This window comes from Gallinula chloropus, assembly GCF_964237585.1.
Source record: "Gallinula chloropus genome assembly, chromosome: 7".
In the NCBI taxonomy this organism is placed as follows: domain Eukaryota; kingdom Metazoa; phylum Chordata; class Aves; order Gruiformes; family Rallidae; genus Gallinula; species Gallinula chloropus.
The window spans coordinates 25,528,766-25,600,854 of record NC_140092.1 but is presented as its reverse complement, the minus strand read 5'-3'; the positions used below and the strand labels follow the sequence as shown (position 1 = coordinate 25,600,854).

The 72,089-nt window shown below is 45.9% G+C and overlaps 1 protein-coding gene across 1 annotated transcript; it reads right to left on the bottom strand.

Moving 5' to 3' along the window:
- Positions 1-33,336: 33,336 nt before the first annotated feature.
- ARHGAP24 (Rho GTPase activating protein 24) lies at positions 33,337-66,048 on the bottom strand. The gene is made up of 7 exons (XM_084266970.1): positions 65,931-66,048; positions 52,730-52,937; positions 40,563-40,695; positions 38,720-38,793; positions 37,253-37,374; positions 35,160-36,231; positions 33,337-34,035 (listed from the first exon to the last, which is right to left on the bottom strand). The coding sequence occupies exons 1-7, from the start codon at positions 66,034-66,036 to the stop codon at positions 33,792-33,794; spliced, it is 1,959 nt and encodes a 652-aa protein (XP_084123096.1). The 5' UTR covers positions 66,037-66,048; the 3' UTR covers positions 33,337-33,791.
- Positions 66,049-72,089: the final 6,041 nt, after the last annotated feature.

Below are 72,089 nucleotides of genomic sequence, written 5' to 3'. Positions count from 1 at the left end.
GTCACCTAAAGCAGCCAAACAGAAGCCAATACACACCCGAACACAGGGAAATGATGGTTCTCCGGCCACAAAGCGTACAGCTGCAGCCCTCTTGCTTTGGTTAGCAGTTTACTTCATTAAATCTGCCTCTCCCCCCCTCTCCCCAATTGTTTTTTGTTTAAACAGCAACCAATATTCATCACCCCACCCTGTGAAAGCAGTTAGGCATAGAATATTAGCATCAACCACCTACCATTCCGTGCTTGCGAGCTATTCTCCTCGTCCAGAAACCTTTCCCCCAAACTGCGACTTTAGGTGGTATTTTTAAAATCACATCCCAAACAGTGCCGAGGAAAAGATGGTCTATTTATAATAAAAATAATAATAATTTAAAAAAATAAAAAAGCAGGATGATGAATCACTGTTTTCCTTTAAGAAACTAAATAAAAGCCTGGGGGAGAGGGCAGAGCAGAATAGAAAAAGAGGAGGCAAAATGTCTGATAATAATGAAATAAAAGGGGGGGGGGAAGAGTGGCTTGCTGAATCACGCTCTTTCACTGCCTGGAAACCATTGTGCAGCGTGATGCTGGCTGTACCATTGTGGAACCTACCAGAGGAGACAGGCAGAGAGCTTGGGGAATGGGGCTGCTATGGCAACTGAAAGGAGCACACATGACGTCAAAGCACACAGAGGTCTCGCAGGGGGAGGGAGAGAAAAGTCTAATCTGCAGCCACAGCTACGGTATCTCCTCGTGAATCAGGGAATAGAGCAGACTGCAAAGGAAAGCTGAATAGTCTTCTGTGGCACATACCAGCAGCAGCAGCTCAGGCATCTGCAGCATCGGGGAATTAGTACAGAGAGGAGGTAGGAACAGCAGTGGTGATCTACTCTTTTGTTTGCATTAGCTGCAATACAGAGGCATAAATGCCCATCACCCTAAAAATAATCAAATATTCTAAATTCATTTCATTTTCATGCTGGGGGAGGGGACAAAATAAAATATTTTTTGAGAAAAAAAAAGAAATCACATCCTTCATAGCTATTGAACACAGCTATTCATGCAGCTATTGCTTGCCTGAACAAGCAGTGCAGCTCTGAGAACAGAGTCCCTTGGAAGCTCAAGAAACCACTAGAGATCTTCCCATATGCCCACCACTAGAATGCCCCAAGCTCCCAGAATAAAAACTTGCCTCTTCTAAAAGGTCTTACTGCACAGAGGTACTATTGCATTTTGAGCTCGCAGAACCACCAGAGCTGGCAATGACTTCTGATGTCAAGTTGAGAAGTTATGCAGATGACAATTATGCATACACCAAGCTATAGATGTCTCATCTCTTCTGACATTAAACAGCAAAAGCAGTACACTGGTAAGACCATTACTCTGAACTGAACTTCTATGAAGTCTAGGCTGGGATAAGAGCTAGCCAGAAATACAGTGAAGTTCAGTCTTGCTGGAATACCTACCACCTCTGAAAAAGATGCCATTTTATTCAGTGTATCAATTCCATTGGTCAAGAGCAGCCGGAAGGAACTCATTGCAGCTGTCCTGCCAACTGTCTGAATATACCACAGCCAGAGTCAAACAGTCCTGCAAGACCTGGAACTCCACCACAGGCATTGGCTAACTCAGGTTGGATAACAGGGTCATCCAAGTGCCTTTAGCAGGCCATACACTGACACATGACATGATCCATCAACACTTAAAATGTTCAATGTAACTATGGATGAAATGCAGTCATTGGCTGTGCCTGGACCCTGAGATATAGGTCACCCATTCTTGTCTTAACAATACCATGCTCTTTCACCCTCCGTTCTTCATTAGCCTGTTTTCCCTGCATGTTCTGCTACGGTCACTTATTTTTTAAAAATGAAGGTTTTTATCTTGACCAATGTAAGACTCCTACACATTTATTTCCAGTGAGAAAAAAACCTCTGTGGTTCCAACTTTCCCACACTACTGTTTGCTTTAAACTTACTCAATAGCTCTATCACCAGCTAGCAGAAAGTTCTCTCCATGCTCTACCTTATACAAGAGAAGATGAGGCATAGTGAAGAAGCATACACAGGTACATTATGTGTCCAGAGAATGTCCTGCCAGTGTCACCAATGTTCTGAGGAGGCAGGAAGCTCAGCAGGGCACAACCTCCACCACAGGTTGCAAACACCTGCATGGTAGACATAAGCAATAAGCTAGTTTAAATATGTCATGTAATTGCTCTCAGTACCCACAGCATATTTGCCTGGATGAGTTTCTGAAATCTACAGTTTACTGCACTTTTTGCTTATTTTTTCAGTGATGAGGGACGAAGGGACACGTAAAAGATCTGCAGGATGAATAGCAGAAGCTATAATTAAAAGTAACTACAAGATATTGAAACAAAAAAGCCCAACCCAAACTCTCAACACAAGATTGGCCAAGTAAAACAAAAATAAACAGGTTTTCATATCATGATTAAAAAACACCAAGGCCCTCATTCTCTTTGTCTCTAATCATATTCTTTCTCCCATACCTTATCATATCTACTCTTAGGGCATCTAAGACATCATTTGCTGCTACCATCTAAGTGTCATGTTTGCACAAGTACTACTTCTGCTTCCAGCAGAGAGAGATGATAAAACACTCAAGTGAAAGGTTTTCTTTCTTCCAGATTCTACAGAATACCAAAAGAGAACACTTTGAAAAAATATTTTTTATGCTTACAGTCCTCTTCAATAAGATTCTAGAAATACATTACCATTAGGCAAAATACCAGAAAATGAGCTCTCCAAATAAAGTCTCTATATTAGCCTTTTTTGGGGTACCTGTTTATAGAAAAAAACTACTACAGACTTTTTCATTTGGCAAACGACTCCACCAGAGCAACCATATACAAATATATATAACAGATATCTAAGTTTATTACATACTTTACCCTTATTACCTAAAACATTCAGGATACATTCAAAAATAGGTTTCCTGGAGAAAAAAAAAAACTATGGTGTGAATAGAATGGAGAACACCTTTGCAAACAGCATTAACTGACCATTTATTGGTACAGAAGGGGTAGGGAGTGGTTAGCTTTGACACAATTAAGTGTTTAAAGTTGGGGGAAGGGAGAAGCAGCAAAAGAACCTAAGCTCTTGCAGAGGTGACAGAGGCTTTGGAGTGTAACTAGGGTATTTGTCCTTGTAACAACAGATCTAATGGAAAATAGCACCTTTGCAGATGCTGCTTTTTCTGCTGGAGGGATGCTGCTTCCTTGAACTCAACAGCTAAACCAGCTTTTCACTCCACACTTATCTTGAGTGATTACAGCTTGCTCTTTAGGTGTTCTGCTGAGATAGCTTACTGGCTGGGCCAAGATATAGCCAGATGCCAAAAAATGCATTCCAGCCTGAATTCAGGCCTCAGAAACACTGTAATGGCCTGACACAGTGCAGAAAATTTGAGTCAAACCAAATAGTTCCAGGCACCTGTTTACCAGAATAGCTACCCCAATCTTAACAGGCAGACATACCCTCCATGATAGGCAAGACTAGAAGTGGGTATGGTCTAAATTTTAGATCAGCTGGACTGAAGCAGATGTTTACAACGAAGACAGCTACAAAGGTCACCATGACCCAATTAAATTAATTTCAACTAAGGTCTTGTACTCCCCCTTTGACCTTCTAAAGCACTCAGTGTATAGTTTTTCAGTACAAAACCTCAATTCCAAAAGAATACAACACAAATTGTAACCCAGGAGATAAAAACTAGACTGTACCTCTGTCATCCATTTTCAAGAGGTTGACTGGGAGTCCTGAGGTTCAGAGAACAATTATGTCTGAAGCTGCTCACATTCAGTCCTGTACTTATAGAAAGAAAAAGAGATCATTCATAACAAAAAAAAAAAAAAAAAAAAAGCTACGTCAAATGTTCTGGTCCATCTGCATTTCCAATTCCTTGTTTGCTGATGCTGTTTAGTTAAAGAGAAAAAAAGGATGGAAAATAGATGTAGGTAAATGAGGCAATACTTCTTTACAATAATGAAGCACTGCTTTTAACAGATGGAGGAAAGCAGCTATGACTGTGCTCACCATTAACGGTTTTTATATGAGTTTTCTGAAATGGTCCTACCAGGGACCAGTAACAACAGAAGTACTAGCTCTGCCTGCTGTGGAAGCACTCAGTGAGTTATTGTTAATCCATGTGAGGTCCAGGACTAAACTGGAATTGCTCAACCAGTTTATGCCATTCCTCCCAGACCCTGCTGCATGGATGGCTGGATGCAGCAACCCCTTATGCTGCATTGTGAACTATGGCATTTATTAACGTAATCAGGAATTGGCAATGGCTTAGTGCACTGAGTTGACAACTATGACACGTGTAAGGAGCTGCTACACACCCTATCCAGCTCTCATCTGTCTTACAGGGGTTATATTCTTCTCAGTGGCTAAATGGATAACAGGTAAGTAGGGCCACTAAAATAAAATCCTAGTGAACAAGCATCATCACTTTGATGATGCAAGTGAGCAAGTTTTAAGCAATACCTCTGACCAAATTCTTCCACCCAACTTAGTGCTAAAGCTAGAACAGAGTGATTTCTCAAAATCACTTTGAAACATCATTTTCTGATGTCACATTGTTACGCTGTCATGTGGACTAGCGAAGAGATGTGATGAACTATCTACAGATGCTGGAACCCAGACTCACTACACCACTGCATTTTACCCAGGTATATGTCCACTGTACATCAAATCCAAGAGTTGCTTTGTTCCGAAGGTTTTTTTGAGCTTGATCCTCTATATACAAACCTCCTTTTCAGCTCTCATTTGTCTGTAGTGCAACCTTCTGTTGTACTGAACTTCTCAGCTATTGTTAATAAAATCCAAAAATTTACAATGCATTCATTGATTTTATTCAAGCATAATTACTGATGAGCATTGACCTGGACATTATCTCAGGCAAAAGAAAGAATAATCTTGGATTTTGTGCTAGTCTCCATCAAAAGGCCTTTAAAGCTATTACATTTTCCACAATTACAATGCAAATGGATGAGAGAGGTTCTTGAAATGTTAAGGAAGCTGCACATACTCCTATGACCCTTCTTTCACACCCCTTCTTTCTACCACCTTTTCACTGTTATACCACCAAGAAGGGTACACTTCAATCTCAAGCTTTCTTTACCTTTGTTAGATGAACAGATGTAAGAACTGAGGTGGAGAAGTAACAGACTGACATCGTGTCTACTTTCTAGTTAATTCTTTCTAGTCCACTTTCTAGTTAATTCTGCCTTTGAAAAGCACAATCGAAGCAGTAACTTCATGCAGCCTGACCAATACAGAGCTGCTGCAATTATAAAGTGCAACTGGAGACAAAGTTTGGTAACTGAGGGCAGGCAGAGTATCATCACAGGGCAGGGCTGTTGGACAAGCTCACTTGATGCATTTTTTCACAGGAAGGTTTTAAGTGAAAGAGACAGTGAATCAGCATAATAGATGCATCAGAAGAATTCATAAAAGATAAGAGATTGAACAGTAATGGACCTAAGGAGCTACACTGATCACGTGCTTGTGCATCATACAAACAACTGCAAAATCAGGCAACTGCTCTGGTATTCTACAGAAACGGGTTGTTTTAGAAATTGAAAGCCTGGTTTATATTCCTCTACCTCCTGGTAAAGGAAAGGAGTGGTTTCTGAAAAAAAGAAGTTCTTCAAGTCAAGAGTGCTAAGAGGGCCATTCATTACCCATACATTTCTAAATCAAGATCTTATATAGGATAAACGAAATCTAAGCAGATTGACATTAAGCAGCAGTAAGGCAGTCACTAGCAAAGGAGAAACGTGCACACGCGCGCATACTAATACGCAGATTAGAAGGGTTCAAGTCTTTACACTCATAATCAGAAGAAGGAAGTCCTGATCCAAAGGCCATGAGTATCAGAGGGATGCACATACACCTCACTAGGCAGTGAATTAGATGTAAAAAAATGGACTGCTAAGTACTTAGCACTTACAACAAAAGGAATGAACTTGATGAATAACATAAAGCATACAAGTGTTGGAGAAACACCACCTTCTTACTGTGCATGAAACTATTTCATCTTTCGTTTCAATTACTGCATCTTCAGTGAAAAATATAATAGTGCTTATTCAGCAACTCACATATCAAGAAAACAAATTTCAGCACACAATACTACTGCCACTTTTTGAAACATCACCCTCACTGGTCTGTCTACGGTCAAGGGCTCTATGTCCTGTAAAACTCTAGCAAATGAAGATACCCTAAAATTCACTAATACAATTTTTAATAAATTTATCAGGGATGTTTTATTATCCAAATGACATAAAGCATTACATAAAATGCTAAAGGTGCCATAAACCAAATGTTTACTGCAGAAAATAAAACAATCATAATTTTAAATTGCAATCTGAAGGTAAAAATAAAAACTACTCAAGTCTTATTTAATTTCAAAAATTGCCATTTCCTGTATTCAATAATTCTTCCAGAGAGAATGATTTCATGCTCAATTTTCCCTGCAGAGATACATAAGGCATGTATCAAGGATTCAATTATGAATTATTCCAGTACAATAAAGCACTACACAGAATTTAAACTTGTTTTAGGAAGCAGAAAACCAGCAGTCAACCCCTTCCCCAAACAAGCTCCTTCTCTATTTACATAACATGAACACACAGCTACCATTTGCACCTCCCAGGTTTACCTGGAAACCATGACATGCTTCCAGCTGACTTCCATGGAAATTTCTACATTGTCAGTTCACTTGACTACAATGATAAAATTAAATCAGACTGTGACAGATGGTGTCCAGCCTGTCTGAAGATATTATCTGCTCTATAAATATTGATTATTTTATTAAATTGTGCTCCAAGTATACATTTTGAAAGAATAGAGCTTCCTATCTTGAGCTTAACTAGCAGTAAAAGCTTTGACCATGTTACCATGGCAATAATACATTCCCTAAGGTACAATTTAGAAGAGTTGGGCCAAATAATTGGCAGAATGGACACAACAGTAATGTCACATGTAAATAAATGCTTTAAAGACAAGCAGCAGATATTGTCTAAGATAAACAGTAACACCCTTGGAGCTGTTACTTCCATGATGGACACAGCTGCATCTATCATACAGCATTATGCACATCTGGAAGAGCCACATTTTTAAGCACATATTTTAATATTGATTCTGGAATGAAACAGCAGCGACGTGAGGATGATGCACATGCTAGTCAAGATTGACAGGTCCATAAATCTCCCGAAGATGCAGAACAGTGATTTGGAAGAGTATAATTCCAAGCCAACAATTTAATTTCAGAATTGGAGTAATAGCTGAGATACAGAGATCGTGTTCTCCAGGCATTCTCATTCCACTAATTTAGACACTTTGTTCTTCTAGCTCTTCACACTCTCCACTGCCTCAGCATACTTTTTTCATTTCACCCTAACATATTGCAAGGAAAAAACCCAACAACAAACCAAGACGCTCATGAAAACCCAGCCTAAGCTAGAGAAACACAGGGATCCCAAACTGTTTACTTCACTGAAAGGATAAATTGAGAGGTGGTATGATCAATGTCTGCAAGTACCTACACTGGAAAAAAGTATCTAGACTCTCATGTGATCTAGCAAATCTGCAGCCAGCAACTGGAATATGAATCTAGGCAGAGCCAGAAAATTCAAGAAAAGCAAGTTCTGCAAGTTATGTCAAGAGCACGGGGCACATATCAATTAAATTAATTAATTCTGCTGACAAGAAAGTCAAGACCATAGACTGCCTGAATAGAAACAAAGGCTTAGAGAACCTCTTCTCTTGACTGAGAATTCTTTGTAGAGGCCAATTTCAAGGAGTATTCTTCACCTTTTTCTTCAAATTGGAAGGTTTGCAGGAAAGGAACGTTATTAAAAAATTTCTTCTTGCAATCAAAAAAATCCTATAAAACAATAAAATTTCTAACAAAGTAGTAAAAAGCCTCTTGAAGGAAACAAAAGCATAGGCAACAGCAGCAAAGCCCTCTAACCCAGACCTCAGCAATCACTGCATAAATTCAATAAGTCATTTAGAGAGAGCTTATAGAGTATTTGCATATCTTCTTTTAAAATACAAAATTAATTTTCAGAATTTCAAACTGCAAGCATATCTATTAACTGGACCACAGAAGAAAGCTGTGCAGCAGTAGACAATGTAAGAGCTACAAATGTCTATCTGCATTGCTGCAAGGACTTTGACACAGTCATAGAATGGTCTGGGTTGGAAGGTTCCCCAAGGAGCACAGAGCTCCAACCCCACTGCCACAGGCAGGGACACCAACCTCCAGGCCTGGAGCTACACAAGGTTGCCCAGGGCCCCATCCAACCTGGCCTTGAACACCTCCAGGGATGGGGCATCCACTACCTCTGTGGGCAGCCCCTTCCAGCACCTCACCACTCTCTCTGCAAAGATCTTCCCCCTAAGATCTCATCTAACCCTTCCCTCCTTCAGCTTCTCTCCATCCCTCTTGTCCTGCCAGTCTCTGCCCTTGAACAAGTTGATTCCCCTCATGTTTCTCTGCTCCCTTCAGGAACGGGAAGGCTGCAGTGAGGTCCCCCCACAGCCTTCTCTTCTCCAGGCTGGACCAGCCCAGCTCCCTCAGCCTCTCTCCATAGGGGAGCTGCTCCAGCCCTCTGAGCATCTCTGTGGCTCCTCTGACCCCTCTCCAACAGTCCTACATCTTTCTTGCACTGGGGACTCCAGTTCTGGACACAGGACTCCAGCTGCGACCTCACAAGGGCAGAGCAGAGAGGGACAATTCCCTCCCTGTCCCTGCTGCCACCCCTCTGCTGATGGAGCCCAGGATCCCACCGTCCTTGCGAGCTGCAAGAGCCACTGCTGGCTCATGTTATATTTCTCATCAACCAGAACGCCCAGGTCCTTCTCAGCAGGGCTGCTCCCCAGGAGCTCTTCTCCCAGTCTGTATCTGTGTCTGGGATTCTTCCAGCCCAAGTGCAACACCTGACACTTGGCAGTGTTGAACCTCATTCGGTTCACCGGGGCCCACCTTTCCAGCTTGTCAAGATCCCTCTGGATGGCTCCTTTCCTTCTGTTGTGTCAACCACACCACTCAGCCCGGTGTCATCCGCAAACTTGCTGAGGGTGCACTCAATTCCATCACTGATGTCATTGATAAAGATGTTAAAGAGCACCGGTCCCAAGACAGACCCCTGGGGGACCCCGCTTGTCACCGGCCTTCACCTGGACATAGACCCACTGACTACCACCCTTTGGCTACGGTCTGTTAACCAGTTTCTTATCCACTGGATGTTCCACCTGTCAAATCCACATCTCTCCAATTTAGAGATAAGGATGTGGTGGGGGACTGTGTCAAAGCCTTGCACAAGTCCAGGTAGTCCCCCATGATACCTTTCTCTAAGTTGGAGAGATATGGATTTGCTGGGTGGACTGTTCAGTGGATAAGGAATTGGCTAGATGGTCACAGCCAGAGGGTGGTGGTCAATGGTTTCATGTCCAGATGGAAGTGATGTTCCTCAAGGGTCTCTACTGGGACTAGTGCTCTTTATTACCTTTATTAATGATACTGACAGTGAACCCTCAGCAAATTTGCTGATGACACTGGATGGTGTCACATTAAGCTCACCACCCAACTTGGGTGGTGAGGTTAACACACCAGTGTAAAAGGATGCCATCCAGAGGGACTTGGACAGGCTGGAGAAGAGGGCCCAGGGGAACCTCATGAGGTTCAATGAAGCCAAGCACAGGGTCCTGCACCTGGGTCAGGACAACCCCCATTATCCATACAGGTCAGGAGATGATGTGCTGGAAAGCAGCCCTGAAGAAGAGGACTGGGAGGGACTTGTGGATAAGAAGATAGAAATAACCCACCAATGTGCATCTGCAGCTGAGAAGGCCCATCCCATCCTGGGATGCATCCCCAGGAGTGTGGCCAGCAGGTCAAGAGAGGGGATTCTGCCCCTCTGCTCTGCTCTGCTCTGGGGAGACCTCACCTGCAGTGCTGGGTCCAGCTCTGGAGCCCTCAGCAGAAGGACATGGACCTCTTGGAGCGGGGCCAGAGGCGGCCACAAAAATGATTCAAGGGCTGGAGCAGCTCTGCTGTGAAGCCAGGCTGGGAGAGTTAGGCTGGTTCAGCCTGGAGAAGAGAAAGCTCTCGAGGGGAACTTTATAGCCCCTTCTAGTCCCTGAAAGGTGCCTGTAGGAAAGCTGGGGAAGAACTGTTCCCAAGGGCATGGAGCGATAGGATGAGGGGTGATGGGTTTAAACTAGAAAAGGGGAGATTCAGGTTGCATATTAAGAAAAAGTTCTTACAGGGGGCAATGGCACAAAGCAGTGCAAGGGCAGCTTCAGATTAGAAGTTAAGAAAAAATTTTTCACTGAAAGAGTTGTCAGGGCCTGGAACAGGCTGCCCAGGGAGGGGGTTGAGTCACTGATGTGTTTAAAAACAGGTCAATGAGGTACTTAGGGATATGGTTTATCACAGAACAGGAATGATCTCAATGATTTTAAAGGTCTTTTCCAGCCTGGTGATTCTGTGTAATATGAGGGTGATGAATCACTGGCCCAGGGTGCCCAGAGAGGTGGTGGAGGCCCCATCCCTGGAGACATTCAAGGTCAGGCTTGATGGGGCTCTCAGCAACCTGCTCTAGTGAAGGTGTCCCTGCTCACTGCAGGGGTTGGGCCTAGATGGCCTTTGAAGGTCCCTCCCAACCCCAACACATTCTATGATCTTCAGTGTTTATCTTGGTGCAAAAGTGTAAAAAATTCAATGCTGCTCCACTTCTGCATCTGTGCAGCTATTATTTTTATACTTTAAGATAGAAATAACTTTAGTCTGTATTTTTAAACAGATCTACAAGAAGTTCTCAATCTGCATGGTTACATTGCTTGCTGAGAAAACATTCTCAACACAGAACACTCTTAGAAATGAGATTGGAAGTTCAAGAGTTTTCTCCTAGAAACCATGAAAAATAGAGGCAAGGTGACTGAGTTACCACACTGTCAAGAAGAACATGTGGAAATTGCTGTCAAATACAAGCAGTGCCCTTAATTTGTGTGTTTACCTAACAAATGCTTATAAAACCTATGTTTTCAATTGGCATAGAAAGGGTTGGAAAAGAGGACATGAGGAAGAAAACCATCTCTCCAGATATTGACTAGAAAAGAAAAAGCATGCCTATCCATGAAATTCCTATTAGAATTATAGTTTCACATCATTTTTCTCCACAGACAAGCAGCAGAAATAGGAAAAAGTTCCCAAGTAATTTTAGCTTATTTCCTATCATATAAAAAGTACAAATCACAGAACAGATGGACAAAATCTATGCAACACATCCTTCACTGAAGACTCTTCTCAACAGAGTATCTCCTTTAAAGAGCCACCTGGAAACCACCCCAGATTATTTCACCAAAACACTACTACTGATCTTTTGACATCATTGGATTCAGGAAGAAACCAACATACCTAGGAACAGTGCATTGAACATCTGTCTTTCAGGCCTGTCATTCCCTGGATGGAAACCAAATCTCAAAGTTGTGTACCACTGCATCCCACACAATGTCTGGGAAGAAACAGGCATCAAGCAAAGCTTATCCAAAGCTGCAGGCGTGAAGGATGACAACCAGCTAGTTATCTTAGACAAAACAGTTGCCACTGCAGTGCATCCAAATTCTTTGCCCCATCTAGAAATATGGACAGTCCAGGTCTCCCCTCACAGTCCTGCATGTCTACAGTTCTTCTATGAATAAGCAGCAGGACTAATGTTTCTTTCTGTAGCAGAGTTGTAAAAAGCAGTAGCAGTTTTAGATAATAGCTCGGTGGCATAACCACATGAGGTTTAGTCCCAGTCCCAGCTGAGCCCCACAGAGCCACTCACTCACTCACCCCTATGCCTGTGGGACTGAGTAAAGAACGGGCAAAGGCAAGCTTGGTGGGTTGGGATAAGGACAGGGACAGCACAGGGAGGGGGAAACAATACAGTTTTCAGTATACAAAACTGGTGACACGTGATGCAGTTTCTCACCTACAGCTGTACAACTCAATAGTACAACTCAGACCCATCCCAAAGCCAGACAGCTCCCAAGACATGAGTCATGGAGCTGCACTCCCTGACTAGCCCCCTTTTATACTGAGCAGGACAGCATACAGTATGGAATATGCCTTTGGCTACCTTGGGTTTACCTGTCCTGGCTGTGTCCCACCCCAACTTCTGGTGACAGTTAACCGTGTGGATTTACTGTGCCGAAATGAATTCAAGATTCAAAGTTAAAAAGAGAATGCAATTTCTCAAAAAGGGAAATAGAAGATTCCTGGGTTTAAGCAGCAGCAGCTTTTGGAGCACCAAAAATAACCAAGGCCTGTGCTGAAATTGCAAAGCCACTAAGATGGCAGGTACTGTCCTTCACATCTTTCTCTGGCTGCCTTTTCTAAACAAAGCAGTCACAGCTGCATTCATGAAGGGCCCAATTTAACCAACATGGATGTTCTTGGCTTTGCAAGAGTTAGTTATACCTGTGCCCTGTTTCTCAATCTCTATACTTAACAGAGATGTAGGTGATTATCTCAGATATGTAAGGGTATAGAGTTACAGATGCCAAGACAAGGAAACAGTAGAAGTTTACAGCTTTGCCCATCACAACCACTTTTAAAATTCAAGCAGATTCTGCACACTGCATATCATTTTCCTGGATATAAGGTGTTTTAATGAACTATATCAGCAAGCAGATATTGCCAAAGAATTTGCCTCCTGCCCTAGAAGACAGTCTTGTGCTATGTCTGAGTGCAATTCAAAAAACCCATTAACAGACCCCACCCCGTGCTTTCACTTTTTCTTCTCTTCTGCTTCTTGCTGGCTTCCTTCATTTAGCAACTTCATTAATTCTGAAAGAAGCAAGCCTTCTACATTTAGTTATTCTTGCAAACCAGGCTTTTTTAAAAAATACTATGGAAGACAGACCTTTAAGTGAAGTATCTATTGCAAATAGTAAATAAACCAACAACAGCTATAGGACTGCTGCCATCAGCCCACTGACCCCAATATTGAAGCAGTTTGCCTTAGACAGGCTAGGAGGATGATTCAAGTGTTGCTGGATGTAAAAGAATAAGTCAGACCCTTAGACAGCAGAACCAGCAAATAAATAAAGTCAAGCTTTCATTCCAATGATTAGCTTTAGTTACCATTAATGAAAGACTAATTTTGCTTTTTGCATCTATCCTATTACTTGTGCATTTACCTTTAATCTGTTAACATCTCAACTGACACTCCTTGAAAAGATTTTGAAAGTCCATAAAAATAGAACTGTTCTGGCACGATGAGCTGAAGGAATGCCATTTTAGAGTTGTTATCCCAGTGACTTGAGATGTTTCTTGTAAACTAACTCTCTAGTCCTTTCCAGGCCACAGAAGTACAAAACCTAGCAAGCCTGAAATCTCAGTGCCTAAAGAAAAATAAATGCTGGAAATGCAGATTCCAGAAGTCACGTTCTGTGACCTTTAACATCTTTCTAACCAGAGATACTATTTTTATTCAGTAATACCTACTGTTCTTGTTTGCTTTTTGCCATAATAACTTACCACAGGACTAGCTGGTCCATTTTTACATCTTCACAGAAAACACACCAAAGTGAAGTGCAGCCACCAAATCTTCTTTATGTAATTGTATCTCTTCTTGAAAAGGCAGCTAGACCTAGACAAAAATAAGCAATACTCTTATTTTAGTCTTGCCCAGAAAAATGTGTGGGGAAACATGTCTATTTTTAATATAATTTTTAGCACATATACATATATAACCATACATATATATAGCAGCTCTTTTTACACAGACACTAATAATATAAACAAGCTAGCAAAAAAACCCCATTTTTTTATTTCATGTCATACAAGTTTCATGATCAATTCCACAGAACTGTAGAAACCCATGCTTAGAATTTCATTTTTTTGTTTTTAAATACTTTGCAGGCATGCACTTTCCAGACAGGTAAACTGAGGCAATGTTACTGTTTATTACAAAATCCATATTAAGTGCTCTTTATGAGAAGAATTTTTCCTCACACTACACAAGTCTCAACATGGAAAAACAGTGCTCAAGTCAGCAGAGATTACAAAAAACAGACTGAAGATAAGATCATTCCCATTTCAGCTTCCAAATTATTGATATCTCAAAATAGACTTCGAAGAATTGACTTAAGCCATATTTGTATTTCAGTGACCTTCTCACACACAAGCTTTAGAATTTTTGTGATCCCTACACAGTACAGAAAGAAGCTTCTTCACAGCTGAGTAATTTGCCTTCCAGTTGTGGAAAAAGACGAAGATGCTACTTGAGCCTTCCAGTTTTCTCCAAGTATTCTAGAATGGTTATGATGGCCCAGCTTGGGCTGGATGCCCACAATCACCTGGCAGCACTGAAAGATATCAAAGATACTCCCTGATAGCTTTGTTCCCACACAGCATGTTATACATACACTGCCACATTGGGTATTAAAAGAGTTCTCCCTTGGGTCTAAGCTGGCCTCCATCACTAACCTTCTCCTTTTATTTGCGTGCAGCATGGAATACAATGCAGTTTCACCTCAAACTTCTATTTCTGTGCATAGACATGGACGTACACACACATTATATGAATAAGTATATACATACACATACACACACAAGTATATTACATGAAAGAGCAAAGCCAGAAAATGCTAGTGCTGCATGGCTCAAAACCAAGCACACAGCCTGGCTGCCCAGTGGACTCTTAGTGTAAAGGTTTATTTCATATTTGTCTGTGCTTGTAGAAAAAGGGACAGAGAGATGTGTTTGCTCCCTATAAGGTAGGTTTGTTTCCATATTGCCCTTCAAAAAGCGCAATCTTTCCTGGTGGCACACCAAGAAAATCCTTGAATGGATCAGGAAAATCACCATTACACTCTTAGACCTACTGCAGTTGACAGCATTTGGTACCTAAATCAATATATGCAATACAACTGCAAACTGGAAACATGCATATGCTTCAGTGGTAACTGCAAGTGCCAGAGGCAAGCTGGTATTAATCTGAATCACCATTCTGAAGTAATCTAGATAGTCAGGGGACTCTGAACTACTGCTGTCATAACCTTTGTACTTTCACATACCTCTTGCTATGCAAGATCTTTGAGCCCACGCACACACCTTTGTAGCCCACTGCTCTCTGTACACTTAGTGTCTGCTCTGGAACAAACCAAGTCATGAAAAGCCTCCCACTCAATTCAGCAGTAACACTTCAAGCCCTTCAGGCAGACCATTTGTCAAGTGTTATGCAAATCTGTGCCTTATGAAATAAAATTGATCTTCAATGCTACTGCATCTTTAAAGATGCAGCAGAGGATTTTAAACTTGCTATGAGAGAAACTTGCTATTTTAAACCCCTATGAGAGAAGAAACACAAGAGGAACAATAGCCACAGAAGTTAATGGGACAAAAAGGGAGGGAGTTAACAAAGCTGTATCCACACAAAACCATAACAAAATCAGTATTTAAAAAAAGAGAAGATCTTAAATAAAAGCAGAGGGAGTTGTTTTTAAATTGCCTCTCTCTTCTTGACCTAAATTAATGGTCTTTTTAGACCGGGCATTCTCAGAAGAAATAGCACTCATTGATGTTTGTGTAAGTACAATAGAACCCCAATTATGTTCACAGCCTACAGCTACACTAGCATGAAGAATTAAGACAGAAAGATGATGCGTAGGCAGTTCTTGAATGTGATGAAACATCAAGGCATCTGTTTTAAAGAATTCGAGCTATTTTTAAAAATCCCTTTGCATTGGCTGGGGTCTGCATTTCTAGAGCAAGTGAGGCTTCATCTTTGAATTTCATTTTGATTACGATCAACAGAACAGGGTACAGCCTGCAAGCAGCATTCCACAGATTCAGGGGCATTAACACCTGTCTGTGTATCAGCACAGTCATGTAAAGAAACAGTATAACACAGGCCTGCTTCCCAACACCAACATGTCCTTATGTAATTAATCTTTCCCATCCACAGGCAGACTTGAAACAGTTCAAGATCCGATGATAACAGGTGCCAGGATAGATAGTCCCATTATTTATTACTCAGCAACCAAGACCAAATATAAAAGACTAACCAATAGCCTTTCCAATCCCACACTGCCAGCTGGCACTGAATGATAAGTGGAAGCACTGCAAAGTGCTTTTCCCTTGCTTTTATAACAGTGCAATTTTAATATGTGGTATATGGCACATTGCCATTTCCATTTTTTCAGTGCAAAAGCCTTGTGCAGGGAACAGGGAGTACAGCCAGTAGAACCAGATCTACTAAGAACTTTTAATTAAAATTCATTGTTTCATGGATGAACAACATTTTTTTCCTTGACTTACTCTTCATGTTCAACACTTTTTATTTGAATGAAATGTTCAGATAAACTTTTAATAAAAGCCTTATCAACAAGGGGCCAATTCTTCAACTCTGCTTAAATTCATTTTTGCCAAATGGATTTATAGCCACCTATACACATGAATCAGTATTCTCAGAGGAGCAGCAGAACCCCGCACGCAGTCTGTGGTGGGCGAAGGCGTAGCACTGTCAAATCTCAACACATAGGGATGACATGGGAATCATTCAGTCCTACTAGCTACCTGCAGAGTTTGACAGAATTCAAATGCATCTAAGGGAAGCTTTGATCCATTTGTCCTCAATGTGCCAAGCATGAAATCATTGAAGATGAGTATCCAACCCGTTCATAACCACCCCAGTTCAGAGGGGTCAGCTTCCAGAATAAAGTATCCAGGTGTTATGGGCACCACAGAAGGTTCCATTTTTGTTTGAGCAGTGTGCATAACACAGAATGGAAACAAGTAACTACTGATGTGTTGCTAAGTGTTCACATTTCTTTTCTAATGTGGATAAAAGGCAAACAATATCAATAGAATAAGCTCACCGATCGAACTTTATCCTGAAACGTGTGACAACCATATCTAAGTAGTCTTTACAGACCTACCCAAAGAGCAGGGATGCCAGATTCTTGGTGGATTTTACTTGTACATGATTACCTGGTTCTTTTTTCTGCTCTTTGATATAAAATCCAAGGTACTCCTCAAGGAAGCAATTTATTTTGATCTTTTTTAAAGCAAAAACAGAACACAGGCTCACAATGGCCAGGACCAGTCACAAAGGAGAGAACAGGCAGGTAACAAGCAAGATTAAGTGGGAAAAGGCTCAAGTTGCACCAGGGGAGGTTTAGATTGGATATTGGGAAAAATTTCTTCACTGGAACAGGCTGCCCAAGGAAGTGGTGGAGTCACCATCCCTGCAAGTATTTGAAAGACTGGTAGATGTGGTGCTGAGGGACATAGTTTAGTGGTTGGACTTGATGATCCCTAAAGGTTTTTTCCAACCAGAATGAATCTATGATTCCACATGTGCTTATAACACTTAGCTAAGCCACAGTCATCATTCACAGTGCAGTCAGTGTCTAAAGAAAGTAAATTTGGGTTTTTTTTTAATAAAAAAAGACAACCATAAATCTACTGTACATCCATTATCAAATGCCATCCTCTGGAATGCAAATATTTTCTCAATCACAACTGCATAGTTTAACAACAATCCAAGCAGGGAAAATCAGTGAAAACTCTCAGAAGTACCTGACATAATACAGAAGGGGGAAAAAAATATGAATTGCCCCTTCTCAAAGACTCCTGTCTAATTTAGGCTATGGGATGCCATGGTCTCAACCACATGTACCACATTTGCAAAGCCTCACATGTGTATTTTTATAGCATCATAAACTGCCCGTAGTAGAGAACCTAACATTAACAAAACCAAAATGTGCATTTATTACAACTGCAAGGCATGTTACCACACAGATTAGTATGCCAGAGGAACACTATGGAATAGATCAAAACAATCTATTTTACTATGTGATTCAAACACATAAATATGCTCTTTGAAATAATCTGACAGGAAAATAAAAATCAAGCAAATGGAAGAAACAAAACATTTGACCTGGCTGGGACTGACAGAAACAAGCTGAAAAACCCACCAGCTCTTTCCAAACAGGCAATCCGGACCCTCACTTGCTACCATAACCAACAGCACAAGGGAGGCACAGCTCACAACAAGGATGCAGAGAAAAAACAGTATTTTAGACCTAGAAAAGTAAAACCACAAGGCCCTGAGCAGTTACTAGACACCCTGGGCACACCTACAGACAAGAGGCCTTTGGGAGAGGCTCCTGGGCCTGAGGAAGGGGTTGTGTGGCCTCACATACCCCTCCCCACTCCTCTCAACCCACCCACCCCACATCCCTGCTGCTGCATGTCTGCAGACAGGTTTTCAATATCCTGGTCCTTGATAGGGTCCAGTGGATCTGCAGGCACTAAGGTTCTCCTTGTAGGAGGCACTGAGATCCCCATTATGGCAGCTGAACAGCTATTGCCTGCCCAGACCCTTTTCTGACACACCTGGATTTTAATGCCAGGTGCCAAAATGCTAAAAGTCAAAATAATTGTGTTAAAGTCACTTTCTATAAGGGGCAGTTATCTGAAAGAACAGTTTGGAGATGAAAACTCAGAACCTCCTCCTTTCTCTCATCAGACCTGCACTGTTGCTGGACTTGGACAGAGAAATAACACCCTGTGAGACTTCAAAAAGACTTTGGGGACCAGGCCCTTCTCAGCCCTTTTCCCTGTTGAAAGAGTGGAACCTGTTAGCTGCTGTTCCCTGAGGGGAAATGCAGAGCTGGAGCTGCCTGTGAGGGGAATGGAATGGGGCAGCAGTGGCATCCCTCCCCTGGTGAAAAGAAAATTTAAAAATTCAGTAAATATTGTGTATTCACAACCATGTTTCAGTTTGCAAATAAAATGTAACACATGGCTGAGTGCAAAATGCCTGGGATGTTCATTATGTTCTCTCACTATAGGCAATAATCAAGGAAATACCTTTGCAAGCAATATCAGTATGGCTACGGTAACCTGAATACCATGAACACTTACAATTCTTAATTTTTTTAAAATATGTATATTGTATATGCTTTGCCCATGCTGTGCCTGTATACAGCCTCTTGAGAAGGTTATTTTCAGCCTGCTTGCTGTTTTGACTCCCAGGCAGAACTGAAATCTAGAAAATGGTAATGCCAAACTAATAATAACAAATCATTAGCATTCAGTTTTCTACTCACAGTACATGAAGCCAGTAAAACATTCCTGGACTCAACTCAAAGGTCTACATAACCAGGCAAGGTGTGAAAATACAGAATGGGCATTTAAGTTCTTTACCTGGTAAGATACTGGTAGCCGGTTACTCTAAGTTAATCTAGATAAAATGCAATTAATTCTTACAGACATAACTAGATGTTAAAAGTGGTCTTCTAAGGGTCTGCAAGTCTGTACCATAACTATGGGGTTCTAGTATGTTTCTTTACTGTTCACTGATATACATAGTTAAAATGCTGAGTGTTTGTACATTCATCTTGAAAGCTGAAGTGACAATTATGGTGACTACTCTTTTCTCTTTAAATTTGTTCTGACTGATAGCACCCCCACTCACAAATTTCCAGCATATACTTTAAACAAGACAAAATTCAGCTACTACACATCAAACATAGATAGATAAGTACATTTTCAAACTGGAAATAATCAAGCAACTTCCTTAGTTCATCTGTCCTAAATGCTGAAAAATCCCAGCCTGAGTGCCATAACTCTGTGTGGCTTGGTTTTTAATTTTCCTTGGTAATGAATTTGTTACACAAAGTATCTTCAGGAAAATAAGTGAATGAAAGCAATTTCCATCTTAGGTGACTTATATTAGTAGACTTAAACCAAGTCAATACCTGTACTTTTAATAATTGGAGCTTCTGCTGCCATCCCATGATGCCACCTCAGCAAGCTAGCTCCAACCATATCCAAGAAGATAGGTTACTTAAAAATATACTGAAAGGATAAACTTGAACATCTCTTAAAGAGATATTATGATGGTAAAGGTGTCAGTTACAATGCAAGGGAATGTGGTGTTGAAGAACCTAAGCAGAAAGAGCCAAAGCAGAGCTCTCTATATGCCATCTTCAGTGGTTGGTTGGATGCTTCAAACTAGACACAGTTACTCAATTGTTGTTTCTTAGTTTGTCTTAGCAGTGACTTTGATATTGAAGCTACTGGTTATTTAAAGAGTATTCAAAGAGGAGGAAAAATATTTGGTGGCTAGAACATAAAAAAATACCTGAGTTGTTTGCAAATACCCTGAGCTTACTGGAAAATACTTGTTATCCTAAACCAGCTCTGAACAAAGACAAAAATACTTGCAGTCACTGTACAGAGTTGGAATAATAAAAATGACTACTTAAATTCAATGTGCTTTATAGCCAACTTACTGAAAACTACCCACTGTTAAGGAATCCAAAACAGTAACAACCATTTTTCTCATAAAACTAACTACAGCTTAATAATTAAGCTTTCTGCTCCTTCAATTAGCAATAGTAGATCTTTACCAGCAAGTTTCAAGCAGCAAAAAGGTGATGAGTAGCAACTGACTTGTGTAATTTCTATGTTGGATAAAAGTTAAACACATGATGTATGTTTTCTTCATGCCATGTTTCTTGAGTTTGCATTTTAAGTTATGCTCCTCCTATTACATGCTCACCAGAACCAGATGACCATTCCCAGAAAGCTGTTGCCTATCTGATGGCAGGAGAAACCACCAGCTCTGCTCACAGGCATTGAGATTAGCCACATTTCTTTACATAACTCAGCTAGTCCAGACCTAAGCACAGGTTATACATGTCACTAGTAAAGAGCAAAACAAAAGAACATTAAATGTCTAAATATGACCCAGATGCTTCCAGAATTCCTAACAAAATTAATCCAGGCTGCCTGCTTACAAAGTGATAGCATCCATGGGGGGGCTGCCCCAAACACAACAAAAATTATCTGACACAGCAAATCTGAAAACCAATGATGACAAAACATTAATCCATGCATTCCCTTTTCCCCAGTATGAAAAATCCAGAACATGCATGCTCCTACTGATGCTTGATGGTGTGTAGCTTTGTACAGCAGCAAGAAGTTGACTTAAGCAGCAGCAGAAGATGACATAAGTAAAAAGCAAAACAAAGAACTTCAACAAAGGAAAGTCCTTGTTTCCTGTGTCAGACCCAGTGACTTAGCCCAGCTGCCCAACACCTCTGGAATGTTTCTGGAGAACTGGCTTGGCTTATTCACCTTGGACTGAAGCCAAGACCATTTCCCTTTGAGCCAGCAAGGCTCAAGGTTTCTTAACCTCTTCATATATGTTGGGCCTACTTAATAGGTAACATGGGGTCATCTTGAAAGGCATAGACAAATGGTTTACAAAGTAAAAAGTAGTGACAGGACAAGGTGTAATGGTTTTAAACTAAAAGAAGATAGATTTAGAATAGACATAAGGAAAAAAATCTCAACTATGGGGGTGGTGAGACAATGGAACAGGGTGCCCAGACAGAGTCTGTGGCTGCCCCTGGATCCCTGGCAGGGCTCAAGGCCAGGTTGGATGGGGCTTTGGGCACCCTGGGCTAGTGGAGAGTTTCCCTGCCCAAGGCAGGAGGTTGGAGCTAGATGGGTTTTGAGGTCCCTTCCAACACAAGGAAGTCTGGGTTTCTATGATCTTAGAAACAAACCCAGGTATTATTTTTCCCTTTGTATGTCATAACAAAATGTTGCCAGGTGTTTACATTCACTGAAGGACATCACCCTATTTAGTCTAGTTTACTCCAGAAGTCTGTCTTGAGCACTGTAACACAAGTATATAGGATAATGTAATTAATAAGAGTATATTCAGAAGGAACTTGTTGCCCACACCCAACCCCTCTGTAGTGGAACCTGCTTGCCATAGGTTCTAAAATAAGGTGATTGTATATGTTATAAGGATCAAAACAGAAATGGTGCCAAATGTACCACTGTAATATAGAAAGTTCTTATGAAGCCCATGAAATTACTTTGAGCTAGTCAAACCACAACTTATGAGCCAAAGTGTCATTTTGCTTTGGTGCACCAAAGGATGCAAATTATAACAAGCACATTCTGTAAGCATAGACTTGCAGCCATAACATAAATTTCCAGGTTCACAGCAACCAACCAAGATTTTATTAAAATATGGTCATAAAGCATTAAATCATCTCATACATTATTTCCCCCATTATTAACATTTTCTGTGAAGAAACTCTCTCAAAATGAGATGACTACTTTCATTCTCTGCCAACTCAGTTATGCTAATTTTAGAAGTAATTTCTTATTGTTGTGACTGCTATTTGTCTTAATTAGAATGTGCTTCTTCCCATAAATTACTTTGTGGTTTATTTTCAAGGGATCTGCAATTTGAAGAGAAAACACAGTGAACCTTTCACAGGCAGCATTTGAAGTGGGGCAGCATGCAGTGACATGCCATGCCAGCATTTGGGGTTTGTTCTTGAGTTTTGAGAAGAGACTATGACCACATCTGGACAGAAGATGCTCCACCCAGAAGGCTCTAAGACAACTCCAAGAGGTCTCAGCACTTCACTGGACTATGAGGAAGCCAATGCTGCAGCACAGTTCTGTGATCTCACAGTTTCTGCCACGCAGAAAAGCAGCGCCTTTCAAAAGCATGAGGCATCTCTACCTTTTCCACCCTTCTGATTTTCCAGCGTGCCCACCACCCACATAGAAAGGTGGTTCTCAATTTACATGTTAGACCTGAGTTGCCAACAAACCACAAGCTTTTCTCAGCTTCCAAGGCCCAACGCATGTCTCAGGCACACTCCTGCTTGCATAGCTGCACTAGTCTCTCCTGTGTGCCCCTGTTTCTGCAAAAAGCTCCAAACATGCACTGACTGCTTTCTGAACACACTTGCTGGTCAGCTGAGAGCAACTGTAAAGGCAGGATTTCCTACCTTCTAGCTTCCTAACTGCCCAAGAAAAGTACTGGTTTCTCTCAGATGAGGAATTTCTGTCCAAAAGAGACCGGTGTTTCTGGCCCCCACATCCCCCAAGTACTGCCCCATAAACCCAGATACTGCAGTCCCTTTGAGCACTGATTATAGGATAGGAATAGCAGCATTCTTAACCTTCCTGAATTGGTTCTTTCCAAGTAGTTTAAACAGGTTGCAGAGGACTAGCTCTGTCCTTGGCTTACATGATCAAGAGAAGGAGAAAATGTTCTAGTAGTAGTGTAGATATTAAGCTCAGACCACTGTATAATTCTATTATCATCTTTCCTGCCTTGCTCATCTTCTGATCACCATTCCAGCCTCTGTTCCTCTCACTCACGTTACAACCTACGTTCCCATCTAGCTTCCAAAAAATAATGACATCAATTTAACAAACATGATTTACCACGTTACTTGTAGAAGTGACTTACATTCTGGGAGCTGCAGGGAGAGGTCTGCTTTGGCTTTACTGGCCTGTTCTGCATGCACTACATGGTTTCAAGTAATGAAACTAGCAAAGACTCTGTGGGGTTTTTTTCTGTTCAGATTTGTACTCAAGAAAACAACCCGCCACACTTCAACACATAATGGAGATTTTATCTATTACTGCTTATAACATATTACCAATCTTTTCTAAGATTCACTTCACTTAAAGCAGCTCCAAAATCTAACATAGACCTGTAGACAAATGTGCAAAAGCAAATGGCATAAACTATCATACTCAGATTAATTTGCACCTTAAGTATTTGTATGCCTGTCCATAGCCTAACTCAGTGTAGTCCTGCTCTTGACAGAGCTTCAGGCACTAGCACTGGAAATAACTAGCATCGTATATAAAGCCAGCTAAGGCTTACAAGAACTCAAAAAGTATTGTAGGAACACCAGCTGTATTGTGCATGATGTTCTCACTAAGCCAGGGTGAGCAAAGGATTTAATTGGTACTTCAGGAGAGGAGAATCTAAGTCCTGCTACTCTTACCCCCATCCCCCCAGGCACTTTACTCTCTGTATTGTTACAGTCTTAGTTAGTTGGAAGCTTAAGATTTGGGACTATAGTCATGGCACTGTGTCTTAAGTTAACCTTCCACTTTAAGGAGACTGCTTTTAGCTTAAGTAATTGACATAGTATCTGGATATACTATTTCCAACAATGTACATTACAGGGTTTTTTTCTGGTCCTTGGAATAACTTGGGGTAAAACAAATTTGGAAAGAAGCTGTCACCTGCTGGCCAGCCCTAGATTGAAGCCACCTGCACACACTTGCTTGGCTGCAGGGCTTGTCTTGGGAGCTCGGTAATTAGGAGCCTTGAACAAGATGGTGCTAGTTGTAAGCCAGCATGCTTTCTGAGAACAAGTACTGCATGTCAGCAGAGATCTTCTAAGGAAAACAAGAATATGAAGGAAGCAACACAAGTTACAGCTCTTGATTTACATGGAAGCATTTATCGTTTTCATTTTGTAGGGGCTGAGTTTTCACAGTCAACACAACCATCAGTGCAGCCTCAAAGCTGTTGCATTCAGTCACAATCACATATTAAGCAATCTTTTTATGATCCTGATATTACTAAATCGGTTTGTTTACAATTTTTATCCTTTGAACACAGCTGCAAACTTGTGTGGAACTAACCAAATTCATTCTTTCAACGGGTATTGAGGTTGTACTAAATTTGAGGTCACCCCATCCTGCAATTTAAGAAGGCAATTGGCTCCATCTGAGCACAATTCCTTCACTGTCTGTGGTAAGCTTGGAAACTTGCACACATATATAGATCCCTTTTGCAACAACCAAAAGTAATAACAGCTTTCCATATTCAAAGTGCCTCTTAAAGTTGTAATCCCTACCTCAAAGGTCATTCCAGTATTTGAAGGATCAGGGGGATGGGACAGACAGACATAATGATCCATGACAAAAACAATCAACTACATGCAAAAAGAGGGTAACGCTGCAGACTCCTTGAAGCATAATGTATGTTAAAGCAGAAAGCCAGAATTAGCACTCCACAACTGTATTTGATTGCCATTGTTTTACAAGCCCAGCCTCAGGCTTTTTTTAAGCCATAGAGAATAGCCTTTTAAGCTTCATAACAAAACACAATCTGATATAACTGGGCTGTGATTTCTATAGCAAAGAAATAAGCCACAACGATAGTACGCTCTTCAGGTCTGAGGCAGAGAACGACCTTGAGGGTTTCCCACACTGCTCCGTCAGGCTGCCATCCCGTGGCACTCTGGGGGTGCTGTAGGAGCTCCTTGCCCCAAGTTAACGGTTTCTGTGCTCTCTGGAGTATAAAACGTCCCCAGGACGCCTCATACACAGATTTTAAAAAGTACTTTTTTTTTAAAGCATAACTTTAACATATCAAACTCCACAGTCATTCTGCCAGGGATGTCCCCACTTGTGCTGGCAGTTGTTTGTTCTAAGATGGAGAGCACACACTCTATTTTATTTTATTTCTTTAGATTCTAGGTGTTCCTTCAATTTACCACCTTCTGATTTTCCAGCAACTTACTTGCAGGTCCAGGATGCCAGCCAGCAACCAACCCCACACAGCGTGTGACTGGATCCGAACTTAGCACGACAACACAAGACGCACACAGCACTCACCTACAAGGTGAGGACACGCAGTCCCAGGGAGTTACTTTGGGCGCTGCCCCGGTCCCACGTGGAAAGTCCCCACCGCACCGCCGCAGCTCCGCGCTTAGCCGGGCAGGAGCTGCTCCGGCGGGGTCTCGTTTATACCCGGGGCCGAGCTGAGCTGCGGTCATCTGTTGGTCGTGCTCGTGTAGGGCTCCCGTTGGAGGAGGGGTTTGCTAGGCGGGCTGAGGTGGGCAGCGGGGGTCTCTGGCTGAGGAGGACTCGGGGGGGGGCGATGATGTTCATGACTGAGGAGGGCTTGTGGGTGGGGGGGGGCGCAGTGCTGAGGCGGGCACTGAGGGGGGGCTCGCGGCCGAGGCGGGCGCTGAAGGGCGCTCGCGGCCGATGCTCGCGGCCGAGGCGGGCTGTGAAGGGGGCTCGCGGCCGAGGCGGGCTCTGAAGGGCGGTCGCGGCCGATGCTCGCGGCCGAGGCGGGCTGTGAAGGGCGGTCGCGGCCGATGCTCGCGGCCGAGGCGAGCTGTGAAGGGGGCTCGCGGCTGGGACTCGCGCCCGAGGCGGGCGCTGAAGGGCGCTCGCGGCCGAGGCGGGCGCTGAAGGGCGCTCGTGGCCGATGCTCGCGCCCGAGGCGGGCTGTGAAGGGGACTCGCGCCCGAGGCGGGCGCTGAAGGGCGCTCGTGGCCGATGCTCGCGCCCGAGGCGGGCTGTGAAGGAGGCTCGCGCCCGAGGCGGGCTCTGAAGGGGGCTCGCGCCCGAGGCGGGCGCTGAAGGGAGCTCGTGGCCCATGCTCGAGCCCGAGGCGGGCTCTGAAGGGGGCTCGCGCCCGAGGCGGGCGCTGAAGGGCGCTCGTGGCCGATGCTCGCGCCCGAGGCGGGCTCTGAAGGGGGCTCGCGGCTGGGACTCGCGGCCGAGGCGGGCGCTGAAGGGCGCTCGCGGCCGAGGCGGGCGCTGAAGGGAGCTCGTGGCCCATGCTCGCGCCCGAGGCGGGCTCTGAAGGGCGCTCGTGGCCCATGCTCGCGCCCGAGGCGGGCTCTGAAGGGGGCTCGCGGCTGGGACTCGCGCCCGAGGCGGGCTGTGAACGGGGCTCGCGCCCGGGGCGGGCTCCGGAGCGCTGAGGCACCCGGCGGGCGTTGATGGGCCTCGGCGTTAAGCGCCCGGCAGCACAGGCGCTTCCCGCCGCGCCGGCCGTGCCGTGAGAGCGGCGGGGAGTGTGCGCTCCTGCGCCTCCCCGTGCCCGGCCTGCCTTGGCGGTGGAACCTCAGGAACGGAGAAGCAGAATGGGAGGAATCGCTTTAAATTCTCTTTGAAACTGCCCGGGAGCTGTTTGTCAGGAAACAATAAAACCTGTCACGTCGTAAATCCACGCAGCACCTCTGATGTGTGTGTAATCATGTTTAAAGTTATAAACTATTCCAAAAATAGTAAAAACAATAAAACTAAGAAGGATTTCTCCTCAGATCCTCTGTTGCAATGACAACTTCTGACCCGTGGTAGCAATATAGTTACAATTCTCATGTAAACTATTTTGACCTCGCCTAGTCCTCCCTGTTGTGATGGCGAAAATTGCTGTGATGTTAAGAGGGTTATGCCCCATATTTGAAGACTGTTGGGTCAAGAACAAGACCACGATAATCTTTTTTCCAGAGCTGCTTCAGAGCACTGGAATAGGCTGCCCAGGGAGGTTGTGGAGTCTCCATCTCTGGAGATACTCAAAACCTGTCCTAGGGACCCTGCTTTCGCAGGGGATTGGACTCAATGAGCTCTGGAGGTCACTTCCAACCCCTATGATTCTGTGATTCTGTGATTCCCAGCAGGTCACCCCTAACCTGTGCTGATGCCTGGGGTTACCCCTCCCTGGGTGCAGGACCTCACACTTGCCCTTGTTGAATTTCATAAGATGGCTCTCTGCCCAACTCTCCAGCCTGTCTAGATCTCTAGGGGAGGACATAAATGTGGAGGTGGCCACACAGAACCAGCTCCAGGTATCATCAACTTCAGCATTTCAAGCATACCTGTACACTGCTGCCAGTAAAGCTTGCTTTGCCACACGGATACTGGCCGGAGCGCAGAGCTACAGGAACACTGAACAGGCTGAGACTGGTAAAAATCCCCCCAAAATGCAACACCAAACTGAGAACCTAAACTGGTAGGTGTGCCTGGTCCTGCAAAGTACTGCGAATTTACCCAGCCCCTCTGGCTTCAGCGCCCCAAAAACTGTCCATCTTTACTCAGGACATCCTCCCAAGTCGACACTAGCAGCCCTCCACCTCCCTCGTTAGGCAAGGTTTTTAATAGCTCAGTGGGCTTTTGATCTTAGGTTCTGGCCTTGGGAAAAACCGACCTGGCTGGCAGCACAGAAACAGATTAATAGTTTGTGAGCTGTTCTCTTCATGGCCTTTGGAACTGCCTCCAGAGTTCCTTAATTCCTGTCGTGGTTCAGACCCTGCTTACTTTCCATTACAGATTCCTTTGATGTAGGGCCCTCCAGTCACACAGAAGAGTATCAGTGAAGTCAGTTGCGATACGCTCACTATTAACACTGAATTACACAACTGTCTCTATTACCCACGCGCACGATGAGTATCGGGGCATGTCCACACATGGGAACTACTGTGCGATTAGGTAGGTGTGAATTTCTAATATCTTCAGGCAACTCCCTGAGTAAGACCTCACTATTGTACAGTGTGCACAGCTGCCAGAGTGAATTAAGCAAAACCTCACCAGAATACTGAGTCCAGGTCAAAAGTGGCTTACAGGATAGCATGACATCAGTCATCCTGCTCTGCCCAAAACCCAGGTGCTGTAGTTGAGCCTGATATAAAGAACATGCAATTCAAAATGCCAGTTACTGGATTTGGAGAGCACGGTTTGTTAGAAGGTGTGGGGAGCCAATTTGCAAGTAGCACTGCATGCAAGATGGGAAGGGAAGGGAAGGGAAGGGAAGGGAAGGGAAGGGAAGGGAAGGGAAGGGAAGGGAAGGGAAGGGAAGGGAAGGGAAGGGAAGGGAAGGGAAGGGAAGGGAAGGGAAGGGAAGGGAAGGGAAGGGAAGGGAAGGGGGAAAAAGGAGGGGAGGGGAGGGGAGGGGAGGGGAGGGGAGGGGAGGGGAGGGGAGGGGAGGGGAGGGGAGGGGAGGGGAGGGGAGGGGAGGGGAGGGGAGGGGAGGGGAGGGGAGGGGAGGGGAGGGAAGGGAAGGGAAGGGAAGGGAAGGGAAGGGAAGGGAAGGGAAGGGAAGGGAAGGGAAGGGAAGGGAAGGGAAGGGAAGGGAAGGGAAGGGAAGGGAAGGGAAGGGAAGGGAAGGGAAGGGAAGGGAAGGGAAGGGAAGGGAAGGGAAGGGAAGGGAAGGGAAGGGAAGGGAAGGGAAGGGAAGGGAAGGGAAGGGAAGGGAAGGGAAGGGAAGGGAAGGGAAGGGAAGGGAAGGGAAGGGAAGGGAAGGGAAGGGAGAAAAAGGAGGGGAGGGGAGGGGAGGGGAGGGGAGGGGAGGGGAGGGGAGGGGAGGGGAGGGGAGGGGAGGGGAGGGGAGGGGAGGGAAGGGAAGGGAAGGGAAGGGAAGGGAAGGGAAGGGAAGGGAAGGGAAGGGAAGGGAAGGGAAGGGAAGGGAAGGGAAGGGAAGGGAAGGGAAGGGAAGGGAAGGGAAGGGAAGGGAAGGGAAGGGAAGGGAAGGGAAGGGAAGGGAAGGGAAGGGAAGGGAAGGGAAGGGAAGGGAAGGGAAGGGAAGGGAAGGGAAGGGAAGGGAAGGGAAGGGAAGGGAAGGGAAGGGAAGGGAAGGGAAGGGAAGGGAAGGGAAGGGAAGGGGGAAAAAGGAGGGGAGGGGAGGGGAGGGGAGGGGAGGGGAGGGGAGGGGAGGGGAGGGGAGAGGAGGGGAGGGGAGGGGAGGGGAGAGAATAAAAGAACCAAACAAACTAGGAATCACAGAATTGTAGGGGCTGGAAGGAACCTCAAGAGATTATGGAGTATGACCCCCCCCCCCCGCCAAAGCAGGTTCCTCTTTGTCCAAGTGTTAAGACTGGAAAAAAAAATGGAGAGCACCTTTGTGAATTGAACAACAGAGAAAATACCAGCCCTCAGAAGTACCTGTTTTGGTCTTAAGCCAAGTCACCTAACTATTACACAGGTAAAAAAATTGCAGCCGTGCTCATAGCAGTACTTTAAAAACATCATAATAGTATTTTAAACATCACAATAAAGTCCTTCTGAACAGGAATTGTTGTAAACCTCTTTCACACGAAGAGAGTAATACACACCGAGGGAGACGTAATTTTCCATATTTGCTTCTAGGAGGCTCAGAGGTGGAATTGTACTGCATATGAAGCTCATAAGCCTGGACACCTTAGGGGAAAAAAGGAAGAATGTATTTGCATCACCCTCAATTTTCTGGCCTCAAACATTTTTTACACTCTCCATTATAATTGGCATATTAAAGAAATGTGTGTTACTGCTGACAAGCATTTCTCCAGCAAAACCAGACAAAGGCTGGTTGTAAATACACACATCATGATACCTTCTAAAAGCCAGGTAGGGAAAACTCCTCAGCTTCCCTCGCTGCTTCCTAAACCTCTGTAGAGTCGTGGCAGTCTGTATCAGCAGGGCATCTGCCAGGTTTCATTTTATTTCCTGAGCACTGCTCTGGAGATGGAGAACAACAGCACGGAGCCATTAGTGGTTCCCAGAAGTGCTGGCAATCCATGGAGAGTGTGTGACCTTCCAGGGCTCCGTGCCTGGCATTCAGTGCTTACAGCAATGGCTTTGCTAGCTATTTCTCCACATGAATTCTTGCTGTTAGCACTCTGGACTGATAAAAGGAAGGAGTGTACTCGGTGGAACAGTTGACCTAGCTACTGGTGTCATCCCAGAAAGTAATTTAGAGCCAAAAAAGCTCTGAGAGAATAGCACAATGCTAGCTGCAGTAACCCTTTTGTAGAGACAAGCTTTCAGAAAGCACGCTCTTAACTCAGGGCAAATTACTCTCACCTGCACAAGGCAATGTCAAGTCCATCCTCTTCCTTGTTCTCCTCATCTCTCCATCTGGTTCCTCTAGTTTTGCATGCCTGCATCACAAGTACTTCTGCATTTCTTTTCTCCCAGCTTCCCTTGCCTGCCCTTGGCCCCGACTTCTTTGCAGATTTGCCAGGGGGACAGTGTGTCTGCAGACACTCTCCTCTTCAATGGACATACTCCAACAGGAATTCGGGGTAAGAAAGAAAATTCATTAGGACTTCCACTCCCTGTACAGCAGCAGGAGGCAACCTGCTGTTTTGACTGGGTTGTCAAAACACGCAAATCAGTTTATTCACTGTCTCCTTACCCTGCCTTGTTCCATCCCTTCAGGGATGCTATACAATAGATATCTGTTAAATATTAATTCCTTTTAGCAAATAGAATCTTTGTCAAATTTTGGACTGTTGCCTTAACTACTGGATCAAGTACTGCTTAAGGATCTTAGGCTGGTAATCTGAGTAACTCCTTTTCTTCCCAACATAGGTTTCTGCATATCATTTAACATAACCTTTTATTTATTGATTTTTGTATTTGGGAAACTCACTCTATTGAGATGCCAAAAACCCCCATGTGTATCAAAGGATTGTAGTAAGGTTAATCATTCCACTGCACCAGCACGCACTCCAAATGTGTTACCAGGATTCTCACTGACTGGAAGAGCTGTCCTGAGCATCAGAAACCAACACTGAAAAGGTACCATGAGTGTCTGCTGCTGCTCCTGGGTACTGTGTGAAGGGACCCGGGGCACCATCACCCACCACAGCTCTGATGAGGTGGCCAGAGATGTGACAGCAGTCAGTGTGCCTCCCTCTCTTACTCCTTGTCCCTTGGCTAGAACATCTGCAGCCTGATTTTAAGCGTGTGCTGTCCTGAACTTACACTTCTGGCTGTAATGTACTCATACCCTGTGATCAGACCAGGAGGTTATGTGCTCCAAGAGGATTTTTTCTGCTACCTGTATTAATGAACTGTAAATCATCATCTCTTGTGCGCAGCGCACAAGGCAAAGACTGACAGTGCTAGAAGGGCTGAGCTCTTACTGCTGGTCTCAGCTTGGGGCTGGGCAGAGAACTCTCACAATGGATTATCAGTTTGGGGAGTTCACAGAAACACCCGTGAGAAAGGTGAAAGCTTATTTCTCATTACGTCTTTTTTAATTAGTGTCCTCTCATTGCACTGTCAACTTGGCCTTAAAACATGACTTGTTCCTTTACACAAAGAGGTGATAAAACTGGTTACTTCAGCTAAACCCTCCGTGTCATTCAATTCCTGGAAAAGCCACCTTCAGGAGATACCCAGTGATCAACAAATGCACTGCATGAAATCCTGGTATTGCTTTTCAGAGCCTTTGGGCTCAGTCTGCTTTGACCTTAATCTCATTAGCAAGTCTTGCCTCTTTCCACTCTGCTGCATGAGAGGGAACGTAGTTTTATCCTTTGGCCACTCTGTTCCATAAATGTGCCTCAGAAACGTTCTGCCATCCAGGTCAGTTCACACACTGGCTGGACATGCAGAAGGGAACAGAGCAGCAAACCGCCCGTGGACCATGTGGGAAATGGTATGGTACATCAACAAGGTGATGGGGAAAAAGACACAAGCCCTCAGCCTCTGGAGGTGACTTCTGTCAGGCATGAGGGAAAGAAGATGCTTTATACCTGCAGAGATCAGTACCACAGGGCTCTGACCCTCCCCAGACACAACTAACTCATCCACAAGCACCATCTGTAAATGTTCCACTGTAAGTCAGTATTTCTCTGAAATGTAAACCTCATGTTTGCTTCCCAGTGTAATTCCCACATCTAATTAATACTTGTGGAATATCCATGCTATAACCAAGAACGTTCTTTGAGAATGTTTAAAAAATAATTGCAATGTATTTAAGAGACACTAGAGGGAAGCCAAGATTTCTCAATGCCCCTCTCTAATAATACCACTTGCAGCCCGAAACGCAGAATTAAAACCAAAAAACCCTTAATGAGGTGTAAAAAAATACCATTTATCCTTACTATATTTAAAGGTGCCAAACAAATGATTAATTTACAACATGGCCTTGCTGTTTCTTCTCCACTGGCAGTTTGCACGCTGTTAGCCTCCCGGCTGTTCCCTCTAGGTGTTCCCTGGGTGATACGGATTGCCTGGGAAGTCTCTTGGCTGTAACACTTCACAGGATCCTCACGAAGCATTCAGACGGTGTGGTAACTTGCTAATACCTGCTGTAAATACAGGTGGTGAATATGCTGCTGGTTTTCTTCCTATTTGCTCATTGTTACACAGCTGCTCTGGTAGTTTCTACACTGAACACCTTTTTTTTTTGGCTGTTACTTTCCAGCACTCATCACACAGAGAAGACTACCAGGACTCCCAGTTCATCCCCTCGGTGTGGCCCCTCACCAGTGCTACAAAAAGGATTCCACACAGAGTACAGAGGAAAATCAGATGCAAATATGGTCAGAACAACTAGTTTATATTCCTGCTCTGAGCCACAGTGATCAGGCATGGCACTTCCTTAGGGTACCCCAAAAAGCTCTGGTCATGCAACCGACCTTGCCCTTAAGTTCCCCTTTCCCCTCTCCCAACTTCTTACTCCGTCACCCACACACACTCCCAAACAAGCAGCTGTTGATCCTTTTGCCACTGTCTCCAATTTTACTGGCTTGAAATCCCTGTTTGTTTCCTACAACACGGGTACCCCGGTGCTTTCTACCCCAGCCACCGACTGTGTTAACTGAGTACTGCTTCATTTTGCCCGCAGCGTGCTGCTGTTTCTCACCCTGCTCTCTCTTTAAAAGCGACACAAACCAAGGCTCACCACAGGCACATATACCTTAACATATCTGTTTATCTTCACTCCCCTGCAAGAGGGGTAACAAACAAACAAACAAAAAAAAAGCCCAAAAAACATTTGATATACAAAATAAGCTGATGGTAACACAATGCCAAAAATAGCTTATTATGTTAAGTGCAAGGGAGAAAAGCCTTGATATAAAGCTTGATTGCAACAACATTTCAATTTACCAGTTTAAATACAAGACTTGCATTAAAATATTTCTTGAGATACATCTCTTGCTAAGGTGATTTCTTTTGAAATGTATGTACACGTATCCAGTTGTAACACTTGACAGTAGTCTCATGAAGCATTCAAAAAGGGTATAATTTGGTAAGTACACACTTTAGATACGAGTGGTTAATGTCTGTTCCATTTCTTCCTTCAAAGGTTTATAACATTATGTTGAGTACTAGCCTCACACAGGTGACCAGCCACCTGATACAGTATAATACCCCCAAAGCCCTTCCCCAAAGTCCCACAGTCCACGCTTCTGATGCTCACTGGATCCAGATGGTGTTGCCTCTTTCTGGTCTGCGAGATTCCACTGTCAGTTCTCCAAAAGTGGAAAAAAACTGCTCCATTTCCTTCTGCAACATGTCATTCCTCTTCTCTGCATCTTCCTTGGCTCGTTCTGCGTTACGCATCTTGATTTCTACCATTGTGAACTTCTTCCGCTCTTGATCCAGCTCTTCGTGCAGGGCCATCATCTCTGTCTCCAGGGTGAGATTTCTCTGCTCCAAGCTGCAAAGTGAAATAAAAGCAGAGAGCTCCTGAGCAGCGCTCCTCACTCACACAGAAACACCCTCCAACAGGTTCACACGTGTCCTTTCATTACAGAGCTCAGAACGAAGTTTTGAGAGGCGTCCTACCTACAAACCATGGCTTCATCAGTGAACCACTTTCACAGGCAATCTCTTCAGTAGCTGGTTTAGAAAACCACCTAATAACAGCCACTGGCGAGGTGCACACTAGCGAACAGCTCCATCTACTTCTCCAGGAATAGGCTATATATTCTCTTTCCTGTAGTTGCACTGGTGTTGCTTAGTTGGAATAATCCCTGACTGCCTCTGTGTCACTGCTACAATCCTGTCTTCAGATGGTTTATCTGTTGTATCTATTCGCAAACATGGATTGACAATTTCAATACAACCCCCATCATCACGGTTTTCATCTAAAACACTGACCCTAGGTCAGAACGTTTCCTACAGAGGGAGCACATTCAGCTCCACACTGCCGTGTGCACTAGCTAATGCTAAGCCAAGACTTTGGGGTTAATCACTGACCATCCACCCCAGCAGCCTCGTGTGCAAGAAGAGTCCTCGCTGCCTGTAGACACCAACACGGCTCTGGCCTACCCTCTTCAACAAGTCCAAGCTATGAAGGAAAGGTTCAGGCAAAGCAGCAGTGCAGAGACAAGACCATGAGCAGAGGTAACTCCCAGCTGCAGCAATGTCTCAAGAGGAACAAGGACTCTGGAAAGGTGTTCCAGAGGCCTCCCAGACCCAAAACCTAGAGGGGGAATAAGTCACGGCACTGCTTGCACTGAAAGGTGATGTCTGCTGCCCTCTGCGTCTCTGGAGAACAGGCAACAACTTCTGAAAACACCATGAGAGCCTACTGATTATTTTAAATTATATTCTACAGAAACTCATAAGGTTCTGGCTTTATTTTTGATGCCATAAGACTAAGATGTCATAAGCATGGCAAGCAACTGCTCTGAAACAAAAATTGTGTGCAACACTGAGAGATGGGAAGCTCAATGGTGGGCACCCAATGACTGCAGATTGCTAGCAAGTCACGAGAGGGACAACTCTTTGGATTTACTCTGCAAAAGGCAGTCAGATGGTAAAGCCAAATCATCTTACCTTTTTATCCTTGTCTCATACTCTAGTTTTTGCTTGGCCATCTCTTGCTTCAAGCTGGACACCAGGCTGTGCAAAGCACTGTGGTTGTTAGTACTGTTGGCCACAAACGTTTCGCTGTTATCGCTGCTGCTGGTGGCTCGGCTGCTGTGGCCCCCCACACTCCTCCTGTCACTTTTGTTCTCATAGTCACCTGGGTTAGAGAGGTCTTCATGTGGTGGTCCATCCAGCACAGAGTCTTCAAAGTTACCCGCATAAAAGTCCTGCTCAGGGCAGGTGGTGGTGGATGAACGACAGGAGTTGGAGTGCTCAGGGAGAGATATTTCACAAGAGGATGTCGACCAGGTGGCACTGTCCACACTCTGTTTGTCATCAGAGTTCACCATAGAGAACTGCTGGTGGACGTTGTCGTAGGTGGAAAGCCTGTTGTGCTGCCCTGACTCACTCACCGATTCCTTCTGCTTGTTGTCCCTCAGCGTGACGTAGCCATTGGGCACCCAGCCCGGGGTCCGGCTGCTGAGGGTGTTGCTGTGCCCATCCGTGCTGGAAACACCCATTCGCACACCCCCGTTCTGCACGCTGTGCGTGCCCATCTTTGTCACCGGTCCTTTCAGGGATGAGGTTCTCCTGGTCTGCAGGTTACAGTTCGGCAGGGTCTGGCTCTTCTCGGGGCTCTCCACAGAGCTGCTGAACGACCCATTGGTGACTATGCCACTGCCTTTGTTAAAAGCAGGATTTTTTTTCACCATGAGCGGTGGGCTTCTGGTGACATCTAGTTTCTGGACGCTGTTCCTGGGGCTACTGGTCTTGCTGCCTGGCAGAGCGGTCGGACAGTCGCTGTCCATGCTTCCCCTTTGGGGAGACTCAGGTTTGTCCCAGGAGCAGCGCCTCACTGCTGTCTCCTTGGTGTTGTTGTTCTCTCTGTTGTTCTGTAGCTGCCCCGCCACCGCTTTCTTTGGCATTTCATTGTTGTTGTTGCATACTTCTGGTCCCACCTGAGGGTCTGCATCCTTGGGAAACAGCTCTTCATGTTTGCTAATCATCACTGACATGAGCTGCTGGACTACGACTGTACCTGAAAGGAGACACCGAGCACGTGGTCACTAATGGCCTCTTTGGTTTATGGCATAAATACACTTTATCCACCAGATCCCACAAACTCTTAGTAAATATTCAGCTTATAGAAACATTTACACATCTGTGCAACACCCTGGACATTACACAGGCTACAGGGCCAGAACAGCACCAGCTCCTCCTTCCATCAGACCAAGCCAGGACGACGTCCCACAGACTCCCTATGAACAGGAACTTCTGCAACTGAGCTGTTCCCATACCAGTAGCTGCATCCTGGGAAGCCCACAGAAGGAGATCACGAGGAGCAAAGGATAACATCACTCTAAGTGATGTGTTTCAACTCAATGTGGCAATCATTTTTAAAACCACGGTCTTCTTCTGGCTCAGTACTTGTATTTAATAGTTCAACAAAAGATGGGCAGGCATGGGATTTGCACGGCTGAAACACAGGTATTTTAGTCTTCTGGAGCAAAATGGGGCAGGAACATGGCAGAATTAATGCACTGTGAGTGCCTTTAACCACCCCATGGTTATACTATAGCAGCCAGGAAGCTTTGCCACATTATGTACAGTAAGGAACTACTGCAGGGCCGCAGCTCGCTACCTGTGGCGATAAATAACCAGCTACCTTTCCCCTTAAAGAACAGCACCTCCTGGGGATCCTACGCAGGTCGCTGCAGGAGGACCTTGTCCCAACTTCTTCTCATCCTTAAGAACCACAGGTAAAACATTAATTGCAACCCAGCCACAGCGCTCAATAAGAATATGCCATATTTGCTGCGAGTTTTGACACGAAAAAGTACGTTTTTAATGAAGATGCCAGGGTGGCACAATCTCATGCAAAGCCCCTTTGCAGTGCCACACACTTCAGTCACCTACAATAACCTGCAAGATTCAACGCAGCAGTTCATTCAGGTTGTGTCTGTGTCTATGAAACAGGTATCCAGAACTCACTGCACATGTGACACGGACTGGCACGTACAGTCCTTCTCAGTACTGCAAGTTATGTACAGGAAGCTCACCCTCCATGATCGTCAGAGGATCTTCCACTTTGGGGCGAAGGATGTTGGGCCCAAAAACGGTAGCCAGATTCTGCACACTCATTTTGTTTACACCTGAGTAAGACTGGACTTCGTCAAGGAATCTGCAGGGAAGAGAGGAACGTGTGAAAAGGAAATTAAAAACCCACACAAAACAAACAACAAAAAAACCTTAGCAATTGATGATTTTTAAAGGTAGTTTAAGTATCCCATTCCAAATCCTCATGGAATATCTTGAAAACTCAAAGCTATTCTTCAAAATTCTACACGGGTAACAGAATTGAAATCTCAATTATGGACTGGACTGACTACAGGATAACTCTGTTGGAGATGGGAACTTTCTCCAGTGTAATTAATCAATTGCTTGGCTCATGAAACAGCCTCAAAATGCAAACTGTCAATTAAAAAAAAGTTTAATTTAGAATCACAGAATGGTTTGGGCTGGAAAGGACTTTAAAGAGCAAGTCCCAACCCCCTGCCATGGGCAGGGACACCTCTCCCCAGCCCAGGCTGCTCAAGGCCCCATCCAACCTGGCCCTGAACACCTCCAGGGAGGGGGCAGCCACTACCTCCCTGGGGCCTCATAGGGAAGAATTTCTTCCTAATGTCCAATCTAAATCTACCCCCTTCCAATCTAAACCCATTCCCCCTCGTCCTGTCACTCCAGGCCCTTCTAAAAAGTCTCTCCCCAGCTTTCCTGTAGCCCCTTCAGGGACTGGAAAGTTCTATAAGGTCTCCCCAGAGCCTCCTCTTCCCCAGGGTGAACAACCCCAATTCTCTCAGCCTGGCTTCATAGAAGAGATGCTCCAGCCCTCTGATCATCTTCGTGGCCTCCTCTGGACCTGTTCCAACAGTTCCATGTCCTTCTTATGTTGGAGACTCCAGAACTGGACACAATACTGCAGGTGGGGTCTCAAGAAAGCAGAGCAGAGGGAGAGAATCACCTCCCTAGACTTGCTGGCCACACTCCTTTTGATGCAGCCCGGGATGTGGTTGGCCTCTGGGCTGCGAGTACACACTGTCAGGTCACAATTTTTTTAATGCTGGGAACTTTTTATAAGTTCACAAATTACAACTGTGTAAGATGTGGGTTTTAACATCTTAGATGTAGCCACAAAACTATTCTACATTATCCAAGACACACAGTTTTCAAGGACATCAAACTTCAGGAGCACACTGCCAAGGCCGATAACTGCAGTGAGAAATGGGGAAAACAGGGCCCTATAAGGAGGACGGAATCACTTCTACCTTCTGTTTCTTCCTGTGCACCCTGATAGAGCAAATTAGTCATTAATCATGCAGTAAACATGTATTTTTAGTGCATTCTCTTCAGTTGACCAATCCTCCCAGTGTCAACAATGCTTCCCCTTCAGGGCACATACACAGACAGGTTGGTCTGCTGGCTTGTGGTTACAAACATCATCATGATATTCTTGCAGCAGCACTTACCTACAGATATATTTCAGCAGATTGTAATTGACAGCTGGCAGGCTCTTCACTTGCTTCACCAGTTCGCTCAGGCCCTTTGAGTGGTTTAGGGGAAAAAAAAGAGTGTGGAGTTTCTTAGTGTTGTAGCAGAGATGCAAAAATAAGTCAGCAATTCAAAGCATCCTGACACTCAGGAGAAAATGACCCCTGATTTAGTGGGAAGAGCTGGGCTGCAACTACTAAGACCCTTCCTGTTACAATTCGGAATGACAATCCAGGTAAGTAGAAGCATCTTCTATGGCAAACAGAAACTACTGGCCACAGTGATTTTACTTGAACTGGATTCAGCTGCATGGAACAAATACAGCTCAGGTTATCACAGCATCACAGAGGTTTAGGTGTTGGAAGGGACCTCCAGAGCCCATCAGGTCCAACCCCCTGCCAAAGCAGGGTCCCTAGGACAGGTCACACAGGTCGGCATCCAGACGGGGCTGGAATATCACAGAATCACAAGGTTGGAAAAGACCTTTAAGATCATCAAGTCCAACCATTCCCATCCTAAGCTAAACCATATCCCTGAGCACCTCATCTACCCTTTTTTTAAACACATCCAGGGAAGGTGACTCAACCACCTCCCTGGGCAACCTGTTCCAGGCCCTGACAGCTCTTTTGGTAAAAATGCCATTTCCCCTTGTCCTGTCTCCTGTCACCTGGCTGAAGAGACCATCGCCAACCGCTCTACTACCTCCCTTCAGGTAGTTGTAGGTGGTGAGAAGGTCTCCCCTCAGCCTCCTCTTCTCCAGGCTGAACACCCCCAGCTCCCTCAGCCACTCCTCAGAGGATTTGCCCTCCAGCCCCTTCCCCAGCCTGGTTGCCCTTCTCTGGACAGGCTCCAGGACCTCCATGTCCTTCTTATGGTGAGAAGCTCAGAACTGGACCCAGCACTTGAGGTGCAGCCTCATCAATGCCGAGTACAGGGGCACAATCACTTCCCTAGACCTACTGGCCACACTGTTTTTGATACAAGCCAAGATGCCATTGGCCTTCTTGGCCGCCCGGGCACACTGCTGGCTCATATTCAGCCTGCTGTCACCCAACACCCCCAGGTCCTTCTCTGCCTGACAGCTCTCCAGCCAACCTCCCCCAGCCTGTAGCACTGTGTGGGGTTGTTCTGTCCCATGTGCTGCACTCCACACTTGGCCTTGTTAAACTTCATCCCGTTGGTCTCAGCCCATCGGTCCAGTCTGTTCAGATCCCTCTGAAGAGCCTCCCTACCCTCAGGCAGATCAACACTTCCTCCTAGTTTAGTGTCATCTGCAAACTTACTGAGGGAGCATCCAATCCCTTCATCCAGGTCACTGATAAAGATGCTGAACAAGACTGGACCCAGGACTGAGCCCTGGGGGATGCCACTCGTGACCGGCCTCCAGCTGGATTTGGTTCCATTCACCACCACCCTTTGGGCCCGGCCACCCAGCCAGCTTTTAACCCAGCTGAGGGTCCACCTGTCCAGGCCAGTGGCAGCCAGTTTCTCAGTCAGAATGCTGTGAGAAACCATGTCAAAGGCTTTACTGAAGTCCAGGTAGACACATCCACAGCCTTCCCCTCGTCTCCAGAGAAGGAGACTCCAAAACCCCTGGGCAGCCTGTCCCAGGGCTCTGTCACCCTTACTGTAAAACCACACACCTTTATTTAGACTTCTGAATGACCTACGTGGCAACAATTTGAGTACAAAACCAGCCTCCGTTAATAGATGTGTGTCCTAAATTAGGAAGGGTAATCACCAGCTTCTCTCCTGCTCAAAACCGGAACAGGTTATAACACGCCAGCCTGTAATTTCATCTTACTCAAGCTGCCAACTCACCGTTTCCTCATCCTTGCTGAGCATTTTGGCACAGGAAAGGAAATCTTCGTATTTTGCGTAGGGCACCACTGGCTCCGGGAGCTCCCGTAGGTACAGCTTCAGCAGCGACGCCACTGTGTGCACATCTGTGGTGCTGGTGGGTTGAAATACAACAGGTTGTTACTGCAAATCAGGATAACACCAGGAGACTGACAGGCTAGAGAATGCCACTTGGCTTTTCTATTGTCACCCCAGATTTTACTCACCAGCAGTGCCTACATTTATAGATCCTATCTGTAACCTGGCTTCATTTCTTTGAGGCTTTTTTTTGTCCTATAAAGAATGTAGGATACCTGCAAGCAAGAGTCTGTCAACTCTGCTGATGGATTACTCTAAGTAATCAAACCTAAGGCCCTACTTGCAGGCACAGGTACTGAGAAGAGGATCTCTCAGACAGGCATCTCACATCAGACATGCAAAATCCACCTTAACTGATGCTTTTCATTTTCACCTGAGCATTGTACCAGGTGTTATATTTGCACAGTGGGGATTACTCTCCTACCAGAGAAGGCTCCAGCTCCCAAAACACGCCCTGCATGTCTCTATTCCAGTTTATCACTCTTTCCTCTGTATCCTGGTTTTGGCTGGAGTAGAGTTAACTGGAGCAGTCTGGCGCTGTGGTTTGGATTTAGGATGAGAATAAAATTGATAACACACTAACAATTTAGTCATTGCCAATTAAGGACTTTTCAGCTTCTCACAAAGCCCCACCAGCGAGAAGGAATGGGAAACACCTGAGAAGCTGGTAGGGATCACAGCCAGGAGAGCTGGCCCAGACTGGACAAAGGGAGACTCCATACCAAATGATGTCACACTCAGTATATGACCAGGGGGTTGGCCATAGGTAGCACAGCTCAGGAACTAAGCGTCAGTTCCCAGTGCTGAGCCACCATGCTGTTCATCACCTGTTTTGTATATTCTTTTTCTCAATTCTTACCATCATCATCATCATCATCTTCTTCCTTTTCTGGCTTATTATCTTTATCTCAACCCACGAGTTTTACCTTTTCCAATTCTCTCCCCCATCCCACTGGAGGGGTTGGAGAGTGAGCAAAGGGCTGTTCTAGCAGTTGTTTTAGCTGCCTGCTGAGTTAAACCACAACACAGGTATTGGTATTAAGCAAGTTTTAAAGGAGAACATATATGCCACAGGTGTTTGGCTGAAACTTCCCCACAGGAATTACAGTTCTTTCACAGAATCACAAGGTTGGAAAAGCCCTTTAAGCTCATCAAGTCCAACCATCTCTGTCCTGTGCTGACCCAGATCTCTCAGTACCTCATCTTCCCATCTGTTAAACACACCCAGGGGTGGGGACTCAGCCCCCTCCCTGGGCAGCTTGTGCCACAGCCCCACAACTCTGCCAGGGAAGAACTTTTCCCTCCCAGCTGAGCTGACCCTGCCCTGGTGCAGCTTGAGGCCATTCCCCCTCGTCCCATCTCCTGTCCCCTGGCTGAAGAGACCATCGCCCACCTCTCTGCACCCTCCTGGCAGGGCAGTGGAGGTGGGGAGAAGGTCTCCCCTCAGCCTCCTCTTCTCCAGGCTGAACACCCCCAGCTCCCTCAGCTGTTCCTCATAAGGTTTTCCCTGACATGCATCCTTCTCCTATGGGATCCTGCAAAATGACAGCTTTTAGCTGTACCGATACACCGAAACCCTTGACATAGTTGACACAAAGGACCAAAGTCTATGGGAAATAAATTTCAGCTGTATCCTGCACTGCAGGTCACCAAGCTTAGAAAGCATCTGAGGGAATGCTATAGGGCTGGCAGTCTTCTGCTTTCTCATCACTGTATCTGGAGAGACTTCAGAGATCTCTGGATAGAGGCAGTAGGAACCTCGGCTGTTTGCCAGAGGCACTAAGCGTAAGAAGATGGGGGAGAAACATCAAAATCACAAGTTCAGATTACGCAGTTAAACTTGCTGAAGTGTTCCTGTGGTGTGTGAAGCTACATTGTGGTAACTTAGGAGTCCTTCTATGTAAAGAAGTAAATACAAACAAAGTAGAGTCAGCGTGAGGAAACTCTCTTGGCGTTACTTCTGACTCCATCTCTGGATTTAGTTACTCGGGCATTTATCAAAATCCTTCCTGGAATGTTCTACATGCTTTCCCTCATCCAGATAAAGACTTGTAGCACAAGCTGGGATCTTTCCCTCTGACTTCTGAAAAATCAAACCCCCAAACAGTAAATTACACTGATGCCATTCATGAGAGACAGAAAATGCACAGACATTTCTACAACATGCAGGGGTATGTATTTTCTCTTCCTCTGAGGAGCTCACATGAGGAGTGTTTTTAAAACTCAGTCTTTCACAGGGAACCAGTGGGATTTATCGCGTTTAAGCTTTGCTGGAGGTATGTTAATCACTGTTTTGGAATGATCTGCTAAAACAATAATGGCTTTAACTAAGTTAAATCTTAACGAGAATGATAGGAACGACCTTAGATGAATGTGGTGTGGTATGAGCCATCAAAGGCAAACCAGGAGAGACGTGACAAAGCACTGTATATATTTCAATGTTAACCACCAACATGCACCTCAGAATGCATTCCAGGAAAACATTTCCATTTCAATAATTAGTAATTCCCAGCCCAAACTCCCAAAAGTATTTTCTAGAGAAACTCTGCAAAGCGCTAACGCAAATCTGCATTTTTTAGGAAGGTTCAAATCCTCCTCCCTTCATTGTAAGCCTCTACCTGGATTGGATCCAAAGCAGGATCCACCCTGCTCCTCAGATGCATGTATAACACATGTAAAGAACAGAACTACATGAGAAACTAGATACAGGTGTACTAGTTTGGGAGACTTGAAGTGCTAGGTTAGATTTGGCCAAACCTTTGCCTTTCTACCTGTCCCCAATCCAGATTCAAATTAAGTGAACTGAAGCTCTTCCAGACATCCTGGCTGACCGAAGCCTTTACAGACTGCACAGCCCCAGGGTTTAAAACCCAGACCCCAGCAACCCTCCAGCACTGGCTTGTATGCCCACTCTTCACCCTTACATGAGAAGGGGGCTCAGCCTCTTCTCACAGACAACCAGTGACAGGACAAGAGGGAATGGCTGCAAGTTGTGCCAGGGCAGGTTCAGATAAAAATGAGGAGAGATTTCTTCTCCCAAAGAGCAGTTGGGCATTGGAAGGGGCTGCCCAGGGAGGGGGTGGAGTCACCATCCCTCAGGGTGTCCAAGGAAAGGTCGGATGAGGTCCTTAGGGACATGGGTTAGTGAGTAACAGAGGTGGTAGAGGGATGGTTGGACTGGATGATCTCGGAGGTCTTTTCCAACCTAAATGATTCTATGATTCTAAAAAGCAGGTTTTACAGAGAGATCTTCAGTTTCACAGGTTGTTGGTGCACCAGGAAAGCAAGATGGAAACACAGAGGGAAAGGCTTTTGGTGGTTAGACTCTGAAGGGGAGCAGCAGCCACAGAGAGCAGATATGTGACCTGGCAGCCCTAGGCCAGCACCCTGCATCGCAGCATCAAGGGAAGCACAGACCATCAATCTGCAGAGGATGGAACTCTGCTTGCACAGCACCAGTGGTCTTCCTGAAGATTTCATTATTCCTATTTTCATTATTTAAAGAAACTCCCCAGGTCTTGCTGAAGAACTGAACAATGTGTTTCCAGCAGCTAACTGCACAAGACTAGAAAGGCCTTTCCAAAATCCAGGATTCAAACAGGCCAAGTGAGAGAAATTCCTGAAGAACAATTAAAAGTTAGCACAGAGGTGTCCCAGTGAGGGGACTGGGCAATGTCATCTTCTCTCCTCTGTACTGCCAGGATCATGCTTTGCATAGTAAAGAGCAGTAATTTCACATTGAAGTGGAATACTCGCTCCTCAAGGGCACAGCACGTGGAAGATAAAGCTGAAGAAGGGAACAAACACCATGATCGACTTTCTCCTGTCAAAGAGAAGAACTGATAATGACTGTGAAAGATTAGTTCCATGCTACAAACTGTGGCTCCACCAAGGAAGGAGTGAGAGCAGAATGGGAAGGCAGGATGCTGAGGAGAAAGACCAAGTTGGAGACTTGGAAAGACCAAGTCTCATGTCTCAAACTAACTACCTCAGCTTCAAGCTCTCTGCTTACCTACAGAAAGATGCCCTCAAGCTGGGCCTGGAAACCCAGGTCCCAATTAGTACAGTGACATGTCTGCAATTTTTAATTGTTCTTTTTTGCTCCTCCTGCTGACCAAACGCTGAGGCGATACCAGAGACAGCCACCAGGTGGTGGGCTTGCAAAAAGAGTTGGCAATATTTGTACTGTTACCTTTTTCTTTCCTAAACTGTACAGAAACCTTGCTCAGGACTTAATGGATCTTCACAGCGAGCACTGTATAGATGCTGGCAGCATAACCCTCCCCACAAGCATGCACACACTGCCCACGGGGTTCTTTTGGAACTGGAGTTTTTATTCCTGTTTAACAGCAGTCAGACAAAACCCAGAAACTATTTCAGTGTAACTGTTAGGATTAAAATATGCCCATATTTTTCTAATACTGCATCTAAGAGTGCTTCATATAACCTCAGCCCTAGATAGACTATGTAAGTCTGGTTTGGGTTTTTTTTTTCCACCTTTAATTTGAAAATATAGAAGAAAAAAATTTAAAATGTCAGAATCCACTTTGGATCCACCTGCACTTCAGGTGTTTCCATCCACAGATACTATTCCATGAATTTTAGCCACCTAGGACAGCTGTGAGCTGGAAACAATGAGCAACCACCAGTTCGCCTGAGGATGGGAAGCATTTATTTCCCTCTGCCTGCAGCCTGAGACAACCAGCAACATTGATATCTCTGCCTTGAGGGCATTCCTGTGGTTTGTACAGTGTGGATCTTCCAAGGCTTGTGGGGGACCTTTTCCAGCTACAACTGATGAGTTTAAGACAAGGTAATATTTCCCTCTTCAAACCAGACCTTGCTTGTATCCTACAACCATTGCAGCTACAGAACTGTAGTAATTAGAGCTATTTTGGCATTTCTTTTGCTATCTGACAGTGTAAAATCAAAACATTCCATGATTACACATTCATAATTAAGATGATTAAAAGGATTCATTACCAAATATTAATATAGAATATGTCAACTTCAGCAGAAACCCCTGTTATCTTAACTGGACCACCCCTCGTGACCTGGGGCAGACTTTCTCCACATGCACAAGGAATAATTCAAAGTTCAAACCTCTCTAAACCATTAATGCCACTTGAGCGTTGGTGCTTCCAGAGGAGCATCCCCGCTTCCCCACAAAGGCTTTGTGAAGGCACATGCAGCACAGCCTCTCCTTAGCCACTGGCCTGCTCTCATTCAAGGCCCCATTCATCCCAATGTTGTCATTAATATCCCTTCTGTGTCAGACTGATCACACCACTCAGAGGGTTTCGCCCTCTCTACCAAAACTTAATGAAGCCAGGAGGTCATCAGAGAGCCACATGTGACCCTCACACTTGGAGCAAGTAAACTGTTTTCAGAGTGCTGGAGTCACTGCTTTGGAGCACGAAGCCAACAAGCTCCTCATAACCTCTCAGAGAAGAAATATTACCAGGGTATGTCACACTGCAGGAAGATTAATCCTGTGCCAAAAATAGCTCTACATCATGGTGACACATAAACAGTCTGCAGGAAGGACAAACAGTAGGGAAAACCAAGCTGTGAAGCTGTAATTCAATTTATAGGAGAGAGGAGGAGGAGGTGTCACCTCTGTGTCAATGACCAGCTGGAGTGCCTGGAGCTCTGTCTGGGGATGGATGAGGGGTCCACCGAGAGCTTATGGCTCAGGATTAAAGGCAGGATGGGGACAGGGGACACTATAGTGGGGTCTGCTACAGGCCACCTGGCCAGGGAGAGTGAGTGGATGAGGCCCTCTATAGATAGACAGGAGCAGCCTCATGATCATAAGCCCTGCTCCTCCAGAGGAGCGTGCTGGTTCTACATTCTGCATCACTTGGCTCTGGTAAATAACAGCACTCGTGTGCTTTCCCTCTCCCTGCTGTGCACACACACAGACAGGCTGGCAAGCTATGGCACTGTGAACTCTTCTCAACACTGGACTGTGTTCATTGCCAATAGCAGTTATGAAGAGCCAAGCCACACCCATCTATCCATCCATCCATCCATCCATGACTCTATTCTTCCCCTGCTGCCCCACCTTTGCCAGACTTTTTCCTCCAAATCTGGATCAATCAACAGCCATCGGTGGTGGATGTGATGTCTGCATCTATCTTCTGGTGATTTTGAGAAGAGGGGTAACACCACAATAGCCAGGGGGTCTCTCTGCTCATGTGCCCCTCTGGGCAGAGCACTGGGCAGTGTCCCCCAGTACCCATGGGTGGGATGGAAATTGGACTGTGAACCAAGCCTCTTACTCCAGAAGTAGTGAGCAGCCCAAGAGCTCTTTGAGCTCTCCTGAGAACTGCATGTCAGGGTCTCCCTGTGGAAGGGAACCTCTCCTCGAGGCCGAGAGAATCCTTGTCACAACAGATCCACACCAGATCCTCAGTCAGCGAACTGGGAATAAGTGCACTGACCTGGGTGAGCTGGGCTGAGAAGTGCAGAGGATCCATTGTGTGTACAGAATCCTTCAGACATAAACCGCTGGCCACGTCTGGGACCAAGCCTGGAGCCAGGGCTCCTCTCTGAGACGGAGTTCAGAAAGCAAGGGGGTCCTTTCTGAACCTTGGGGCTCAATGGGAGGGTCTCCCTGACAGTGCCACCTGACCCTGTTCTCTCAGCACTAACTAATCGAGGTTACTTTACCACCCAGCCTTCAGCACTGTTGTGCTTGTTATCAAACACCCTTTGATTATGTCAATAAACATATTGTTGTGTCTCTCTTAAGACTGAAGCGCATCCCTCTCATCTCCCCATCTGTGACACCATCCATCCCAGAAGTATTAATATTTGTTCCAGTGACACTTTAAATACTTTTTCCTCCCTCAGCAATCACAAGTCTCATGTCACCTCGTAGTAACTGTGATGAACAGCAGATGGAAACAGGTAACATAAAAAGAGAAGTTCAGTTTTTTACCCCTTAGAGGTAAAAATTATAGACCAAACCCTTAGGGCATCCTCCTTATGAAGCATCATATTTGCTTTGCTAATTCTACAGACCAAACAGTCATAATCCCCTTCCCATCCTTACAACTGTGGGATCTGTAAAGGGGCTGAGGGACTTTCCATTTTAAATAGAAGCCACACAAGCAGAGAGAAGCAAATACCCCGAGGGCAAGTGAAATCGATTCCCCTGAGGGGACAATTTTGCTCAGAGGTGGAGCGGTACTGGAAATACCAGGGATACTTTAAATAGCAGCAGCCTGAGCGATTGCCTAATTGCACCCTTGGCTGGGTGAAAGTTAATTTCACAATCTGTGCAGGTAGGTGCAGGGGTGTGAGGTATGTATTGATTTGTGGGTTTAAGCTGACATAGGATTTTAAAGGTGGGGGTTTTCTCCCCACACAGTAGGGCTCAGCAGTTTTTGGCTGTACCAGCTGTACCTCCCCTTTCCAAGGCTGTGAGAAACGCTGATGCTCCTGTTTTCACACTGGGGCGGGGGGGGGGGGGGGGATGTTGGATGTTTCAGAGCAGGTACCAGGTGTTCTCATTCCCTGAGGTCGAGAAATGTCAAATACTGGTTTCAGTCTCACAGTTCTTCAGCAACACCTTACCCAGCTATAATACCAAGGGCAAATTAATACATGAAGGTTTTTGCCACTCTCTGACTTGTCCTGATTCCACCCTGTGTTTTTATAACCAACTTCCCTATGGGAACATCCAGTTGCTAACTTGGGCAAGAGCTACTGCTTGTAACCCATGGTTTCTGTTTCAAAGCATGGTCTGTGTTTTCCTTTCAGCAAAGCCATTTTACTGCTGCTTTTGCTCTGCCTGCATTCGTTGTGTGGGCTCCTATGCCAAAGGGGTGCAGAGGGGAGAAGGGCAGGATCCACCCAGAACCATGGACAGCAAGCTGAACTCGAGGCAAAAGAGCAGATCTGTGCCTTGAACATCATTTCCCAAGGGCTGTAAGGTGGTTGGAGATCATAGAATCATAGAATGGTTTGGGTTGGAAGGGACCTCAAAGCCCATCTAGCTCCAACCCCCTGCCATGGGCACAGACACCCTCCACCAATCCAGGGTGCCCAAGGCCCCAAGATTTATTTCAACAACCACTTTTTCATCCTTCCTTAAGGACAATAAATAGTTCTGTGTTCAGGCCACTCACCCAAGATGAAGAAGACTAAAGTACAAACTCCTCCCTGGTTAATTCCAACCAGGACTTTGACAGGATCTCCCACATCCCGAGTGAGCGTCTTTATCACCTGATTAATTCTGTGTGTACAGACAAATCAGCCTCTCCTTTGCAAGAGAAACTGCAGCCCCTGTTGCTGGAAAACCACAGTATTCACAATACAGTCCTCTTCTTCCACATTAGCCATGTTGTGACAACCCTAACCAGCTTCAACTCTTGCCCTGAAGTAACAAAAACTGAAGAAAAGCTGCAGCCAAACTGATGAAGGTCTTTTGATGCAACCATCTCCAAGCAGAGATGGTGTTTTCAAGGAGCACTAATCATGGCTGTATGATCTACCCTCTGGTTTGGGGTTTCATTCTACAACCTATGTACCTGGCTGAATCAGCTGAGAAAGCACAGTTATTTAATAATAATTTCCCACACAAACATATAAACAAACCTAAATTCCAAAACACCTTCACTGAAGTTCAGGTTCAGATCAGATGTGAGGGAACAGTTCTTCCCTGAAGGAGTTGTGGGGCTGTGGCACAGGCTGCCCAGGGAGGGGGCTGAGTCCCCACCCCTGGCTGTGTTTAACAGACGGGGAGATGAGGTACTGAGAGATCTGGGTCAGCACAGGACAGGGATGGTTGGACTCCATGGGCTTAAAGGGCTTTTCCAACCTGGTGAGTCTGTGAAAGTCTTTGTCTGACTCAAGGTGCACCGATACACAGAAGGAATCCAGTGTAAGGACAAGGCAGAACTCCTCAAACATCAGCTCTTTGCATCAGTTCTGCTGGCAGCAGCCAGCCCTTCCCCCGGCCAGAGCCCGTGACCCAGCACTGCTGCAGGAGCACGACCCGGCTCCCACTGCATTTTGTGCCCCATCAATAAAACCATCAGCTCAGCTCTGACTGCAAAAATCATTATTATTATTATTATTGATGTATGAGAAGGGGCAAAATGTAAATTAATCAATGGAGCCCAGGCAGATTTGGCACCACCAGACTTTGGAGTAACAATACCATTTAATTATGGATTGAACACACTGGATCTGGAGGTTGGGGATGGAAAGTGAGCACGGACCCCTAATGTCCTTTTTCTTTTCATATTGTGGCCACTTTCCAAGAGCTCAACTTGACAAACCTGGAGACCATGCTGGTGTTCAGCACAGTAAGAAGCTACCCCAAACCACATAATCACAGAGGCACTCTGTGAACACTGTGAAGTGAACTTCACCACAAGATTTTGCAAATGGAACAGAAGGGTGCAGGGAAAAAGTAGATGCCCAATAGAAACAATAGGAAAGATCAGAATTCAGGTCTGGCTGACTTCTGGACTATTGTTGTACCTAGATCACACCTCTCCAAACTCAAATATGACCTCTTGTGAGACCCCACCTGGAATGTTGTGTCCAGTTCTGGGCCCCTCAGTTCCAGAAGGACACAGAACTCCTTAAAAGATACCAGTGCAGGGACACCAAGGTGATGGAAGGAGTGGAACCCCTTCCTCATGAGGAGAGGCTGAGGGAGCTGTGGCTCTTTAGCTTGGAGGAGACTGAGGGGTGACCTCATCACTGTCTATCAATATGTAAAGGGTGAGAGTCAGGAGGCTGGAGCCAGGCTCTGCTCAGGGATGGCAGCGACAGGACAAGGGGCAGCGGGTGCAGCTGGAGCAGAGGAGGTTCCATGGGAACATAAGGAGGAACATTTTCCCTGTGAGGGTGAGGGAGCCCTGGGACAGGCTGCCCAGAGAGGCTGGGGAGTCTCCTTCCAACTCCTAACCTTCTGCAATGACGAAGTAAACAGGAAAAAATCCCCTCCACAATCAGAGAGAGGGACACACAAGGTCAGCGTTCTAGAAATTCCAAGCTTCAGAAGCAGAACTGCAGGACCAGCAATTCATAGGTAACTCCTGCTGATGTTTCTAATTGCTGCAGTACAGATTATATGCCTTCTCCCCAGCAGCAGCATGACAAATCTCTTCTCCCTTTCTTCTGCTAAAGCTCAGCTAACAGGCCTGTTCCTGGGGCTCATTAGCGCGTGCTACAGATGCTGCTAGATAACCTTGGCAAATAATTAAATAATTACACAGCTGAGCCCTGGTCTCATTTGTTTTGAGCAGAGAGACCTTGTGCTCCTCTTTCACGCTTTCCAGCTCAGTGGGGTGTTCAGTACACAGTCTTCCTGGAGTATGAGGGTTGCTTGTTTTCTTAAGCATTTCCTCCACAATCACTTGGCTTACAGGCATGGAAAAAATAACCTTTAGTTGCTGCCATTTGCCTACTCATATCTCTGGTAGAGGTTGTGCCAGAGACATGACCAGTAATACCTATCTCCATGTCCAAGTAAGGAAAACATACCCAATGGGTGCTTCTTTACCATTTTTGAGTAAGTTACACAGTCAGTGAGTAGCTACAAACATTTATCAGCTCTCACTGTTGCTTCCCACAGTCCTCCGGCTCCCTAAAGCTATTTTCTGGTCAATTATCCTCTCACCTTCTAATGGGAAACTAATAAACCTCATAGGAAGACAATTCACTTTTCCAGAGCATTATAAATTCTCCACATTTCTTGAAGTGAGAGCAAGGGCTGAGGAAACTGTAGGAGATAAAGCAGCCTTACAGGCATCTGCCCTGTGAGCATCTCTGACACACATCCCTCCCTGCATAACTACTGTGATCACCTCACAGGAAGGAGAAGGGACGGAGGTGAGTGACTTCCAGCCATCAGGTTCATACCATGGCATGTTTTTGCACTGGAAGATCAAGCTGTGCCTCCTGCTCTTTGTGTCACTTTCAGTCCCACCAAAGGTAACCTGCCTCTGCCTTCTAACTCACATTAAACACTCAAGTGGAATGAAGCATCCCAATTCCACTTCAGAGGTGTGTTAGGGATGTTGCTTCGGGAACACACTGAGGACATCAACTGTTTAACAGGACCACAAGGTTGGAAAAGCCCTTTAAGCTCATGGAATCCAACCATCCCTGTCCTGTGCTGACCCAGATCTCTCAGTACCTCATCTCCCCATCTGTTGAACACACCCAGGGGTGGGGACTCAGCCCCCTCCCTGGGCAGCCTGTGCCACAGCCCCACAACTAACTAACACTGAGTTGGAATTTCATTACCACCGTACTAATTCCCATCAGAGCTAAAAGGCCAAGAGGAATTTGTACCCCACTGGTTCTGCTTCCCTGATTCCACGATCTGGATACATGGACTACTGCTGCCAGTGCTTGCAGGAGGAGAGCTGAACTTGCAGAAAACCCCAACCTTACAAAAGCCTGGAGTCATACCCAGCTGTGTGAACAGGACTGGGCTCTTCCTTGGCCCAAAAAATTCCCATCACTTTTGCAAAGCTATATAAACATTGGGATACTAATTGGACCCGGACCCTCAAAACTACATAGCTTTGTTATCATGGCCACAGTGACTTTTATTTTAAGACCAAAGCCCCAAAATTCTAAAGGAATACATCAAAGGAGACTTCCCATCCAGTCAGTTTTATAGGTAACAGAACAGATTGAAATTGGTGATAAGAGAAATTCTCCCTTTGTGGAGCTGGCTCCGTGCCGGCAGCGCCGCTCTATTCCCAATGATACTGAGATCAAGGCAAGCCAGATATTTTTGATTAAGCCAAACCATTAGCAATACTTTTCCTACCCAGCTTTTCACAAATGGAATTCCTCCAGAAACGCTTTGAAATGAGACATCAAAGTCAGAAAAGAATAAAAAAGAAGATGACATTTTAAAGTGATAATGGGAAACATCCAGTAAATCCTACAGGAACGTGGCATCCTCTCCCTGCTGCTGCCACGTGTTTTACAGCATCAGGGGTCAGCCAGTCCAGCACATGATGTCCTGCCTGGGCTGCAGGGAGTGGGGACTGCTGGAGGCATTTTACCTGTCAAAAGAAGGCTTCTCTCCACAGTCAAACGCATCCTGTAACTCCTTGACAAGATTGGCTTGCCCAGGCAGTCGGAAGAGTCCTTCTTCCTTCAGCCCCCGCTGTCGGATGAAATCCACACACTGCTCCACCAGCATCGGCGCCAGGCGGGTCCCATAGCGCTTCTCGTAGCGGACGGTATCTTCCAGCTTCTGGCCAAAAATACCTGTGGGGAAAGGAGATGGGACTTGGTTGAGAGTCGTAAGAACATCTGAGAAGCCCACATCATCTATTCCAACCCACACAATTTACAGGTCACTTAAAAGCACAGTTAATTTACTCTTTTAAGAATAAAAAGAGACTTTCATGGCAATATAAGGGTGACATATCTCCCAGCAATGCTCAAACCAGCATGAAAATAAAATACTGGGAAGGATTTTTCAGGCCATAAGCACAGGAAAGAGAGATACAACCAACAGGATCTTCTGTCAGAAACCCTCTGATTCAGAAGTGATACATATCCACAGGAACCCATCTTTGGTTCATGCCTTGTTATCTATAAAAAACAAGTGATTCCTGTAGCAATTTCACTAGTGTATAATCATTACACATGGGGGACACAGCCTGGCTTCATAGGGGAGGTGCTCCAGCCCCCTGATCATCTTCATGGCCTCTGGACTCACTCCAACAGCTATAACCTTCAATGTATACATCTTTCCTTCAACAAAAGAAGAATAATTCACACCTCAGTTATAGGAGGGAAAGCTGCCTTGCATATCCTCCAGGATGCTGCAGCATGCAGGTAGCAAGCTGTCAGTCACCCACACTGAAGTTCTGAGGGTTGTATTTGAGTGCACTTGTTTTATTGTAGCACAGGAAATAACTGGAGACAGGACCTGAAGTCCAGAACGCATCCTGAGATGCAGAGCAGCATGTTTTGTGATTACCATGGTACCCATGCTTGTGGATGCCAAAACCAGCAGTAGGTAAGAGGACTGAACATCACACAGTCGATCTTTATTAGCTCACTATTTTTCATGCTGTACAAAAGCCCATACCCAACAACTAGCAATTACAGAAGGAATTTTTGAAATCTAAGAGTCAAACTTAGAAGAATACTGACTGATGAGGAAAATTTGGTGTCTGCAAAGCTCCGTCTCTTCACGCTCACAGAGGAGTTAAAGTATGTTCTTGTAATTCTTGGATACATTCCTAACCTCCTGCAAAGTGCCTGCACCACTAAATCATTTGGGTTTCTTGTATCTGTTAAGGGTTGGGGTTGGTCAACACGGAGGAAAATCCTCAAGTCCCTCCATTTCCTAGACCCTCCTTATGAAAGTAGTGGACTGAAAGAGGAAGGTCCTCTGAAAGTCAGTTAAGGAATCTGTGCAATTATGGGAGTTCATTAAAGTCCTTAACATACACGGGCAGCTGCTGTTCAGTGCCCCCAAACTTGGACCTTCTGTCTGAACAAGCCCCACTTCCTCTGCTTCTCCTCAAAGGGTGTGCTCTCCAGATCATAAACACAGAATTGTAAGGTTGGAAAAGCCCTTTAAGCCCATGGAGTCCAACCATCCCTGTCCTGTGCTGACCCAGATCTCTCAGTACCTCATCTCCCCAGCTGTTAAACACACCCAGGGGTGGGGACTCAGCCCCCTCCCTGGGCAGCCTGTGCCACAGCCCCACAACTCTGCCAGGGAAGAACTTTTCCCTCCCAGCTGAGCTGACCCTGCCCTGGGGCAGCTTGAGGCCATTCCCCCTCGTCCCATCTCCTGTCCCCTGGCTGAAGAGACCATCGCCCACCTCTCTGCACCCTCCTGGCAGGGCAGTGGAGGTGGGGAGAAGGTCTCCCCTCAGCCTCCTCTTCCCCAGGCTGAACACCCCCAGCTCCCTCAGCTGCTCCTCAGAGGATTTGCCCTCCAGCCCCTTCTCCAGCTTGGTTGCCCTTCTCTGGACACACTCCAGGACCTCCATGACCATCTTATGGTGAGGAGCCCAGAACTGGACCCAGCACTCAAGGTGTGGCCTTACTGGTGCCGAGTACAAGCACCACATCTTGGTGGCTCTTTGGTGGCCCTTTTCAACTCCCTCCAGCTTCCCCCTCCCCCCCCCCTTTTGTTTTAACAGACACAATATTTGGAATACGGTCCAAAAAACGCAGAGTGGAAGGGGTTAATCACTTCCCTCCCTCAGCTGGCTCTGCTCCTGCAGACATCAAACCTGCCTTTAGGCCAGGTCTACTGCTGGCTGGTGTCCAGCTTACCCTCCCTCAGGACATCCCGGTCCTTTCCACTGAACTCTCTCCCTGGAGTTATTCCTTCTTAGGTGTAACACTTGGCTACCCTACTCCAGTTTGTCCCATGAACATACAGCCTGAGCTTCCCTTCAAAAGCCCATAAGGACCTCTTGGTTTTAAGCACAAGAGTTTGGGCCTCTTTTCAAACACAGTTAATCAGTGAAGATAGGCTGTTCCAATTATATAATGTACAATGCCAACTCATGCCAAACAACAGCACAATTAGCATGAGCAACCTTTGCCCCATTGGCTGCTCTTTCTTCTTGCCATTCTTTAATCAGTAATGGGCGTATCACAGCTTACATTTGGAGAGGAAAGAGTAAGTTCTCAAACCTACCAGAGTGCTTTGAAGCTCCTGTTAGTAACGGCACCACAGTAAAACACGTTGCTCTCTATTAATACACTTGGGGGGATGCTGCCTTTTTACCCTCTCTCTTTATTTTGCAGTTGGCTTTGAAAACATGTCTAATAGATAGTGAATAAAATCAGAATAAGGTGGGGTTTTCCCCACAGTGTGAGCAAAACCCATTCATATATTATAAATTGCTGATGCACCACAACAGAGAATGTACTAAAAAGTGGGTGGCAACCATTAAGCATTAAGATATCTGTAACAAGTGTCAAACAGCAATTTTTCAAGACAAATAGAAAGTCATGAGTGATTCACATACAAAAAGGGACATATATTAAATGGGTAAGACAAGCTTGGTTATGTATTCACCTATGGAATGAAGAAAACCTTAATCCCCCCCCCCCCTATATCTGATGAGAAATAAAACCTGTTGTGATGGAGAGGTAACCAACATCAAGAAAAACAGTAAAATTAGTCTAATATGGATTGCTGGTCTAAAATCTCCCAGTTCTGGTCCCTTAAGTGTGACACTGGAGTGTTCTGACTACCCACAGTAAGGTACAGTGTAAATTACAGTACCTTACTGAGGCACTTAGGACGTACATAGCTAGGAAAGCCTCAAGGAGAGCTGCATAGCATCTGGCTCCATATATACTTTATGGCCAGAGAGGCAGGGGTATGTCCCACCACTCTTGCACATCAGATAAAGCCTCAAGGACTTGGCCCCCCATCTATATGAATGGGGATAATACCACATCTACTTCACAAGCATGAGGATATCCACACTCAGTTTTGGAAGGCTCACAGTCAGCATGGTAATTTTGACAACCTTGTGATAACCTAAAGTTAAGACCTAAGTCTCATAGGAAATCCCCACATCAAACCTTGAAGTGCTTCTGAAGTCACCATTTACTACATGGTCCATTCTCCAATGTGTTTGGCTGTGGAATTCATCTTGGGTAGGCTTGGTTTGGTTTCAAAGTCTAGGGTGAACTTCTCCAAAGGAAGCAGTTCCTCCACCTAACAAGCTCGTGACACAGAACCACAAGGTTGGAAAAGACCTTTAAGATCATTGAGTCCACTGCACCAGGCAGGACTTGGTGATGGAAAGAGTCAGTCATGGTAAGTCTGCATAGATACTGGCTTGAGGTTACAGGCTTGCTGATGCCTTATGGAAAGAAGTACCCTGGTGGTAGGGGCAGAAGTGGTGGGAACATAACAACTCTGAACATAACTGGGAAGTGGAATAACTGTGGAGAATTTATACTGATGAACGTGGACTTTAATCATAATTCTTAACATAACATCACATCAAAACTTTTACTTTGTTCATCATCCTTCTGGTGCCTGATGGGTTAGTCACTGTTTTGGAGTCAAAACCATGATCACTGCCCTGTAAGGTGCATCTTATTCCACCGTCCCCTTCTAAGGCTCTTATCCCCTCCTACATTGCAACCAACTACCACAGAGATATTGCTGATTAACAAGTTCTGAAGTCTGCAATGTTGACTACTATGAAGCAAAGGCAACAACGTGAAGAACCACGGTTGGTAGACACAGACAATAGTGAGCACTGTCAGCATCAACTAACATCTCCTTTACAGAGAATCCCAGAACCGGAGGGGTTGGAAGGGACCTCCAGAGCCCATGGGGTCCAAAGCAGGGTCCCTAGGACAGGTCACACAGGTTGGCATCCAGACGGGGCTGGAATCTCTCCAGAAAAGGAGACTCCACACCCCCTGGGCAGCCTGTCCCAGGGCTCCCTCACCCTCACCAGGAAGAAGTTCTGCAAAAGAAGAACTTCTGTTCTAGACCCAGCACAACCAAAACCAGAGAGAGAATTTCACACACTCTTTTTTAAACACAAACAGTACCTACATGAGAACACCTCTGTGGAGAAGTAAATAAGAGAGATCCCTCATAACTCATATCAGAATCCAAACCCAACATTTGCTCCTAAATCTCCATGTCTCCAAAACCCAGATGCATGAGTGCTGACCTGCTGTTTGGTTCATCCTTGGGATCAGGTACCAGAGGGGAAACACACAAACAAAGCCAACAAGAAATCCTGAGATTCAGAACAGCAGCAGCTTGGCTTCCCCACAGCTCGCAGGGAAACGGACAGGATTCCAGTTCTGACCAGTCACTGGATTTAATCAGCAGACCTGCTCTTTCAGGAAGGCCCTTGTAGGTCTTTAAAGCTATATCCAATTAAGCCAAGATCACGCATAACATCAAAGAGGAAAATCACATGCTGGTAAAGGGCATATCGAGCAGTTATTCATTAACTAGAACATTCCCGTGGCAGGAGTTTGGTAAACATTTGGAGAAGCTGGATTTCCAAGCCTGACAGATGCCCATCAAGTGTATGAAAGACACTGCAGCGCTATGCCCAAATTCTGAGTGTGGCTACTCAAGAGCTGGAAAAGCACAGTGGGGTTTTCACTGGCACATATTCACACTTCCAGTATGTTTTCCAAAGCTAAGAATGCTATCAGTCAATGATTTCCTGAGCTACTGAAGACAGGCAGGGGTCACATCTCAAATTTTTGGTTCTGAGCTTGTGGTTCAGTAAGAAAAGAGGAAAAAGATCTGTCTCCTTGCCCTGCAAGGAGCAGCTTGAGAAAGCTCAACCTGCTGCTTCAGCTCTACCACACCTCACAGGGCGAGCCAGAAGGCTTCTGCCTTTCCCAAGCCACCCCTCTACAATTCAGGTGATTTTCAGACAGCACAAAGCATGGAGGTCTGATGTTTTCAGCTGAGGGCCCAGCCTGTATATGTGGTTCTCTCAATGGGCAGCAGAGGATCTCCATCCTTCCTTCTCTGGAGATATTCAAGACACCTATCTGGACACCTACCTGAGCAATATCTCCTAGGGGACCTGCTTTGGCAGGGGGTTGGACTTGATGGGCTCTGGAGGTCCCTTCCAACCCCTACAATTCCGTGATTCTGTGATTCCAAAACAAGCTCTGAGTCTATGGGTTGGACTGGTCAGTGGGGCAGTTTATGGTTTAGACCGGTCAGAAAGGGCCAGTGAAGGTCAAGGGAATCACAGCTTGGATCTGGGTGAGTAGTTTAAGCAGCTCTCAATTCCACATCAGGAATTCACTGGTAGTGAAAATAAAGGATCAGGTGAGCAGCTTCCAGCAGCAGGGCTGGGAACACAGGTCCTGCAGTAACAAAGAAGCAGCTACTATGACCACGTAATGCTTCACGTGGAGTTTTAAATTATTATTCCTTATCAGCTTTCTGCCCCAGTGTTCCCCAGCACTAAGTGCTGTTTTCACTGGATCAAAGGCAGAGATTATTTCCTTCTTCTCTACACAATTTTATGATGTACTGGAAAGAACAAAATCCCACCAAAACCAGCAGGGGCAGAGTTTTGTTCCTTCAAGCCTTCTCCTGCTCCACAGTCAGTGTGATGCCAGCAGCAGATAAGGCAAGACAAACTCCTGCCCTGGAGTTGAGCGCAGCAGCACACCTGGTTATTGTTTAGGAAGAGCAACTCTGAAATAGCAGCAGAACTCACTGCAGGCTGGAAAGAAAAGAGGTGGTTTTAGAAACATCCCTGGGAACTTCCCATGGTGGATCACATCAGGGCCTGTGCCATTTCTCTGGCTCTGCCCAATGCCACCTCCTCCTCCTCCTCCAAAACTCTGCTCACCCCGATTCACCACACAACTGAACGTTCTCATGCCAGCGAAGTTACCCTCAGTTACTGCTCTCTCCACTCACCCTGTGTGTGTCCTCAGGAAGTTCCTGTGGTGGTCCTGAAACACAGAGCATCTTCTCTGGACTGTGACCATGCTCAGCTCTGGCTCTGTTCAGACGCTGCCCTCTCAGCAGTAACTCCTCCTCTCAGAACTAACAGACCTGCTTTGTGCACCTATGGGCCAGGCTTGCAGAAGGCCAGCTTTGCCTTGGTTTATACTTCACTATACAATCTGCAAATGATGCTAAAAGAATTTGCTATGCCAATTAATAAGACAAGTAGAGTGAGCCTCATTTGCCTACACAGCCTTGGCTGGAAAGTCCAGTTCATGTTCACCTTTTTGTTGACTTCAGTGGGCACTCAGCATTCTGCAGCTCTCATCTAGGGGCCTTGGCAGGAAACAGGTGTAAGAAAGCAACTGAAACAACGGATAAGTAGAGGAAAGAAGATGAGCAGCACATCCTCCATGCTGTCCTCTACCCCAAGCGCTGCAGCTTCGCTTGGGAGTTTTAGACATGAGGAGTTTGTGTGTCAGGACAGATGGGGAAAGAATCGACAGCTGAAGCTCCTCTTGAAGCAGCCAAGGCTGCACACCAGGCACAATGCAGCTGTCTGCAAAATTATCAGTTAATCCCTCACCCAACTTCCAAACATTTCTTACATAGTGAAGTGCATAAACGGGGCACAGACAGCTGGAATTCACACCGACACCTTGAAACACACCGGCAGACTTCATGCAGACACATCCATATCCTTCTGGCCAGTCTCCAGGACTGAACTCCAGCAACCAAGGGAAATAATGGCCTTGGGGAGGGGGGACAGAGGGGGCAAAGAGCTTTCAGTGCTGTCTCTGCTGCAGGAGACAGCTGAGCCCTGCCATAGTGCTGAGCTGAGGTCCTCACTGGTTGAGATCTCTCGTTTCAAGGCAGCAGCCCTAACTGCCTGCTCACACATCCCTCAGAAGCGGTGACGCCACTACATCCTCCTGAGCCTTGGGAGCAGGGAGCTGCCCAGCCTCGCAGAAGGACAAATGGCAGCGTGGGCGCACAGGGAGGCGCAGGAGGTGAAGGTGACTGTATGTGGATAAGCCCTGGGGCAAGATCACTTTTCACACTTCTGAACAATGTGACAGTTTAGCCCTTTCACTTGGATTTCCCTGTCCGGCATAGCTTTTCAGGCAGCACCAATATTCTCCTCTTCCCACACATGAAGTTCTTGTCCATGTCAGAGATAGTTTCTCCCCACCCATCCCAAGCACCATGTCACCTTATCATCACTTGTCATGTCTCCGACACACATTTCCCTTCCAGTGCTTCCAGATGATGTATTTTGAAAGCCAGTCTCCTCTTTGCCCTCCTCCCCCCAGCCCTGCCACGCTCTGCTTCAACAGGAGTATGTGCAATGCAGAAGAAAACTGCCTTTAACATCTCTCTGCTGCAGGTGGAGAGGTAAATGCAGGCTGCAGATCAGCAGGATGAAATGGCAATGCAGCACTTGCAGCAGGACAGAGCACTGTAGAGCTACACGTGAATCCATCAGAAATCTCTGAACCCAAGGACTTAAGTCTTCTGCACAGATGCACATTCATCATGTTGCTTTGCTCCCTTCTCTTCTCCCCCCTTTCTCCCACTCAGACTAAATGCAAACCCCAACTCTCTTCCCTGATGATCTGCCAGAACAAATAACTCCGAGCATCACAGGTATGATCTCCCCACTGATTCCTCCTCAGAGACTCTACAATAAGCCTCCTCTCAAGCCACCTCATTCAGACAGCCAGTTTGTGGGCTATTATGTAGAGGAGACAGTATCACCCAGCCAGCTACAAACCAAATGAACAAAGAAGTAAATAAATCATTCGTGGAATGCTGGCATCCACATTGTTAGATGCCTTTTGTTCGGTGCTCTCATCTGCCCCTGCACACACAGCCCCTGTGGCTTCTCAGAAACCACGGCTTCGCTAAGCAGAACACAGCAAAAGAAGGGACCTACCTTTACGGAAACTAAAACAGCGCTTAATTCTCCTGTAAGTAGTTTTGGGAAGGAAAGGAGCTGCTGCTAAGGCACCTGGGCTGCGGACTCCAGCATTTCTGTCTTCAGGCATCATACAGGCCAGAGCCCCTGCGTCCCTCCGGTGCTTCCCTTCACCAGCTGCATCCAGACGAAACACCACGACTGCTCATCGTTCCTGCCTGCAAAACTGAGGAGTTTTTGTAATAGTGTATTTTCCTCTGGAGCTGGGAGATTTGTGGTCTTCTAAATCTCGGGTAGGGCTTGAAGTGATTTTAATGTTCTCCTCCCTGCTTCAATTTTGCTTTGGGGAACAATTTCCTTCTGTTTCTCTATTTCCTTTCACTTCTTTTCTTTCCTGCGGCGAGGCAACTGTCTGTTATGCAATGTCACAACAAAAGAATTTCAGCAAAAAGCTAGAAGTACCCACATCGATGGAGGGGGAGAAAGACCTCTTCTTCCCAGCTGGAGCAGGGGGTTGAGTGGCAGAGGCTCCAATTCCACGGGAAAAGGTCAGCACTTCGCAGGGCACAAGGGGAAAGAGAAGAACAATACCAGAAAGGCCACTGAAGAATCCTCCAGGATACGACACTCCTCGCTGGCTCCCTTGATCTCTGCAACCGAGAAGCAAAAACAGCAGCCCCGTCGCCCGAAAGGCTCTCTGTCCATACCAGATTCCTTTCAAAAGGCCTTTTATACCCCCAGCTCCCCTTCTGATGTTCTCATGGGCTTCTTGCTCGCTTTCTTGCCTTCAAAACTACCAGAAGCTCTCCTGGGAGAGGCACGTCAGATGCGGCAGCAGCGGCGCATCTTTGCCGGCAGGATCCTGGGGAGCTGCTGAGGAGAATACGTGTCTCCACCCCGGGGATGCTCTGCGTGCTCGCTGCCTCCCGGTCCCACGCCTGGCAATGGCAGCCACGGCCGCCGCCGCCTGCGCCAACCCCTCGTGTGCAGCAGGTACAGGGAAGCCAGGACGTGGAAGAGGAAGCTGCTCCCGTGGATTTGACTGCTGCTCCGGGTGACTTTGAGTTGACTTCAGGGTGCTGTGGCGCGTGTGTGCGGCAGCTTGAAAAGCAAAGCAGGCTGTGCCTGGCTCCGCAGGAGCTGCCAGACCTTACGCTGCTGCCCCTGCTAAAACGCTCACGGCTCCTTCTTCGTGCCTTCTCCCTCCCCCTCAGTCGCAAGCTCTCTGCAATTAAAGCCCAGGCCTTTCCCTCCTGTAAAAAATTGCCATTTTAATCTAATCAGGAAAGGAATTTCATGTGCAAACAGGCATTACGTGCCCTGGCTCATTTACATTTCTTTTCCCTTTCAGAGTTTTTTCCACGGTCACCTTACTCTCGGTGCAAAACCCAAGCTGCTCCTGATCCCCTCAGCAGATTCCCCCCCTCCCGCCTTCTCCTTGGAGCACAGGTTAACAAATAACAATTTAATGCTGCTGTTAATCATTTACAGACCTCCTCGCTCTGGTACCAGGAGTCCTTTCCCACTGCCAGACAAACTCTAAGTATTGAGAGGCTGAGGCACATCCTTTCCATGTATCCACACAGGGACAGCTTGCTTACAGTGCTTAAAGGAACCAGAAAATACAAATAGGTTGCTCCAAGTGGCACTTGACTTGCTCGACAGCAGGGTGCTGTGGTTTACCATCTCTCTAGTACTGAAAGCTCAGAAGCTGATAGGAAACTGGGGTTTGGATTAATTAGCTGTCTGAAATAATTTTGTGCTGCGAGAAGTTAATTTGCAACTTGTTTGTAGCTGAGGTAATAGATAAAAGGACCTTTAGCTTTGGCTCATGAAGGTAGGGTCTTGGACAACTTAATGCCTGAAGTGTCCTTCTTTGGCAAGGTCAGACTGTTGCAGCAGCTGTAGCAACAGCCATGCAGCAAGGGATAATGCAAATATGAGTGTGTCCAGCCATACGTAATTACAGAACAGTTAACAGGGCTTACTAAGGCTTGTTAAGCTAAGTCAGACTATCAACTTAAGCAACAAGTAGTTAATAAAATAGAGGAGATGCTGGGAGCACAGTTCTTAATGGTGCCACATCCCATGATACCGCTTGCGCCTTGTTATCAGTGTCAAACCTTCTCAGTGAACACCAAACCCAAAATCACGTTCCACTCTCAAGCTTTCCGGAGAGATAACTGCTTCCTGATACAAATAACCCTCAGCTAACATACTTGCTCAAGAAACCCAATAAAAAACCCATAAAGAACATGCTTAGAAGTGTTTTAACTACACTTAAATTAAGATTAATTCAAGGATTGTGCCCGTCTCTTTATTTCCTGCAAATCAGCACGCAGAGCCTCCAGCAAGGTGCCTCCCTCAGTAACTGCCATTAAACACTGCTACAACAACCATGGTGTCCTGAGAATATTCCTGGTGGCTGGAAGGATTCCCAGCTGTAAACCAGAAATAGCTCTTGCCCTATAAAAGCAAGTGAGGAGCTGGTGAAGAAAGCACAGGGTCAGGACTCAGGAGACTTGGTTTCTATTCGCTGCTCAGTGCATGGACTTGGGCTAGAAACAGTTTTACCTGATCTCAGCTCCCTGCCTGTAGAACGTTGACACTTCTCCACTTGCAGAGGAGTTACAATGCTGCCTGTCCACATCTGAAGCACATGTCTTATGAGGAGCACCTGAAGGAATTGGGGTTGTTTAGTCTGGAGAAGAGGAGGCTGAGACATTACTGATCTCCACGGCTACCTGAAAGGAGGTGGGGATTGGTCTCTTCTCCCAAGCAACTAGCGATAGGAGGAGAGGAAATGGTCTCAAGTTGCATCAGGGGCGGTTCAGATTAGGTATTAAGAAACATTTCTTCACTGAAAGAGTGGTTAGACATTAGTCCAAGCTGCCCAGGGAGGTGGGGGAGTCACCATCCCTGGAGGGGTTCAAAAAAACGCGCAGATGTGGTACTCCATGCCATGGTTTAGTTGCCATGGTGGTGTTGGACAGACAGTTGGACTTGATGATCTTAGAGTTCTTTTCCAACCTTAAAAATTCGATGCTTCTACAATTATTTGTCACAGAAAGACACAGTGGTGCTGGAAGCCAAGTGTGAGAAACCACAAAGGTCCTCTGAAAAATCCAGGTCTGTTCTGCCCCCAAATTTACCATTGCCATGGTGGCTTATGCTGCTACTGAGTACAAGAATGCTGAGGAGCTCAACCTTCATGAAGAGAAAGGGCTGGGTAGTCCTCACTCTATATAAACAAGCAGATTTCTTACCTAGTCTAACTGCATAAGACTGCTCCTCCTACCTCCCCTCTCCCAAACCAACTCCATATGCCTGTAAAAGATCACACCTTTTAAGACAAACCTTTCACATTGTGGGGTTTGGGGTTTGTTTTCCAGCATCCTGCTGCAGGACCTACATGCCCTGATCCAGGATTGTGTATAGGACCAGATCCCAGTGAGATGACTGCTCACTACTGTTCTTCCAAGGCACATTTCCCCAGGAGGAGCCAAGGAGGACACAGTCATGTTTGAAGAGGTGCCAGGCTCTAGCTGACCAAGTCCCTCAGCACCAGCGAGGCCAAAGCCTTCTCCTGAGAGCTGTGAGACCAGAATAAAGAACAAAGGAAGATGAGCAGCTTATAAGCTTTGTTTAAAATGGTCATTTCCTTCAGTCCCTCCCATCCTCTCTCCTCTGATCCACCTGGCAGTTGAGGAAAAAGACATTTGCAAACAACAATCACAGGTTTCAGTGATACCTGTTTGTCTGTCATGTAACAGCAAAATCCTTCCTGACTGACTCTTCCATCAATCTGCAGACAGGACCAAACTCTGTCTGATGTAATATGGGTGCTCTATCACAGTGGAAAAAATTTTTCTGTCCTCAAAATTGGGAGATTTGAGAGCTCCAAGGAACAGAATGATTAACAGACTGACAGTTTGCACAAGTGTATCAATCACATTTGTATTATAGAAATATAGATGTTGTAGAGAGGTGGGCCATGGTCTCTGCAGCCAGGGGACAGGAGATGGGACGAGGGGGAATGGCCTCAAGCTGTGCCAGGGCAGGGTCAGCTCAGATGGGAGGGGAAAGTTCTTCCCTGGCAGAGTTGTGGGGCTGTGGCACAGGCTGCCCAGGGAGGGGGCTGAGTCCCCAGCCCTGGGTGTGTTTAACAGATGGGGAGATGAGGTACTGAGAGATCTGGGTCAGCACAGGACAGGGACAGTTGGACTCCATAAGCTTAAAGGGCTTTTCTAACCTGTGATCACCAGAATAACAGTGATGAAAATGGTAATAATTCCCATTCCATTCAATATGAGAGACACTTTAAAAAGACAACTAGACATACAACAATAACTTTCCATCCATTACTGCTGAAATTATTTGGTATGGCAATGAAAAGAAAAATAACCTCTCCTATACTGGTAGTGCTAATGTTCTGGGGGGTAGAGTGGAGTGCAGAGTTTTATACAATAATATTACTGGACTTAGATGTCACTTGCAGGAGAATCACTGACAGCTTCTCATAATGGGCATTTATAACACATGGGTGGTCTTTTAGCTGGTGACCAAAGAAAATGCCCCGCTTCTCCCTACAGGAAAGGAGAGAACTTCCAAATAGACCAAACCACTGTGAAAACTTCCCCTCGCCTCGGTAACGCGCTCTCATGAGCTGTCCTCATTAGGGAAGTGATCAGACAGTCTTTTAATTAAGCCCTCTGTATGGAACATGCCCAATACCTGAATCACAAGCAAAAATAAAGGGCTTACTCCACTTTTAAAAGATCTAGAGCTTTCTCTTCCTCTTCACTTCAAAAGTCTGGCTGTGACTGAGAGACAACAGCAGAACCTTTATGAGTCTTTGGGTGCCTTGCATGTTCCCTCGCTGACTCACCTCCTCCAAACGGTGCCCAGATAACCCTGCGAATGGATTTCACCCAATCCTCCATGTCATTCTGCGTGCTCGCCATAAGAAGGTAGGTCTCATGGTTAGCTGTCATCCGCTCTCGGTCTCCTCCTGGAAGAGAAGATAATTGCACTTAGAAACCCTTCTGCTTTCCTGCCCAGCCAAGTTCCTGCCAGACCAGCTGCTGAAAGCAGCACCAGGGGCTCCATAGCGAGCAGACACGGGGTAAGACGCGGTGGAGTGTTTATCGTCAAGGCACGGCATGAAAAGAAGGTCCTGGAAGTACATTCCCCACCAGACAGCAAGAAGCTGACGTGCTTCCAAAAGGAAATGAGAGGATAAATGTCATGGGTAAACAAAACCAGCCCCATGCTGCTCCCAGAACCACGGGGGCCGGCGCTAATCTGTAACTGGATACCGGCGCTGGAAATGCTGCGGCAGTTACTGCACCGTGACGGGAGAATCAGTGTGGAGAGGGATCTAAGTGTGCCCTGAGCAAGAGGGGGTGACGCTGGATTTATTTTCAGGGACACATATGTCGCATTCACAGTGATGACATTTGATATGCCCAAGTGTTGCTGTGAATCTCTAAGGAGAAGGCAACTGACACAAGCAGCTGACATGGTGCGACCCGCTGCCTTGGATGAGGATGAGGATTAGAAGAAGAGGGAGCACACTGCCTTATTATCCTGTATTTAAAGGATGGGCCAACGCCAAGAAGGTCAAAACCAGAACTTGGCTTGCTGCAGCTCCAAGTTTTCACACTTCTTGTGCTGCGTCACCCCCATCCCAATGGGTTTCAAACTGCCCCAGGGGAGATTTAGGTTGGGTATCAGGAAGAATTTCTGTACTGAAAGGGCTGTCAGGCATCCAAACAGGCTGCCCAGGGAGGTGGTAGAGTCAACATCCATGGAAGGATTTTAAAGGTATGTAGATACCTATGATCCTAGATACCTGTGGAATTCTATGATCCTTGGTGTCCCTTCCAACCCAGACCATTCTATGATTCTATGTTGTGCTTGAGGACATGGTCTAGAGGTGGGCTACGCAGGGTTAGGCTGTGGTTGGACCTGATGATCTTAAAGGTCTCTTCCAACCTAAGTGATTCTATGATCCTCAGGGATACTGTGTTAATGCATGAACGTGTGAGCATTCAAACCCACCTTTCCAGCACTGCAGAAGGAGCAAACCCTTCCAGAAAGATAGCACCATGCATTTTGAAGCCCTTTTCACTGAGCCAAGGGCACGTGTACATGATTCACGCTCAAACACAATGCACCTAGAAATAACTCGGCTCTGTCTTCATCTCCCTCCAGCTTCTTCCATCCCTCTTAATTATGCCATTCATATCTAAAATAAAACGTCTCTGTTCATTACAGCAGGAATACCATTTCTGAGAGGTCTTCTGAAGAGTGCCATGCTCAATGCTGGACATTAGAACAGCTGGGTTTCTTCAGAACATCTTCTAAAGGGCTACAGTATCCAACCACGACTCCATGCTTTACAGAAACGGGACACACAGCTGTAAAAGGGGACTGAAACTTGGCAAACACAAAAGCCAGGTTGTCCCAGACACAGGCAGATTCTAATGCAGACTGACTCATAAGGTTTACATCATTACTCAAAACCTAAATTTGACCTTAGAGATAAAGACAGACTTCAGTTTTCTACAGTTTTATCTGGTTTCCTGTCTTTTCCCCATGTTACTACACAGGTAGGAGCAGAACCCAGTCTACCTGACCAAAGAATCACAGAAACATAAAGGTTGGAAGGGACCTCCAGAGCCCATCAAGTCCAACCTCTGCCAAAGCAGGGTCCCTAGGACAGGTCATACAGGTCGCCATCCAGACGGAGCTGGAATCTCTCCAGAGAAGGAGACTCCACACCCCCTGGGCAGCCTGTCCCAGGGCTCCCTCACCCTCACCGGGAAGTTCTTCCCCACATTGGGGTAGAACTTCCTGGGCTCCAACTTGAGGCCATCGGCCCTTGTCCTGTCCCCACAGACCCTGAGAAGAGGCTGCCCATGTCCCCCTGTGTCCCACCCTTCAGCTATTGATCCCCATTGATCAGATCCCCTCTCAGGCTGCTTCTCTCCAGGCTGAACAGCCCCAGCTCACTCAGCCTTTCCTGGCAGGGGAGATGCTCCAGGCCCTTCATCCCCTTCACAGCCTCCGCTGGACTCTCTCCAGGAAATCCCTGGCTTTTTTGTCCCAGGGAGCCCAGCACTGGACACAACACTCCAGGGGGGCCTGACCTGCGCCTCTTTGGCACTAGAAACAACTCAGAGGTTCCCAAGTGCTCCATCCTGCCTCCATCACGGGCTCAGTAACCAGTAAAGCCAGACTGGTGCTGTGCTCCCTGACCAGTACAGCCTGGGACTACTCAGCCCCATGCTGGGTGCAGCTTTGCACACTCAGCTCAGTGAAAGTACTTAAGAGCTCTTGCCAGGAACCAGAAAAAGAAAACCCAATTAAAATCCAGAGAGGGCAATTCCTGCAGCGATACTCTCTGCAGGGGGAAAGGAAGGGACCAGCCTGCGCTTGCTCATGCAGCATCACCCCACACAGGCTCCATACAGCATGAAGAGGTGACTGGATTTAAGGGTGAATGTTTGCTGAAACATCAGGCTTGACGCTAAAGGAAGGAAGGTTTAAACTGGATATTAGGGGGAAGTTCTTTGCAGAGAGAGTGGTGAGGGGCTGGAAGGGGCTGCTCAGAGAGGGGGTGGATGCCCCATCCCTGGGGGTGTTCAAGGCCAGGTTGGATGGGGCCCTGGGCACCCTTGTGTAGCTCCAGGCCTGGAGGTTGGTGGTCCTGCCTGTGGCAGGGGGTTGGAGCTCTGTGCTCCTTGGGGTCTCTTCCAACCCAGACCAGTCTGTGAGTCTATGATTCTATAGCTCTCCTTTTTACCATCCATCAATTCAATGTACAGAGACATTTTGGCATTCAGCTGGGAGGAGAGGGAAGAATCATACAAGGTGGTTTTGCTTCACAGTCTGTCCCTAGCTAACCACACACCTTTCTCTCACCTGGATGTATCCAGGCTGAACTCCAAAGGGAGTTATTTGCTTGTCCTTTCAAAAGCATCTCAGATTTCCTGCAAACAGGAGGTCTGGCATTCTAGAGAATGGAATGCAAAGGGATTAAAAGAGATTTTTTCTCCCAGAAGGAACATCAAAACTAGGATTAATCTGAGTTCTCTGAGCTGAGAATGTCGTGGCCAACCTCAAAAGAATATTCACATTAAAAAATAAAAAAATAAAAGATTTGAGGCCAATTTCTACATGAAATAGCTCCCTACTCCATCGTGCATTTCTCACAGCCACAGTTTCTGAGACTTGCTCTCAGCCCAGGAACTGAAAGATGATGGGAGGCTGACTGGCATCACAACAGCACCTGCTGGCTTTTCTACAGAAACATCCTCCTGCTTGGATGCTTCACAACTGCTTCCAAAATGTTTGATTTCTCAGGAAAATGCTAAATAGTAAAATTTTAGCCTTTTAATGGTTCAGATGAATACATCAGATGCACCTCCATGCGGTATTCAAATAGAAAGTCCTGGCTATTCATCACCTCACCAAAAAATGAAGACATGTACTTACAAAAATACCTGGGAGATGATGTTCAGACATCATCAGCTGGGAAAGAGCGTGGGGGTCACAATGTCAAGCACCAACTTAGAGGATGACTTCGCTGTTACCCACTGAATTATTTTTAGGGAAAGGCAGAAATACAAATTATTACAGCAAACTGATTTTCTCTGTCCTACATGACACACACTAAAGATAAATTACTGTGGTCCTGTCATTGGCTGTAAGAATTTTCTCCAAAGTGTCTCAAGTTGGACACCCAAAATAACCATCGTGTTACTTGAAATTTGGCTGATCTCTGTTTTAGAGAAAGTCTCTGCAAACACAGATCCATCTGTCCTTCTAAGCAGAGAGGGGGGGAAAGCCTCATGCATTTCCTGGCCTACACATAGTCAATGACATTGAAAGATGCTTTAACAGTTGACTGAGAGGACTCTGCTTTGGGAAAAAGCAAGATCCTGGAGCTGTTGCTGCTGGAGGGATGGCTGCCCTGGGCTACCAAGTCCCTCCTTTGTTTTTCAGCCTCACATCTGAGGACCTGATGGTCTCTTGAAGTCCCTTCCAACCCCTACAATTCTGTGATTCTGTGATCACCAAGTGTAACGACTGAACTTGACATGGCTTCTTTTGAAAGGCTGGTTCCACAGCATCTATTTGCATGATGTTAGACCTAGCAGGAAATTAAAATTCTGGTGAGTTTAACTAAGAAATGGGTTCCTGGAGAGAATTCCTCAAAACAAATTCACCCAGGGACTGGGAGGAACCAGCTATACACATCAGTACATGAGTTCAGGCTGCAAAGCCAGCACACCAAGACCCCAGACATAGGTTGTCCTCAGAGTCTAACAAGAACGACATTCAAAGCACATACTCAGTTCAGCTCTTAGCATCCACTCATTAAGCCCTCTATGAATACAGAACATCCTGAGCCTTCAGCAGGTACAGCCAGAGCTGCTCTTTCATCACTCTAAACACACTCCTGGGTGCACAAGGGGGAGAATTAACTCAGTACAAACCCACAGCTGAACAATTTCCTCAGCCAAGAAGAGCAGCTCTGATTGGGAAGGAGCCACCCAGCAACCCAGGACAGTGAATTGTGGCCAAGTCATAACTTCAGCCAGTCTTTGAAACTCTGTCTCACAGTGGCCTACGGCTCTTGCTACCTCCAGACAAGCAGACACCACTGGTGTTTATTAGCTCCCAGGTAATCAAACTCATTTGCCAAACACAGAAAATGTGTTCTAACTTTACAATTACTTTTTAAAAAGACAGAAGAGATAACTGTGTTTTCAGCAGTTTCCAAGAAGAAAATACAGTTTCCCTCCTCCAGCAAGAACTGATGGCACCCTCACAACTTCCAGACCTGGTGCTTTCCCATCTACACTGAATTCTGTGTGTAAACACAGAATCATTAAGGTTGGAAAAGACCTCCGAGATCAGGGGAGATGTGGCAGGGGGTTGGTGCTCTGTGATCCTTGGGGTCCCTTCCAGCCCAGACCAGCCTGGGATTCTGTGATTCTCCACCAGCCAGTTACCACAGTAGTGGTGCTATGAACACCTGAATAGCCACATAAGCTTTCCAATAGTTGGGCTCAGGTTGAGGAGAGACAACAACCTCTTATTTTCCACCGTGATGTAACTCCTTCCTACTGACTTACCCAGGAATCTCAGAGAAACTCTGCCATTTTCCTCAGGTTTGGATGCTCTGTTAGCAAAATGGGGACAAGCACCTTATGCCTTGCTCTGCTCATTACTCTGAGCTGAAACACTCTGTTTAAATGCTGATAAAATAATTATAAAGGAGACAACATCCCACAGAAGAGAAAATGAAAAAGGCAGCAGGATCTGAGGGAGAGTACAGGTTAATTCAAAACGATGGTGGAAATATAATGATACAATTAGAGCAGTAAACAAATCTAGAGGTAATGAATCACTCTATCAAGCTAAATGTCACTGTGCATTCTTACTGTGTATGCATAATCCTCATAAGAATGCCTTAAATCACTCTGATGAGCTCAAACCAAGACTGCAACCTAAAATATAACAGCAAAGACAGGACTGCTAATAAGATATCTGGGGTTTAATAGCTCTTCTCTCCAAAATGCATTTTGCTTAGCCATGGAACTAAGCCCACAGGTCTCAGCTCTTCTAGGGCAACCTCCAAGGCTGTAGTAAAACACACACCACGTTCCTAGGCCTAGGAGACAAATCTAGATGATCGGGGGACCTCATAGCAGCCTTCCAGTCCCTGAAGGGAGCATACAAACAGGAGGGGAATCAACTTTTTTAAAGGGTAGATAATGGCAGGACAAGAGGGATGGGTTAAAGCTGAAGGAAGGAAGGAAGGTTTAAATTGGGTATTAGGGGGACATTTATTACAGAGAGAGTGGTGAGGGGCTGGAAGGGGCTGCCCAGAGAGGGGGTGGGTGCCCCATCCCTGGGGGTATTCAAGGCCAGGTTGGATGGGGCCCTGGGCAACCTTGTGTAGCTCCAGGCCTGGAGGTTGGTGTCCCTGCCTGTGGCAGTGGGGTTGGAGCTCTGTGCTCCTTGGGGTCCC

Coding starts and splice junctions, on each gene's coding strand:
- ARHGAP24 (XM_084266970.1), bottom strand. CDS start 66,036: ATGACAGCTAACCATGAGACCTACCTTCTTATGGCGAGCACGCAGAAT. Junction 40,696..52,729: donor GAGAAGCCTTCTTTTGACAG/GTAAAATGCCTC, acceptor TCAACCCACCAG/CACCACAGATGTGCACACAG. Junction 37,375..38,719: donor CTGCTGAAATATATCTGTAG/GTAAGTGCTGCT, acceptor TCTTCCCTGCAG/ATTCCTTGACGAAGTCCAGT.